Raw genomic sequence first — 72,089 nt, 5'->3', positions numbered from 1 at the left:
CCTGAAACCAAGTAATTTTTTTTTACCAGACAGCTATTGTATCCGAAATCACATTCTGTGGACAGATGACAAACTCGGATTTGAAATATAAATTGTAGAGGCAACTGCGTATTGACATTGTACATTTTATCCTTGCCTCAAAAGACCTAAAGTTTACCCTATGTTCATGTCTTCTCTGGTAGCTCAATGTGTTGAGCCACATGCTCCCAATTAGAAGCGAAGTGCAGGAGCTACATGGGTTCAAATCCCACTTCCACCTTTTTTCCCAGCAAGATATCTCTTAGTCAAATACCTGAAACCAAGTAATTTTTTTTTACCAGACAGCTAGTGTATCCGAAATCACATTCTGTGGACAGAAGACAAACTCGGATTTGAAATATAAATTGTAGAGGCAACTGCGCATTGACATTGTACATTCTATCCTTGCCTCAAAAGACCTAAAGTTTACCCTATGTTCATGTCTTCTCTGGTAGCTCAACGTGTAGATCCACATGTTCCCAATTAGAAGCGAAGTGCAGGAGCTACAAGGGTTCAAATCCCACTTCCATCTTTTTTCCCAGCAAGATATCTCTTAGTCAAATACCTGAAACCAAGTAATTTTTTTTTACCAGACAGCTAGTGTATCCGAAATCACATTCTGTGGACAGATGACAAACTCGGATTTGAAATATAAATTGTAGAGGCAACTGCGCATTGACATGGTACATTCTATCCTTGCCTCAAAAGACCTAAAGTTTACCCTATGTTCATGTCTTCTCTGGTAGCTCAACGTGTAGATCCACATGTTCCCAATTAGAAGCGAAGTGCAGGAGCTACAAGGGTTCAAATCCCACTTCCACCTTTTTTCCCAGCAAGATATCTCTTAGTCAAATACCTGAAACCAAGTAATTTTTTTTTACCAGACAGCTATTGTATCCGAAATCACATTCTGTGGACAGATGACAAACTCGGATTTGAAATATAAATTGTAGAGGCAACTGCGTATTGACATTGTACATTTTATCCTTGCCTCAAAAGACCTAAAGTTTACCCTATGTTCATGTCTTCTCTGGTAGCTCAACGTGTTGAGCCACATGCTCCCAATTAGAAGCGAAGTGCAGGAGCTACATTGGTTCAAATCCCACTTCCACCTTTTTTCCCAGCAAGATATCTCTTAGTCAAATACCTGAAACCAAGTAATTTTTTTTTACCAGACAGCTAGTGTATCCAAAATCACATTCTGTGGACAGATGACAAACTCAGATTTGAAATATAAATTGTAGAGGCAACTGCGTATTGACATTGTACATTTTGTCCTTGCCTAAAAAGACCTAAAGTTTACCCTATGTTCATGTCTTCTCTGGTAGCTCAACGTGTTGAGCCACATGCTCCCAATTAGAAGCGAAGTGCAGGAGCTACATGGGTTCAAAACCCACTTCCACCTTTTTTCCCAGCAAGATATCTCTTAGTCAAATACCTGAAACCAAGTAATTTTTTTTTACCAGACAGCTAGTGTATCCGAAATCACATTCTGTGGACAGATGACAAACTCGGATTTGAAATATAAATTGTAGAGGCAACTGCGCATTGACATTGTACATTCTATCCTTGCCTCAAAAGACCTAAAGTTTACCCTATGTTCATGTCTTCTCTGGTAGCTCAACGTGTAGATCCACATGTTCCCAATTAGAAGCGAAGTGCAGGAGCTACAAGGGTTCAAATCCCACTTCCACCTTTTTTCCCAGCAAGATATCTCTTAGTCAAATACCTGAAACCAAGTAATTTTTTTTTACCAGACAGCTAGTGTATCCGAAATCACATTCTGTGGACAGATGACAAACTCAGATTTGAAATATAAATTGTAGAGGCAACTGCGTATTGACATTGTACATTTTGTCCTTGCCTAAAAAGACCTAAAGTTTACCCTATGTTCATGTCTTCTCTGGTAGCTCAACGTGCTGAGCCACATGCTCCCAATTAGAAGCGAAGTGCAGGAGCTACATGGGTTCAAATCCCACTTCCACCTTTTTTCCCAGCAAGATATCTCTTAGTCAAATACCTGAAACCAAGTAATTTTTTTTACCAGACAGCTAGTGTATCCGAAATCACATTCTGTGGACAGATGACAAACTCGGATTTGAAATATAAATTGTAGAGGCAACTGCGCATTGACATTGTACATTTTATCCTTGCCTCAAAAGACCTTAAGTTTACCCTATGTTCATGTCTTCTCTGGTAGCTCAACGTGTTGAGCCACATGCTCCCAATTAGAAGCGAAGTGCAGGAGCTACATGGGTTCAAATCCCACTTCCACCTTTTTTCCCAGCAAGATATCTCTTAGTCAAATACCTGAAACCAAGTAATTTTTTTTTACCAGACAGCTAGTGTATCCGAAATCACATTCTGTGGACAGATGACAAACTCGGATTTGAAATATAAATTGTAGAGGCAACTGCGCATTGACATTGTACATTCTATCCTTGCCTCAAAAGACCTAAAGTTTACCCTATGTTCATGTCTTCTCTGGTAGCTCAACGTGTAGATCCACATGTTCCCAATTAGAAGCGAAGTGCAGGAGCTACAAGGGTTCAAATCCCACTTCCACCTTTTTTCCCAGCAAGATATCTCTTAGTCAAATACCTGAAACCAAGTAATTTTTTTTACCAGACAGCTAGTGTATCCGAAATCACATTCTGTGGACAGATGACAAACTCGGATTTGAAATATAAATTGTAGAGGCAACTGCGCATTGACATTGTACATTCTATCCTTGCCTCAAAAGACCTAAAGTTTACCCTATGTTCATGTCTTCTCTGGTAGCTCAACGTGTAGATCCACATGTTCCCAATTAGAAGCGAAGTGCAGGAGCTACAAGGGTTCAAATCCCACTTCCACCTTTTTTCCCAGCAAGATATCTCTTAGTCAAATACCTGAAACCAAGTAATTTTTTTTTACCAGACAGCTATTGTATACGAAATCACATTCTGTGGACAGATGACAAACTCGGATTTGAAATATAAATTGTAGAGGCAACTGCGTATTGACATTGTACATTTTATCCTTGCCTCAAAAGACCTAAAGTTTACCCTATGTTCATGTCTTCTCTGGTAGCTCAACGTGTTGAGCCACATGCTCCCAATTAGAAGCGAAGTGTAGGAGCTACATTGGTTCAAATCCCACTTCCACCTTTTTTCCCAGCAAGATATCTCTTAGTCAAATACCTGAAACCAAGTAATTTTTTTTACCAGACAGCTATTGTATCCGAAATCACATTCTGTGGACAGATGACAAACTCGGATTTGAAATATAAATTGTAGAGGCAACTGCGTATTGACATTGTACATTTTATCCTTGCCTCAAAAGACCTTAAGTTTACCCTATGTTCATGTCTTCTCTGGTAGCTCAACGTGTTGAGCCACATGCTCCCAATTAGAAGCGAAGTGCAGGAGCTACATGGGTTCAAATCCCACTTCCACCTTTTTTCCCAGCAAGATATCTCTTAGTCAAATACCTGAAACCAAGTAATTTTTTTTTACCAGACAGCTAGTGTATCCGAAATCACATTCTGTGGACAGATGACAAACTCGGATTTGAAATATAAATTGTAGAGGCAACTGCGCATTGACATTGTACATTCTATCCTTGCCTCAAAAGACCTAAAGTTTACCCTATGTTCATGTCTTCTCTGGTAGCTCAACGTGTAGATCCACATGTTCCCAATTAGAAGCGAAGTGCAGGAGCTACAAGGGTTCAAATCCCACTTCCACCTTTTGTCCCAGCAAGATATCTCTTAGTCAAATACCTGAAACCAAGTAATTTTTTTTTACCAGACAGCTAGTGTATCCGAAATCACATTCTGTGGACAGATGACAAACTCGGATTTGAAATATAAATTGTAGAGGCAACTGCGCATTGACATTGTACATTCTATCCTTGCCTCAAAAGACCTAAAGTTTACCCTATGTTCATGTCTTCTCTGGTAGCTCAACGTGTAGATCCACATGTTCCCAATTAGAAGCGAAGTGCAGGAGCTACAAGGGTTCAAATCCCACTTCCACCTTTTTTCCCAGCAAGATATCTCTTAGTCAAATACCTGAAACCAAGTAATTTTTTTTACCAGACAGCTAGTGTATCCGAAATCACATTCTGTGGACAGATGACAAACTCGGATTTGAAATATAAATTGTAGAGGCAACTGCGTATTGACATTGTACATTTTATCCTTGCCTCAAAAGACCTAAAGTTTACCCTATGTTCATGTCTTCTCTGGTAGCTCAACGTGTTGAGCCACATGCTCCCAATTAGAAGCGAAGTGCAGGAGCTACATTGGTTCAAATCCCACTTCCACCTTTTTTCCCAGCAAGATATCTCTTAGTCAAATACCTGAAACCAAGTAATTTTTTTTTACCAGACAGCTATTGTATCCGAAATCACATTCTGTGGACAGATGACAAACTCGGATTTGAAATATAAATTGTAGAGGCAACTGCGCATTGACATTGTACATTCTATCCTTGCCTCAAAAGACCTAAAGTTTACCCTATGTTCATGTCTTCTCTGGTAGCTCAACGTGTAGATCCACATGTTCCCAATTAGAAGCGAAGTGCAGGAGCTACATGGGTTCAAATCCCACTTCCACCTTTTTTCCCAGCAAGATATCTCTTAGTCAAATACCTGAAACCAAGTAATTTTTTTTTACCAGACAGCTAGTGTATCCGAAATCACATTCTGTGGACAGATGACAAACTCGGATTTGAAATATAAATTGTAGAGGCAACTGCGCATTGACATTGTACATTCTATCCTTGCCTCAAAAGACCTAAAGTTTACCCTATGTTCATGTCTTCTCTGGTAGCTCAACGTGTAGATCCACATGTTCCCAATTAGAAGCGAAGTGCAGGAGCTACAAGGGTTCAAATCCCACTTCCACCTTTTTTCCCAGCAAGATATCTCTTAGTCAAATACCTGAAACCAAGTAATTTTTTTTACCAGACAGCTAGTGTATCCGAAATCACATTCTGTGGACAGATGACAAACTCGGATTTGAAATATAAATTGTAGAGGCAACTGCGCATTGACATTGTACATTCTATCCTTGCCTCAAAAGACCTAAAGTTTACCCTATGTTCATGTCTTCTCTGGTAGCTCAACGTGTAGATCCACATGTTCCCAATTAGAAGCGAAGTGCAGGAGCTACAAGGGTTCAAATCCCACTTCCACCTTTTTTCCCAGCAAGATATCTCTTAGTCAAATACCTGAAACCAAGTAATTTTTTTTTACCAGACAGCTATTGTATACGAAATCACATTCTGTGGACAGATGACAAACTCGGATTTGAAATATAAATTGTAGAGGCAACTGCGTATTGACATTGTACATTTTATCCTTGCCTCAAAAGACCTAAAGTTTACCCTATGTTCATGTCTTCTCTGGTAGCTCAACGTGTTGAGCCACATGCTCCCAATTAGAAGCGAAGTGTAGGAGCTACATTGGTTCAAATCCCACTTCCACCTTTTTTCCCAGCAAGATATCTCTTAGTCAAATACCTGAAACCAAGTAATTTTTTTTTACCAGACAGCTATTGTATCCGAAATCACATTCTGTGGACAGATGACAAACTCGGATTTGAAATATAAATTGTAGAGGCAACTGCGTATTGACATTGTACATTTTATCCTTGCCTCAAAAGACCTTAAGTTTACCCTATGTTCATGTCTTCTCTGGTAGCTCAACGTGTTGAGCCACATGCTCCCAATTAGAAGCGAAGTGCAGGAGCTACATGGGTTCAAATCCCACTTCCACCTTTTTTCCCAGCAAGATATCTCTTAGTCAAATACCTGAAACCAAGTAATTTTTTTTTACCAGACAGCTAGTGTATCCGAAATCACATTCTGTGGACAGATGACAAACTCGGATTTGAAATATAAATTGTAGAGGCAACTGCGCATTGACATTGTACATTCTATCCTTGCCTCAAAAGACCTAAAGTTTACCCTATGTTCATGTCTTCTCTGGTAGCTCAACGTGTAGATCCACATGTTCCCAATTAGAAGCGAAGTGCAGGAGCTACAAGGGTTCAAATCCCACTTCCACCTTTTGTCCCAGCAAGATATCTCTTAGTCAAATACCTGAAACCAAGTAATTTTTTTTTACCAGACAGCTAGTGTATCCGAAATCACATTCTGTGGACAGATGACAAACTCGGATTTGAAATATAAATTGTAGAGGCAACTGCGCATTGACATTGTACATTCTATCCTTGCCTCAAAAGACCTAAAGTTTACCCTATGTTCATGTCTTCTCTGGTAGCTCAACGTGTAGATCCACATGTTCCCAATTAGAAGCGAAGTGCAGGAGCTACAAGGGTTCAAATCCCACTTCCACCTTTTTTCCCAGCAAGATATCTCTTAGTCAAATACCTGAAACCAAGTAATTTTTTTTACCAGACAGCTAGTGTATCCGAAATCACATTCTGTGGACAGATGACAAACTCGGATTTGAAATATAAATTGTAGAGGCAACTGCGTATTGACATTGTACATTTTATCCTTGCCTCAAAAGACCTAAAGTTTACCCTATGTTCATGTCTTCTCTGGTAGCTCAACGTGTTGAGCCACATGCTCCCAATTAGAAGCGAAGTGCAGGAGCTACATTGGTTCAAATCCCACTTCCACCTTTTTTCCCAGCAAGATATCTCTTAGTCAAATACCTGAAACCAAGTAATTTTTTTTTACCAGACAGCTATTGTATCCGAAATCACATTCTGTGGACAGATGACAAACTCGGATTTGAAATATAAATTGTAGAGGCAACTGCGCATTGACATTGTACATTCTATCCTTGCCTCAAAAGACCTAAAGTTTACCCTATGTTCATGTCTTCTCTGGTAGCTCAACGTGTAGATCCACATGTTCCCAATTAGAAGCGAAGTGCAGGAGCTACAAGGGTTCAAATCCCACTTCCATCTTTTTTCCCAGCAAGATATCTCTTAGTCAAATACCTGAAACCAAGTAATTTTTTTTTACCAGACAGCTAGTGTATCCGAAATCACATTCTGTGGACAGATGACAAACTCGGATTTGAAATATAAATTGTAGAGGCAACTGCGCATTGACATGGTACATTCTATCCTTGCCTCAAAAGACCTAAAGTTTACCCTATGTTCATGTCTTCTCTGGTAGCTCAACGTGTAGATCCACATGTTCCCAATTAGAAGCGAAGTGCAGGAGCTACAAGGGTTCAAATCCCACTTCCACCTTTTTTCCCAGCAAGATATCTCTTAGTCAAATACCTGAAACCAAGTAATTTTTTTTTACCAGACAGCTATTGTATCCGAAATCACATTCTGTGGACAGATGACAAACTCGGATTTGAAATATAAATTGTAGAGGCAACTGCGTATTGACATTGTACATTTTATCCTTGCCTCAAAAGACCTAAAGTTTACCCTATGTTCATGTCTTCTCTGGTAGCTCAACGTGTTGAGCCACATGCTCCCAATTAGAAGCGAAGTGCAGGAGCTACATTGGTTCAAATCCCACTTCCACCTTTTTTCCCAGCAAGATATCTCTTAGTCAAATACCTGAAACCAAGTAATTTTTTTTTACCAGACAGCTAGTGTATCCAAAATCACATTCTGTGGACAGATGACAAACTCAGATTTGAAATATAAATTGTAGAGGCAACTGCGTATTGACATTGTACATTTTGTCCTTGCCTAAAAAGACCTAAAGTTTACCCTATGTTCATGTCTTCTCTGGTAGCTCAACGTGTTGAGCCACATGCTCCCAATTAGAAGCGAAGTGCAGGAGCTACATGGGTTCAAAACCCACTTCCACCTTTTTTCCCAGCAAGATATCTCTTAGTCAAATACCTGAAACCAAGTAATTTTTTTTTACCAGACAGCTAGTGTATCCGAAATCACATTCTGTGGACAGATGACAAACTCGGATTTGAAATATAAATTGTAGAGGCAACTGCGCATTGACATTGTACATTCTATCCTTGCCTCAAAAGACCTAAAGTTTACCCTATGTTCATGTCTTCTCTGGTAGCTCAACGTGTAGATCCACATGTTCCCAATTAGAAGCGAAGTGCAGGAGCTACAAGGGTTCAAATCCCACTTCCACCTTTTTTCCCAGCAAGATATCTCTTAGTCAAATACCTGAAACCAAGTAATTTTTTTTTACCAGACAGCTAGTGTATCCGAAATCACATTCTGTGGACAGATGACAAACTCAGATTTGAAATATAAATTGTAGAGGCAACTGCGTATTGACATTGTACATTTTGTCCTTGCCTAAAAAGACCTAAAGTTTACCCTATGTTCATGTCTTCTCTGGTAGCTCAACGTGCTGAGCCACATGCTCCCAATTAGAAGCGAAGTGCAGGAGCTACATGGGTTCAAATCCCACTTCCACCTTTTTTCCCAGCAAGATATCTCTTAGTCAAATACCTGAAACCAAGTAATTTTTTTTACCAGACAGCTAGTGTATCCGAAATCACATTCTGTGGACAGATGACAAACTCGGATTTGAAATATAAATTGTAGAGGCAACTGCGCATTGACATTGTACATTTTATCCTTGCCTCAAAAGACCTTAAGTTTACCCTATGTTCATGTCTTCTCTGGTAGCTCAACGTGTTGAGCCACATGCTCCCAATTAGAAGCGAAGTGCAGGAGCTACATGGGTTCAAATCCCACTTCCACCTTTTTTCCCAGCAAGATATCTCTTAGTCAAATACCTGAAACCAAGTAATTTTTTTTTACCAGACAGCTAGTGTATCCGAAATCACATTCTGTGGACAGATGACAAACTCGGATTTGAAATATAAATTGTAGAGGCAACTGCGCATTGACATTGTACATTCTATCCTTGCCTCAAAAGACCTAAAGTTTACCCTATGTTCATGTCTTCTCTGGTAGCTCAACGTGTAGATCCACATGTTCCCAATTAGAAGCGAAGTGCAGGAGCTACAAGGGTTCAAATCCCACTTCCACCTTTTTTCCCAGCAAGATATCTCTTAGTCAAATACCTGAAACCAAGTAATTTTTTTTACCAGACAGCTAGTGTATCCGAAATCACATTCTGTGGACAGATGACAAACTCGGATTTGAAATATAAATTGTAGAGGCAACTGCGCATTGACATTGTACATTCTATCCTTGCCTCAAAAGACCTAAAGTTTACCCTATGTTCATGTCTTCTCTGGTAGCTCAACGTGTAGATCCACATGTTCCCAATTAGAAGCGAAGTGCAGGAGCTACAAGGGTTCAAATCCCACTTCCACCTTTTTTCCCAGCAAGATATCTCTTAGTCAAATACCTGAAACCAAGTAATTTTTTTTTACCAGACAGCTATTGTATACGAAATCACATTCTGTGGACAGATGACAAACTCGGATTTGAAATATAAATTGTAGAGGCAACTGCGTATTGACATTGTACATTTTATCCTTGCCTCAAAAGACCTAAAGTTTACCCTATGTTCATGTCTTCTCTGGTAGCTCAACGTGTTGAGCCACATGCTCCCAATTAGAAGCGAAGTGCAGGAGCTACATTGGTTCAAATCCCACTTCCACCTTTTTTCCCAGCAAGATATCTCTTAGTCAAATACCTGAAACCAAGTAATTTTTTTTTACCAGACAGCTATTGTATCCGAAATCACATTCTGTGGACAGATGACAAACTCGGATTTGAAATATAAATTGTAGAGGCAACTGCGCATTGACATTGTACATTCTATCCTTGCCTCAAAAGACCTAAAGTTTACCCTATGTTCATGTCTTCTCTGGTAGCTCAACGTGTAGATCCACATGTTCCCAATTAGAAGCGAAGTGCAGGAGCTACAAGGGTTCAAATCCCACTTCCATCTTTTTTCCCAGCAAGATATCTCTTAGTCAAATACCTGAAACCAAGTAATTTTTTTTTACCAGACAGCTAGTGTATCCGAAATCACATTCTGTGGACAGATGACAAACTCGGATTTGAAATATAAATTGTAGAGGCAACTGCGCATTGACATGGTACATTCTATCCTTGCCTCAAAAGACCTAAAGTTTACCCTATGTTCATGTCTTCTCTGGTAGCTCAACGTGTAGATCCACATGTTCCCAATTAGAAGCGAAGTGCAGGAGCTACAAGGGTTCAAATCCCACTTCCACCTTTTTTCCCAGCAAGATATCTCTTAGTCAAATACCTGAAACCAAGTAATTTTTTTTTACCAGACAGCTATTGTATCCGAAATCACATTCTGTGGACAGATGACAAACTCGGATTTGAAATATAAATTGTAGAGGCAACTGCGTATTGACATTGTACATTTTATCCTTGCCTCAAAAGACCTAAAGTTTACCCTATGTTCATGTCTTCTCTGGTAGCTCAACGTGTTGAGCCACATGCTCCCAATTAGAAGCGAAGTGCAGGAGCTACATTGGTTCAAATCCCACTTCCACCTTTTTTCCCAGCAAGATATCTCTTAGTCAAATACCTGAAACCAAGTAATTTTTTTTTACCAGACAGCTAGTGTATCCAAAATCACATTCTGTGGACAGATGACAAACTCAGATTTGAAATATAAATTGTAGAGGCAACTGCGTATTGACATTGTACATTTTGTCCTTGCCTAAAAAGACCTAAAGTTTACCCTATGTTCATGTCTTCTCTGGTAGCTCAACGTGTTGAGCCACATGCTCCCAATTAGAAGCGAAGTGCAGGAGCTACATGGGTTCAAAACCCACTTCCACCTTTTTTCCCAGCAAGATATCTCTTAGTCAAATACCTGAAACCAAGTAATTTTTTTTTACCAGACAGCTAGTGTATCCGAAATCACATTCTGTGGACAGATGACAAACTCGGATTTGAAATATAAATTGTAGAAGCAACTGCGTATTGACATTGTACATTTTATCCTTGCCTCAAAAGACCTAAAGTTTACCCTATGTTCATGTCTTCTCTGGTAGCTCAACATGCTGAGCCACATGCTCCCAATTAGAAGCGAAGTGCAGGAGCTACATGGGTTCAAATCCCACTTCCACCTTTTTTCCCAGCAAGATATCTCTTAGTCAAATACCTGAAACCAAGTAATTTTTTTTTTACCAGACAGCTAGTGTATCCGAAATCACATTCTGTGGACAGATGACAAACTCGGATTTGAAATATAAATTGTAGAGGCAACTGCGTATTGACATTGTACATTTTATCCTTGCCTCAAAAGACCTAAAGTTTACCTAACATTCATGCCTTCTCTGGTAGCTCAACGTGTTGAGCCACATGCTCCCAATTAGAAGCAAAGTGCAGGAGCTACATGGGTTCAAATCCCACTTCCACCTTTTTTTCCCAGCAAGATATCTCTTAGTCAAATACCTGAAACCAAGTAATTTTTTTTTACCAGACAGCTAGTGAATCCGAAATCACATTCTGTGGACAGATGACAAACTCAGATTTGAAATATAAATTGTAGAGGCAACTGCGCATTGAAATTGTACATTCTATCCTTGCCTCAAAAGACCTAAAGTTTACCCTATGTTCATGTCTTCTCTGGTAGCTCAACGTGTAGATCCACATGTTCCCAATTAGAAGCGAAATGCAGGAGCTACAAGGGTTCAAATCCCACTTCCACCTTTTTTCCCAGCAAGATATCTCTTAGTCAAATACCTGAAACCAAGTAATTTTTTTTTACCAGACAGCTAGTGTATCCGAAATCACATTCTGTGGACAGATGACAAACTCGGATTTGAAATATAAATTGTAGAAGCAACTGCGTATTGACATTGTACATTTTATCCTTGCCTCAAAAGACCTAAAGTTTACCCTATGTTCATGTCTTCTCTGGTAGCTCAACGTGCTGAGCCACATGCTCCCAATTAGAAGCGAAGTGCAGGAGCTACATGGGTTCAAATCCCACTTCCACCTTTTTTCCCAGCAAGATATCTCTTAGTCAAATACCTGAAACCAAGTAATTTTTTTTTACCAGACAGCTAGTGTATCCGAAATCACATTCTGTGGACAGATGACAAACTCGGATTTGAAATATAAATTGTAGAAGCAACTGCGTATTGACATTGTACATTTTATCCTTGCCTCAAAAGACCTAAAGTTTACCCTATGTTCATGTCTTCTCTGGTAGCTCAACATGCTGAGCCACATGCTCCCAATTAGAAGCGAAGTGCAGGAGCTACAAGGGTTCAAATCCCACTTCCACCTTTTTTCCCAGCAAGATATCTCTTAGTCAAATACCTGAAACCAAGTAATTTTTTTTACCAGACAGCTAGTGTATCCGAAATCACATTCTGTGGACAGATGACAAACTCGGATTTGAAATATAAATTGTAGAGGCAACTGCGCATTGACATTGTACATTCTATCCTTGCCTCAAAAGACCTAAAGTTTACCCTATGTTCATGTCTTCTCTGGTAGCTCAACGTGTAGATCCACATGTTCCCAATTAGAAGCGAAGTGCAGGAGCTACAAGGGTTCAAATCCCACTTCCACCTTTTTTCCCAGCAAGATATCTCTTAGTCAAATACCTGAAACCAAGTAATTTTTTTTTACCAGACAGCTATTGTATACGAAATCACATTCTGTGGACAGATGACAAACTCGGATTTGAAATATAAATTGTAGAGGCAACTGCGTATTGACATTGTACATTTTATCCTTGCCTCAAAAGACCTAAAGTTTACCCTATGTTCATGTCTTCTCTGGTAGCTCAACGTGTTGAGCCACATGCTCCCAATTAGAAGCGAAGTGTAGGAGCTACATTGGTTCAAATCCCACTTCCACCTTTTTTCCCAGCAAGATATCTCTTAGTCAAATACCTGAAACCAAGTAATTTTTTTTTACCAGACAGCTATTGTATCCGAAATCACATTCTGTGGACAGATGACAAACTCGGATTTGAAATATAAATTGTAGAGGCAACTGCGTATTGACATTGTACATTTTATCCTTGCCTCAAAAGACCTTAAGTTTACCCTATGTTCATGTCTTCTCTGGTAGCTCAACGTGTTGAGCCACATGCTCCCAATTAGAAGCGAAGTGCAGGAGCTACATGGGTTCAAATCCCACTTCCACCTTTTTTCCCAGCAAGATATCTCTTAGTCAAATACCTGAAACCAAGTAATTTTTTTTTACCAGACAGCTAGTGTATCCGAAATCACATTCTGTGGACAGATGACAAACTCGGATTTGAAATATAAATTGTAGAGGCAACTGCGCATTGACATTGTACATTCTATCCTTGCCTCAAAAGACCTAAAGTTTACCCTATGTTCATGTCTTCTCTGGTAGCTCAACGTGTAGATCCACATGTTCCCAATTAGAAGCGAAGTGCAGGAGCTACAAGGGTTCAAATCCCACTTCCACCTTTTGTCCCAGCAAGATATCTCTTAGTCAAATACCTGAAACCAAGTAATTTTTTTTTACCAGACAGCTAGTGTATCCGAAATCACATTCTGTGGACAGATGACAAACTCGGATTTGAAATATAAATTGTAGAGGCAACTGCGCATTGACATTGTACATTCTATCCTTGCCTCAAAAGACCTAAAGTTTACCCTATGTTCATGTCTTCTCTGGTAGCTCAACGTGTAGATCCACATGTTCCCAATTAGAAGCGAAGTGCAGGAGCTACAAGGGTTCAAATCCCACTTCCACCTTTTTTCCCAGCAAGATATCTCTTAGTCAAATACCTGAAACCAAGTAATTTTTTTTACCAGACAGCTAGTGTATCCGAAATCACATTCTGTGGACAGATGACAAACTCGGATTTGAAATATAAATTGTAGAGGCAACTGCGTATTGACATTGTACATTTTATCCTTGCCTCAAAAGACCTAAAGTTTACCCTATGTTCATGTCTTCTCTGGTAGCTCAACGTGTTGAGCCACATGCTCCCAATTAGAAGCGAAGTGCAGGAGCTACATTGGTTCAAATCCCACTTCCACCTTTTTTCCCAGCAAGATATCTCTTAGTCAAATACCTGAAACCAAGTAATTTTTTTTTACCAGACAGCTATTGTATCCGAAATCACATTCTGTGGACAGATGACAAACTCGGATTTGAAATATAAATTGTAGAGGCAACTGCGTATTGACATTGTACATTTTATCCTTGCCTCAAAAGACCTTAAGTTTACCCTATGTTCATGTCTTCTCTGGTAGCTCAACGTGTTGAGCCACATGCTCCCAATTAGAAGCGAAGTGCAGGAGCTACATGGGTTCAAATCCCACTTCCACCTTTTTTCCCAGCAAGATATCTCTTAGTCAAATACCTGAAACCAAGTAATTTTTTTTTACCAGACAGCTAGTGTATCCGAAATCACATTCTGTGGACAGATGACAAACTCGGATTTGAAATATAAATTGTAGAGGCAACTGCGCATTGACATTGTACATTCTATCCTTGCCTCAAAAGACCTAAAGTTTACCCTATGTTCATGTCTTCTCTGGTAGCTCAACGTGTAGATCCACATGTTCCCAATTAGAAGCGAAGTGCAGGAGCTACAAGGGTTCAAATCCCACTTCCACCTTTTTTCCCAGCAAGATATCTCTTAGTCAAATACCTGAAACCAAGTAATTTTTTTTTACCAGACAGCTAGTGTATCCGAAATCACATTCTGTGGACAGATGACAAACTCGGATTTGAAATATAAATTGTAGAGGCAACTGCGCATTGACATTGTACATTCTATCCTTGCCTCAAAAGACCTAAAGTTTACCCTATGTTCATGTCTTCTCTGGTAGCTCAACGTGTAGATCCACATGTTCCCAATTAGAAGCGAAGTGCAGGAGCTACAAGGGTTCAAATCCCACTTCCACCTTTTTTCCCAGCAAGATATCTCTTAGTCAAATACCTGAAACCAAGTAATTTTTTTTTACCAGACAGCTATTGTATCCGAAATCACATTCTGTGGACAGATGACAAACTCGGATTTGAAATATAAATTGTAGAGGCAACTGCGTATTGACATTGTACATTTTATCCTTGCCTCCAAAGACCTAAAGTTTACCTTATGTTCATGTCTTCTCTGGTAGCTCAACGTGTTGAGCCACATGCTCCCAATTAGAAGCGAAGTGCAGGAGCTACATTGGTTCAAATCCCACTTCCACCTTTTTTCCCAGCAAGATATCTCTTAGTCAAATACCTGAAACCAAGTAATTTTTTTTTACCAGACAGCTATTGTATCCGAAATCACATTCTGTGGACAGATGACAAACTCGGATTTGAAATATAAATTGTAGAGGCAACTGCGTATTGACATTGTACATTTTATCCTTGCCTCAAAAGACCTAAAGTTTACCCTATGCTCATGTCTTCTCTGGTAGCTCAACGTGTTGAGCCACATGCTCCCAATTAGAAGCGAAGTGCAGGAGCTACATGGGTTCAAATCCCACTTCCACCTTTTTTCCCAGCAAGATATCTCTTAGTCAAATACCTGAAACCAAGTAATTTTTTTTTACCAGACAGCTAGTGTATCCGAAATCACATTCTGTGGACAGATGACAAACTCGGATTTGAAATATAAATTGTAGAGGCAACTGCGCATTGACATTGTACATTCTATCCTTGCCTCAAAAGACCTAAAGTTTACCCTATGTTCATGTCTTCTCTGGTAGCTCAACGTGTAGATCCACATGTTCCCAATTAGAAGCGAAGTGCAGGAGCTACAAGGGTTCAAATCCCACTTCCACCTTTTTTCCCAGCAAGATATCTCTTAGTCAAATACCTGAAACCAAGTAATTTTTTTTTACCAGACAGCTAGTGTATCCGAAATCACATTCTGTGGACAGATGACAAACTCGGATTTGAAATATAAATTGTAGAGGCAACTGCGCATTGACATTGTACATTCTATCCTTGCCTCAAAAGACCTAAAGTTTACCCTATGTTCATGTCTTCTCTGGTAGCTCAACGTGTAGATCCACATGTTCCCAATTAGAAGCGAAGTGCAGGAGCTACAAGGGTTCAAATCCCACTTCCACCTTTTTTCCCAGCAAGATATCTCTTAGTCAAATACCTGAAACCAAGTAATTTTTTTTTACCAGACAGCTATTGTATCCGAAATCACATTCTGTGGACAGATGACAAACTCGGATTTGAAATATAAATTGTAGAGGCAACTGCGTATTGACATTGTACATTTTATCCTTGCCTCAAAAGACCTAAAGTTTACCCTATGTTCATGTCTTCTCTGGTAGCTCAACGTGTTGAGCCACATGCTCCCAATTAGAAGCGAAGTGCAGGAGCTACATTGGTTCAAATCCCACTTCCACCTTTTTTCCCAGCAAGATATCTCTTAGTCAAATACCTGAAACCAAGTAATTTTTTTTACCAGACAGCTAGTGTATCCGAAATCACATTCTGTGGACAGATGACAAACTCGGATTTGAAATATAAATTGTAGAGGCAACTGCGCATTGACATTGTACATTCTATCCTTGCCTCAAAAGACCTAAAGTTTACCCTATGTTCATGTCTTCTCTGGTAGCTCAACGTGTAGATCCACATGTTCCCAATTAGAAGCGAAGTGCAGGAGCTACAAGGGTTCAAATCCCACTTCCACCTTTTTTCCCAGCAAGATATCTCTTAGTCAAATACCTGAAACCAAGTAATTTTTTTTTACCAGACAGCTATTGTATACGAAATCACATTCTGTGGACAGATGACAAACTCGGATTTGAAATATAAATTGTAGAGGCAACTGCGTATTGACATTGTACATTTTATCCTTGCCTCAAAAGACCTAAAGTTTACCCTATGTTCATGTCTTCTCTGGTAGCTCAACGTGTTGAGCCACATGCTCCCAATTAGAAGCGAAGTGTAGGAGCTACATTGGTTCAAATCCCACTTCCACCTTTTTTCCCAGCAAGATATCTCTTAGTCAAATACCTGAAACCAAGTAATTTTTTTTTACCAGACAGCTATTGTATCCGAAATCACATTCTGTGGACAGATGACAAACTCGGATTTGAAATATAAATTGTAGAGGCAACTGCGTATTGACATTGTACATTTTATCCTTGCCTCAAAAGACCTTAAGTTTACCCTATGTTCATGTCTTCTCTGGTAGCTCAACGTGTTGAGCCACATGCTCCCAATTAGAAGCGAAGTGCAGGAGCTACATGGGTTCAAATCCCACTTCCACCTTTTTTCCCAGCAAGATATCTCTTAGTCAAATACCTGAAACCAAGTAATTTTTTTTTACCAGACAGCTAGTGTATCCGAAATCACATTCTGTGGACAGATGACAAACTCGGATTTGAAATATAAATTGTAGAGGCAACTGCGCATTGACATTGTACATTCTATCCTTGCCTCAAAAGACCTAAAGTTTACCCTATGTTCATGTCTTCTCTGGTAGCTCAACGTGTAGATCCACATGTTCCCAATTAGAAGCGAAGTGCAGGAGCTACAAGGGTTCAAATCCCACTTCCACCTTTTTTCCCAGCAAGATATCTCTTAGTCAAATACCTGAAACCAAGTAATTTTTTTTTACCAGACAGCTAGTGTATCCGAAATCACATTCTGTGGACAGATGACAAACTCGGATTTGAAATATAAATTGTAGAGGCAACTGCGCATTGACATTGTACATTCTATCCTTGCCTCAAAAGACCTAAAGTTTACCCTATGTTCATGTCTTCTCTGGTAGCTCAACGTGTAGATCCACATGTTCCCAATTAGAAGCGAAGTGCAGGAGCTACAAGGGTTCAAATCCCACTTCCACCTTTTTTCCCAGCAAGATATCTCTTAGTCAAATACCTGAAACCAAGTAATTTTTTTTACCAGACAGCTAGTGTATCCGAAATCACATTCTGTGGACAGATGACAAACTCGGATTTGAAATATAAATTGTAGAGGCAACTGCGTATTGACATTGTACATTTTATCCTTGCCTCAAAAGACCTAAAGTTTACCCTATGTTCATGTCTTCTCTGGTAGCTCAACGTGTTGAGCCACATGCTCCCAATTAGAAGCGAAGTGCAGGAGCTACATTGGTTCAAATCCCACTTCCACCTTTTTTCCCAGCAAGATATCTCTTAGTCAAATACCTGAAACCAAGTAATTTTTTTTTACCAGACAGCTATTGTATCCGAAATCACATTCTGTGGACAGATGACAAACTCGGATTTGAAATATAAATTGTAGAGGCAACTGCGTATTGACATTGTACATTTTATCCTTGCCTCAAAAGACCTTAAGTTTACCCTATGTTCATGTCTTCTCTGGTAGCTCAACGTGTTGAGCCACATGCTCCCAATTAGAAGCGAAGTGCAGGAGCTACATGGGTTCAAATCCCACTTCCACCTTTTTTCCCAGCAAGATATCTCTTAGTCAAATACCTGAAACCAAGTAATTTTTTTTTACCAGACAGCTAGTGTATCCGAAATCACATTCTGTGGACAGATGACAAACTCGGATTTGAAATATAAATTGTAGAGGCAACTGCGCATTGACATTGTACATTCTATCCTTGCCTCAAAAGACCTAAAGTTTACCCTATGTTCATGTCTTCTCTGGTAGCTCAACGTGTAGATCCACATGTTCCCAATTAGAAGCGAAGTGCAGGAGCTACAAGGGTTCAAATCCCACTTCCACCTTTTTTCCCAGCAAGATATCTCTTAGTCAAATACCTGAAACCAAGTAATTTTTTTTTACCAGACAGCTAGTGTATCCGAAATCACATTCTGTGGACAGATGACAAACTCGGATTTGAAATATAAATTGTAGAGGCAACTGCGCATTGACATTGTACATTCTATCCTTGCCTCAAAAGACCTAAAGTTTACCCTATGTTCATGTCTTCTCTGGTAGCTCAACGTGTAGATCCACATGTTCCCAATTAGAAGCGAAGTGCAGGAGCTACAAGGGTTCAAATCCCACTTCCACCTTTTTTCCCAGCAAGATATCTCTTAGTCAAATACCTGAAACCAAGTAATTTTTTTTTACCAGACAGCTATTGTATCCGAAATCACATTCTGTGGACAGATGACAAACTCGGATTTGAAATATAAATTGTAGAGGCAACTGCGTATTGACATTGTACATTTTATCCTTGCCTCCAAAGACCTAAAGTTTACCTTATGTTCATGTCTTCTCTGGTAGCTCAACGTGTTGAGCCACATGCTCCCAATTAGAAGCGAAGTGCAGGAGCTACATTGGTTCAAATCCCACTTCCACCTTTTTTCCCAGCAAGATATCTCTTAGTCAAATACCTGAAACCAAGTAATTTTTTTTTACCAGACAGCTAGTGTATCCGAAATCACATTCTGTGGACAGATGACAAACTCAGATTTGAAATATAAATTGTAGAGGCAACTGCGTATTGACATTGTACATTTTATCCTTGCCTAAAAAGACCTAAAGTTTACCCTATGTTCATGTCTTCTCTGGTAGCTCAACGTGTTGAGCCACATGCTCCCAATTAGAAGCGAAGTGCAGGAGCTACATGGGTTCAAATCCCACTTCCACCTTTTTTCCCAGCAAGATCTCTTAGTCAAATACCTGAAACCAAGTAATTTTTTTTACCAGACAGCTAGTGTATCCGAAATCACATTCTGTGGACAGATGACAAACTCGGATTTGAAATATAAATTGTAGAGGCAACTGCGCATTGACATTGTACATTCTATCCTTGCCTCAAAAGACTTAAAGTTTACCCTATGTTCATGTCTTCTCTGGTAGCTCAACGTGTAGATCCACATGTTCCCAATTAGAAGCGAAGTGCAGGAGCTACAAGGGTTCAAATCCCACTTCCACCTTTTTTCCCAGCAAGATATCTCTTAGTCAAATACCTGAAACCAAGTAATTTTTTTTACCAGACAGCTAGTGTATCCGAAATCACATTCTGTGGACAGATGACAAACTCGGATTTGAAATATAAATTGTAGAGGCAACTGCGTATTGACATTGTACATTTTATCCTTGCCTCCAAAGACCTAAAGTTTACCTTATGTTCATGTCTTCTCTGGTAGCTCAACGTGTTGAGCCACATGCTCCCAATTAGAAGCGAAGTGTAGGAGCTACATTGGTTCAAATCCCACTTCCACCTTTTTTCCCAGCAAGATATCTCTTAGTCAAATACCTGAAACCAAGTAATTTTTTTTTACCAGACAGCTATTGTATCCGAAATCACATTCTGTGGACAGATGACAAACTCGGATTTGAAATATAAATTGTAGAGGCAACTGCGTATTGACATTGTACATTTTATCCTTGCCTCAAAAGACCTTAAGTTTACCCTATGTTCATGTCTTCTCTGGTAGCTCAACGTGTTGAGCCACATGCTCCCAATTAGAAGCGAAGTGCAGGAGCTACATGGGTTCAAATCCCACTTCCACCTTTTTTCCCAGCAAGATATCTCTTAGTCAAATACCTGAAACCAAGTAATTTTTTTTTACCAGACAGCTAGTGTATCCGAAATCACATTCTGTGGACAGATGACAAACTCGGATTTGAAATATAAATTGTAGAGGCAACTGCGCATTGACATTGTACATTCTATCCTTGCCTCAAAAGACCTAAAGTTTACCCTATGTTCATGTCTTCTCTGGTAGCTCAACGTGTAGATCCACATGTTCCCAATTAGAAGCGAAGTGCAGGAGCTACAAGGGTTCAAATCCCACTTCCACCTTTTTTCCCAGCAAGATATCTCTTAGTCAAATACCTGAAACCAAGTAATTTTTTTTTACCAGACAGCTAGTGTATCCGAAATCACATTCTGTGGACAGATGACAAACTCGGATTTGAAATATAAATTGTAGAAGCAACTGCGTATTGACATTGTACATTTTATCCTTGCCTCAAAAGACCTAAAGTTTACCCTATGTTCATGTCTTCTCTGGTAGCTCAACGTGCTGAGCCACATGCTCCCAATTAGAAGCGAAGTGCAGGAGCTACATGGGTTCAAATCCCACTTCCACCTTTTTTCCCAGCAAGATATCTCTTAGTCAAATACCTGAAACCAAGTAATTTTTTTTTACCAGACAGCTAGTGTATCCGAAATCACATTCTGTGGACAGATGACAAACTCGGATTTGAAATATAAATTGTAGAAGCAACTGCGTATTGACATTGTACATTTTATCCTTGCCTCAAAAGACCTAAAGTTTACCCTATGTTCATGTCTTCTCTGGTAGCTCAACATGCTGAGCCACATGCTCCCAATTAGAAGCGAAGTGCAGGAGCTACAAGGGTTCAAATCCCACTTCCACCTTTTTTCCCAGCAAGATATCTCTTAGTCAAATACCTGAAACCAAGTAATTTTTTTTACCAGACAGCTAGTGTATCCGAAATCACATTCTGTGGACAGATGACAAACTCGGATTTGAAATATAAATTGTAGAGGCAACTGCGCATTGACATTGTACATTCTATCCTTGCCTCAAAAGACCTAAAGTTTACCCTATGTTCATGTCTTCTCTGGTAGCTCAACGTGTAGATCCACATGTTCCCAATTAGAAGCGAAGTGCAGGAGCTACAAGGGTTCAAATCCCACTTCCACCTTTTTTCCCAGCAAGATATCTCTTAGTCAAATACCTGAAACCAAGTAATTTTTTTTTACCAGACAGCTATTGTATACGAAATCACATTCTGTGGACAGATGACAAACTCGGATTTGAAATATAAATTGTAGAGGCAACTGCGCATTGACATTGTACATTCTATCCTTGCCTCAAAAGACCTAAAGTTTACCCTATGTTCATGTCTTCTCTGGTAGCTCAACGTGTAGATCCACATGCTCCCAATTAGAAGCGAAGTGCAGGAGCTACAAGGGTTCAAATCCCACTTCCACCTTTTTTCCCAGCAAGATATCTCTTAGTCAAATACCTGAAACCAAGTAATTTTTTTTTACCAGACAGCTAGTGTATCCGAAATCACATTCTGTGGACAGATGACAAACTCGGATTTGAAATATAAATTGTAGAGGCAACTGCGCATTGACATTGTACATTCTATCCTTGCCTCAAAAGACCTAAAGTTTACCCTATGTTCATGTCTTCTCTGGTAGCTCAACGTGTAGATCCACATGTTCCCAATTAGAAGCGAAGTGCAGGAGCTACAAGGGTTCAAATCCCACTTCCACCTTTTTTCCCAGCAAGATATCTCTTAGTCAAATACCTGAAACCAAGTAATTTTTTTTTACCAGACAGCTATTGTATCCGAAATCACATTCTGTGGACAGATGACAAACTCGGATTTGAAATATAAATTGTAGAGGCAACTGCGTATTGACATTGTACATTTTATCCTTGCCTCCAAAGACCTAAAGTTTACCTTATGTTCATGTCTTCTCTGGTAGCTCAACGTGTTGAGCCACATGCTCCCAATTAGAAGCGAAGTGCAGGAGCTACATTGGTTCAAATCCCACTTCCACCTTTTTTCCCAGCAAGATATCTCTTAGTCAAATACCTGAAACCAAGTAATTTTTTTTTACCAGACAGCTAGTGTATCCGAAATCACATTCTGTGGACAGATGACAAACTCAGATTTGAAATATAAATTGTAGAGGCAACTGCGTATTGACATTGTACATTTTATCCTTGCCTAAAAAGACCTAAAGTTTACCCTATGTTCATGTCTTCTCTGGTAGCTCAACGTGTAGATCCACATGTTCCCAATTAGAAGCGAAGTGCAGGAGCTACAAGGGTTCAAATCCCACTTCCACCTTTTTTCCCAGCAAGATATCTCTTAGTCAAATACCTGAAACCAAGTAATTTTTTTTACCAGACAGCTAGTGTATCCGAAATCACATTCTGTGGACAGATGACAAACTCGGATTTGAAATATAAATTGTAGAGGCAACTGCGTATTGACATTGTACATTTTATCCTTGCCTCAAAATACCTAAAGTTTACCCTATGTTCATGTCTTCTCTGGTAGCTCAACGTGTTGAGCCACATGCTCCCAATTAGAAGCGAAGTGCAGGAGCTACATGGGTTCAAATCCCACTTCCACCTTTTTTCCCAGCAAGATATCTCTTAGTCAAATACCTGAAACCAAGTAATTTTTTTTTACCAGACAGCTAGTGTATCCGAAATCACATTCTGTGGACAGATGACAAACTCGGATTTGAAATATAAATTGTAGAGGCAACTGCGCATTGACATTGTACATTTTATCCTTGCCTCAAAAGACCTAAAGTTTACCCTATGTTCATGTCTTCTCTGGTAGCTCAACGTGTAGATCCACATGTTCCCAATTAGAAGCGAAGTGCAGGAGCTACAAGGGTTCAAATCCCACTTCCACCTTTTTTCCCAGCAAGATATCTCTTAGTCAAATACCTGAAACCAAGTAATTTTTTTTTTACCAGACAGCTAGTGTATCCGAAATCACATTCTGTGGACAGATGACAAACTCGGATTTGAAATATAAATTGTAGAGGCAACTGCGCATTGACATTGTACATTCTATCCTTGCCTCAAAAGACCTAAAGTTTACCCTATGTTCATGTCTTCTCTGGTAGCTCAACGTGTAGATCCACATGTTCCCAATTAGAAGCGAAGTGCAGGAGCTACAAGGGTTCAAATCCCACTTCCACCTTTTTTCCCAGCAAGATATCTCTTAGTCAAATACCTGAAACCAAGTAATTTTTTTTTACCAGACAGCTATTGTATCCGAAATCACATTCTGTGGACAGATGACAAACTCGGATTTGAAATATAAATTGTAGAGGCAACTGCGTATTGACATTGTACATTTTATCCTTGCCTCCAAAGACCTAAAGTTTACCTTATGTTCATGTCTTCTCTGGTAGCTCAACGTGTTGAGCCACATGCTCCCAATTAGAAGCGAAGTGCAGGAGCTACATTGGTTCAAATCCCACTTCCACCTTTTTTCCCAGCAAGATATCTCTTAGTCAAATACCTGAAACCAAGTAATTTTTTTTTACCAGACAGCTAGTGTATCCGAAATCACATTCTGTGGACAGATGACAAACTCAGATTTGAAATATAAATTGTAGAGGCAACTGCGTATTGACATTGTACATTTTATCCTTGCCTCAAAAGACCTAAAGTTTACCCTATGCTCATGTCTTCTCTGGTAGCTCAACGTGTTGAGCCACATGCTCCCAATTAGAAGCGAAGTGCAGGAGCTACATGGGTTCAAATCCCACTTCCACCTTTTTTCCCAGCAAGATATCTCTTAGTCAAATACCTGAAACCAAGTAATTTTTTTTTACCAGACAGCTAGTGTATCCGAAATCACATTCTGTGGACAGATGACAAACTCGGATTTGAAATATAAATTGTAGAGGCAACTGCGCATTGACATTGTACATTCTATCCTTGCCTCAAAAGACCTAAAGTTTACCCTATGTTCATGTCTTCTCTGGTAGCTCAACGTGTAGATCCACATGTTCCCAATTAGAAGCGAAGTGCAGGAGCTACAAGGGTTCAAATCCCACTTCCACCTTTTTTCCCAGCAAGATATCTCTTAGTCAAATACCTGAAACCAAGTAATTTTTTTTACCAGACAGCTAGTGTATCCGAAATCACATTCTGTGGACAGATGACAAACTCGGATTTGAAATATAAATTGTAGAGGCAACTGCGCATTGACATTGTACATTCTATCCTTGCCTCAAAAGACCTAAAGTTTACCCTATGTTCATGTCTTCTCTGGTAGCTCAACGTGTAGATCCACATGTTCCCAATTAGAAGCGAAGTGCAGGAGCTACAAGGGTTCAAATCCCACTTCCACCTTTTTTCCCAGCAAGATATCTCTTAGTCAAATACCTGAAACCAAGTAATTTTTTTTACCAGACAGCTAGTGTATCCGAAATCACATTCTGTGGACAGATGACAAACTCGGATTTGAAATATAAATTGTAGAGGCAACTGCGTATTGACATTGTACATTTTATCCTTGCCTCAAAAGACCTAAAGTTTACCCTATGCTCATGTCTTCTCTGGTAGCTCAACGTGTTGAGCCACATGCTCCCAATTAGAAGCGAAGTGCAGGAGCTACATGGGTTCAAATCCCACTTCCACCTTTTTTCCCAGCAAGATATCTCTTAGTCAAATACCTGAAACCAAGTAATTTTTTTTTACCAGACAGCTAGTGTATCCGAAATCACATTCTGTGGACAGATGACAAACTCGGATTTGAAATATAAATTGTAGAGGCAACTGCGCATTGACATTGTACATTCTATCCTTGCCTCAAAAGACCTAAAGTTTACCCTATGTTCATGTCTTCTCTGGTAGCTCAACGTGTAGATCCACATGTTCCCAATTAGAAGCGAAGTGCAGGAGCTACAAGGGTTCAAATCCCACTTCCACCTTTTTTCCCAGCAAGATATCTCTTAGTCAAATACCTGAAACCAAGTAATTTTTTTTACCAGACAGCTAGTGTATCCGAAATCACATTCTGTGGACAGATGACAAACTCGGATTTGAAATATAAATTGTAGAGGCAACTGCGCATTGACATTGTACATTCTATCCTTGCCTCAAAAGACCTAAAGTTTACCCTATGTTCATGTCTTCTCTGGTAGCTCAACGTGTTGAGCCACATGCTCCCAATTAGAAGCGAAGTGCAGGAGCTACATGGGTTCAAATCCCACTTCCACCTTTTTTCCCAGCAAGATATCTCTTAGTCAAATACCTGAAACCAAGTAATTTTTTTTTACCAGACAGCTAGTGTATCCGAAATCACATTCTGTGGACAGATGACAAACTCGGATTTGAAATATAAATTGTAGAGGCAACTGCGCATTGACATTGTACATTCTATCCTTGCCTCAAAAGACCTAAAGTTTACCCTATGTTCATGTCTTCTCTGGTAGCTCAACGTGTAGATCCACATGTTCCCAATTAGAAGCGAAGTGCAGGAGCTACAAGGGTTCAAATCCCACTTCCACCTTTTTTCCCAGCAAGATATCTCTTAGTCAAATACCTGAAACCAAGTAATTTTTTTTACCAGACAGCTAGTGTATCCGAAATCACATTCTGTGGACAGATGACAAACTCGGATTTGAAATATAAATTGTAGAGGCAACTGCGCATTGACATTGTACATTCTATCCTTGCCTCAAAAGACCTAAAGTTTACCCTATGTTCATGTCTTCTCTGGTAGCTCAACGTGTAGATCCACATGTTCCCAATTAGAAGCGAAGTGCAGGAGCTACAAGGGTTCAAATCCCACTTCCACCTTTTTTCCCAGCAAGATATCTCTTAGTCAAATACCTGAAACCAAGTAATTTTTTTTACCAGACAGCTAGTGTATCCGAAATCACATTCTGTGGACAGATGACAAACTCGGATTTGAAATATAAATTGTAGAGGCAACTGCGTATTGACATTGTACATTTTATCCTTGCCTCAAAAGACCTAAAGTTTACCCTATGCTCATGTCTTCTCTGGTAGCTCAACGTGTTGAGCCACATGCTCCCAATTAGAAGCGAAGTGCAGGAGCTACATGGGTTCAAATCCCACTTCCACCTTTTTTCCCAGCAAGATATCTCTTAGTCAAATACCTGAAACCAAGTAATTTTTTTTTACCAGACAGCTAGTGTATCCGAAATCACATTCTGTGGACAGATGACAAACTCGGATTTGAAATATAAATTGTAGAGGCAACTGCGCATTGACATTGTACATTCTATCCTTGCCTCAAAAGACCTAAAGTTTACCCTATGTTCATGTCTTCTCTGGTAGCTCAACGTGTAGATCCACATGTTCCCAATTAGAAGCGAAGTGCAGGAGCTACAAGGGTTCAAATCCCACTTCCACCTTTTTTCCCAGCAAGATATCTCTTAGTCAAATACCTGAAACCAAGTAATTTTTTTTACCAGACAGCTAGTGTATCCGAAATCACATTCTGTGGACAGATGACAAACTCGGATTTGAAATATAAATTGTAGAGGCAACTGCGCATTGACATTGTACATTCTATCCTTGCCTCAAAAGACCTAAAGTTTACCCTATGTTCATGTCTTCTCTGGTAGCTCAACGTGTAGATCCACATGTTCCCAATTAGAAGCGAAGTGCAGGAGCTACAAGGGTTCAAATCCCACTTCCACCTTTTTTCCCAGCAAGATATCTCTTAGTCAAATACCTGAAACCAAGTAATTTTTTTTACCAGACAGCTAGTGTATCCGAAATCACATTCTGTGGACAGATGACAAACTCGGATTTGAAATATAAATTGTAGAGGCAACTGCGTATTGACATTGTACATTTTATCCTTGCCTCAAAAGACCTAAAGTTTACCCTATGTTCATGTCTTCTCTGGTAGCTCAATGTGTTGAGCCACATGCTCCCAATTAGAAGCGAAGTGCAGGAGCTACATTGGTTCAAATCCCACTTCCACCTTTTTTCCCAGCAAGATATCTCTTAGTCAAATACCTGAAACCAAGTAATTTTTTTTTACCAGAGAGCTATTGTATCCGAAATCACATTCTGTGGACAGATGACAAACTCGGATTTGAAATATAAATTGTAGAGGCAACTGCGCATTGACATTGTACATTCTATCCTTGCCTCAAAAGACCTAAAGTTTACCCTATGTTCATGTCTTCTCTGGTAGCTCAATGTGTAGATCCACATGTTCCCAATTAGAAGCGAAGTGCAGGAGCTACAAGGGTTCAAATCCCACTTCCACCTTTTTTCCCAGCAAGATATCTCTTAGTCAAATACCTGAAACCAAGTAATTTTTTTTTACCAGACAGCTAGTGTATCCGAAATCACATTCTGTGGACAGATGACAAACTCGGATTTGAAATATAAATTGTAGAGGCAACTGCGAATTGACATTGTACATTCTATCCTTGCCTCAAAAGACCTAAAGTTTACCCTATGTTCATGTCTTCTCTGGTAGCTCAACGTGTAGATCCACATGTTCCCAATTAGAAGCGAAGTGCAGGAGCTACAAGGGTTCAAATCCCACTTCCACCTTTTTTCCCAGCAAGATATCTCTTAGTCAAATACCTGAAACCAAGTAATTTTTTTTACCAGACAGCTAGTGTATCCGAAATCACATTCTGTGGACAGATGACAAACTCGGATTTGAAATATAAATTGTAGAGGCAACTGCGTATTGACATTGTACATTTTATCCTTGCCTCAAAATACCTAAAGTTTACCCTATGTTCATGTCTTCTCTGGTAGCTCAACGTGTTGAGCCACATGCTCCCAATTAGAAGCGAAGTGCAGGAGCTACATGGGTTCAAATCCCACTTCCACCTTTTTTCCCAGCAAGATATCTCTTAGTCAAATACCTGAAACCAAGTAATTTTTTTTTACCAGACAGCTAGTGTATCCGAAATCACATTCTGTGGACAGATGACAAACTCGGATTTGAAATATAAATTGTAGAGGCAACTGCGCATTGACATTGTACATTTTATCCTTGCCTCAAAAGACCTAAAGTTTACCCTATGTTCATGTCTTCTCTGGTAGCTCAACGTGTAGATCCACATGTTCCCAATTAGAAGCAAAGTGCAGGAGCTACAAGGGTTCAAATCCCACTTCCACCTTTTTTCCCAGCAAGATATCTCTTAGTCAAATACCTGAAACCAAGTAATTTTTTTTTACCAGACAGCTATTGTATCCGAAATCACATTCTGTGGACAGATGACAAACTCGGATTTGAAATATAAATTGTAGAGGCAACTGCGTATTGACATTGTACATTTTATCCTTGCCTCCAAAGACCTAAAGTTTACCTTATGTTCATGTCTTCTCTGGTAGCTCAATGTGTTGAGCCACATGCTCCCAATTAGAAGCGAAGTGCAGGAGCTACATGGGTTCAAATCCCACTTCCACCTTTTTTCCCAGCAAGATATCTCTTAGTCAAATACCTGAAACCAAGTAATTTTTTTTTACCAGACAGCTAGTGTATCCGAAATCACATTCTGTGGACAGATGACAAACTCGGATTTGAAATATAAATTGTAGAGGCAACTGCGCATTGACATTGTACATTCTATCCTTGCCTCAAAAGACCTAAAGTTTACCCTATGTTCATGTCTTCTCTGGTAGCTCAACGTGTAGATCCACATGTTCCCAATTAGAAGCGAAGTGCAGGAGCTACAAGGGTTCAAATCCCACTTCCACCTTTTTTCCCAGCAAGATATCTCTTAGTCAAATACCTGAAACCAAGTAATTTTTTTTTACCAGACAGCTATTGTATCCGAAATCACATTCTGTGGACAGATGACAAACTCGGATTTGAAATATAAATTGTAGAGGCAACTGCGTATTGACATTGTACATTTTATCCTTGCCTCCAAAGACCTAAAGTTTACCTTATGTTCATGTCTTCTCTGGTAGCTCAACGTGTTGAGCCACATGCTCCCAATTAGAAGCGAAGTGCAGGAGCTACATTGGTTCAAATCCCACTTCCACCTTTTTTCCCAGCAAGATATCTCTTAGTCAAATACCTGAAACCAAGTAATTTTTTTTTACCAGACAGCTAGTGTATCCGAAATCACATTCTGTGGACAGATGACAAACTCAGATTTGAAATATAAATTGTAGAGGCAACTGCGTATTGACATTGTACATTTTATCCTTGCCTAAAAAGACCTAAAGTTTACCCTATGTTCATGTCTTCTCTGGTAGCTCAACGTGTTGAGCCACATGCTCCCAATTAGAAGCGAAGTGCAGGAGCTACATGGGTTCAAATCCCACTTCCACCTTTTTTCCCAGCAAGATCTCTTAGTCAAATACCTGAAACCAAGTAATTTTTTTTTACCAGACAGCTAGTGTATCCGAAATCACATTCTGTGGACAGATGACAAACTCGGATTTGAAATATAAATTGTAGAGGCAACTGCGCATTGACATTGTACATTCTATCCTTGCCTCAAAAGACCTAAAGTTTACCCTATGTTCATGTCTTCTCTGGTAGCTCAACGTGTAGATCCACATGTTCCCAATTAGAAGCGAAGTGCAGGAGCTACAAGGGTTCAAATCCCACTTCCACCTTTTTTCCCAGCAAGATATCTCTTAGTCAAATACCTGAAACCAAGTAATTTTTTTTTACCAGACAGCTAGTGTATCCGAAATCACATTCTGTGGACAGATGACAAACTCGGATTTGAAATATAAATTGTAGAAGCAACTGCGTATTGACATTGTACATTTTATCCTTGCCTCAAAAGACCTAAAGTTTACCCTATGTTCATGTCTTCTCTGGTAGCTCAATGTGCTGAGCCACATGCTCCCAATTAGAAGCGAAGTGCAGGAGCTACATGGGTTCAAATCCCACTTCCACCTTTTTTCCCAGCAAGATATCTCTTAGTCAAATACCTGAAACCAAGTAATTTTTTTTTACCAGACAGCTATTGTATCCGAAATCACATTCTGTGGACAGATGACAAACTCGGATTTGAAATATAAATTGTAGAGGCAACTGCGTATTGACATTGTACATTTTATCCTTGCCTCAAAAGACCTAAAGTTTACCCTATGCTCATGTCTTCTCTGGTAGCTCAACGTGTTGAGCCACATGCTCCCAATTAGAAGCGAAGTGCAGGAGCTACATGGGTTCAAATCCCACTTCCACCTTTTTTCCCAGCAAGATATCTCTTAGTCAAATACCTGAAACCAAGTAATTTTTTTTTACCAGACAGCTAGTGTATCCGAAATCACATTCTGTGGACAGATGACAAACTCGGATTTGAAATATAAATTGTAGAGGCAACTGCGCATTGACATTGTACATTCTATCCTTGCCTCAAAAGACCTAAAGGTTACCCTATGTTCATGTCTTCTCTGGTAGCTCAACGTGTAGATCCACATGTTCCCAATTAGAAGCGAAGTGCAGGAGCTACAAGGGTTCAAATCCCACTTCCACCTTTTTTCCCAGCAAGATATCTCTTAGTCAAATACCTGAAACCAAGTAATTTTTTTTTACCAGACAGCTAGTGTATCCGAAATCACATTCTGTGGACAGATGACAAACTCGGATTTGAAATATAAATTGTAGAGGCAACTGCGCATTGACATTGTACATTCTATCCTTGCCTCAAAAGACCTAAAGTTTACCCTATGTTCATGTCTTCTCTGGTAGCTCAACGTGTAGATCCACATGTTCCCAATTAGAAGCGAAGTGCAGGAGCTACAAGGGTTCAAATCCCACTTCCACCTTTTTTCCCAGCAAGATATCTCTTAGTCAAATACCTGAAACCAAGTAATTTTTTTTACCAGACAGCTAGTGTATCCGAAATCACATTCTGTGGACAGATGACAAACTCGGATTTGAAATATAAATTGTAGAGGCAACTGCGTATTGACATTGTACATTTTATCCTTGCCTCAAAATACCTAAAGTTTACCCTATGTTCATGTCTTCTCTGGTAGCTCAACGTGTTGAGCCACATGCTCCCAATTAGAAGCGAAGTGCAGGAGCTACATGGGTTCAAATCCCACTTCCACCTTTTTTCCCAGCAAGATATCTCTTAGTCAAATACCTGAAACCAAGTAATTTTTTTTTACCAGACAGCTAGTGTATCCGAAATCACATTCTGTGGACAGATGACAAACTCGGATTTGAAATATAAATTGTAGAGGCAACTGCGCATTGACATTGTACATTTTATCCTTGCCTCAAAAGACCTAAAGTTTACCCTATGTTCATGTCTTCTCTGGTAGCTCAACGTGTATATCCACATGTTCCCAATTAGAAGCAAAGTGCAGGAGCTACAAGGGTTCAAATCCCACTTCCACCTTTTTTCCCAGCAAGATATCTCTTAGTCAAATACCTGAAACCAAGTAATTTTTTTTTACCAGACAGCTATTGTATCCGAAATCACATTCTGTGGACAGATGACAAACTCGGATTTGAAATATAAATTGTAGAGGCAACTGCGTATTGACATTGTACATTTTATCCTTGCCTCCAAAGACCTAAAGTTTACCTTATGTTCATGTCTTCTCTGGTAGCTCAACGTGTTGAGCCACATGCTCCCAATTAGAAGCGAAGTGCAGGAGCTACATGGGTTCAAATCCCACTTCCACCTTTTTTCCCAGCAAGATATCTCTTAGTCAAATACCTGAAACCAAGTAATTTTTTTTTACCAGACAGCTAGTGTATCCGAAATCACATTCTGTGGACAGATGACAAACTCGGATTTGAAATATAAATTGTAGAGGCAACTGCGCATTGACATTGTACATTCTATCCTTGCCTCAAAAGACCTAAAGTTTACCCTATGTTCATGTCTTCTCTGGTAGCTCAACGTGTAGATCCACATGTTCCCAATTAGAAGCGAAGTGCAGGAGCTACAAGGGTTCAAATCCCACTTCCACCTTTTTTCCCAGCAAGATATCTCTTAGTCAAATACCTGAAACCAAGTAATTTTTTTTTACCAGACAGCTATTGTATCCGAAATCACATTCTGTGGACAGATGACAAACTCGGATTTGAAATATAAATTGTAGAGGCAACTGCGTATTGACATTGTACATTTTATCCTTGCCTCCAAAGACCTAAAGTTTACCTTATGTTCATGTCTTCTCTGGTAGCTCAACGTGTTGAGCCACATGCTCCCAATTAGAAGCGAAGTGCAGGAGCTACATTGGTTCAAATCCCACTTCCACCTTTTTTCCCAGCAAGATATCTCTTAGTCAAATACCTGAAACCAAGTAATTTTTTTTTACCAGACAGCTAGTGTATCCGAAATCACATTCTGTGGACAGATGACAAACTCAGATTTGAAATATAAATTGTAGAGGCAACTGCGTATTGACATTGTACATTTTATCCTTGCCTAAAAAGACCTAAAGTTTACCCTATGTTCATGTCTTCTCTGGTAGCTCAACGTGTTGAGCCACATGCTCCCAATTAGAAGCGAAGTGCAGGAGCTACATGGGTTCAAATCCCACTTCCACCTTTTTTCCCAGCAAGATCTCTTAGTCAAATACCTGAAACCAAGTAATTTTTTTTTACCAGACAGCTAGTGTATCCGAAATCACATTCTGTGGACAGATGACAAACTCGGATTTGAAATATAAATTGTAGAGGCAACTGCGCATTGACATTGTACATTCTATCCTTGCCTCAAAAGACCTAAAGTTTACCCTATGTTCATGTCTTCTCTGGTAGCTCAACGTGTAGATCCACATGTTCCCAATTAGAAGCGAAGTGCAGGAGCTACAAGGGTTCAAATCCCACTTCCACCTTTTTTCCCAGCAAGATATCTCTTAGTCAAATACCTGAAACCAAGTAATTTTTTTTTACCAGACAGCTAGTGTATCCGAAATCACATTCTGTGGACAGATGACAAACTCGGATTTGAAATATAAATTGTAGAAGCAACTGCGTATTGACATTGTACATTTTATCCTTGCCTCAAAAGACCTAAAGTTTACCCTATGTTCATGTCTTCTCTGGTAGCTCAATGTGCTGAGCCACATGCTCCCAATTAGAAGCGAAGTGCAGGAGCTACATGGGTTCAAATCCCACTTCCACCTTTTTTCCCAGCAAGATATCTCTTAGTCAAATACCTGAAACCAAGTAATTTTTTTTTACCAGACAGCTATTGTATCCGAAATCACATTCTGTGGACAGATGACAAACTCGGATTTGAAATATAAATTGTAGAGGCAACTGCGTATTGACATTGTACATTTTATCCTTGCCTCAAAAGACCTAAAGTTTACCCTATGCTCATGTCTTCTCTGGTAGCTCAACGTGTTGAGCCACATGCTCCCAATTAGAAGCGAAGTGCAGGAGCTACATGGGTTCAAATCCCACTTCCACCTTTTTTCCCAGCAAGATATCTCTTAGTCAAATACCTGAAACCAAGTAATTTTTTTTTACCAGACAGCTAGTGTATCCGAAATCACATTCTGTGGACAGATGACAAACTCGGATTTGAAATATAAATTGTAGAGGCAACTGCGCATTGACATTGTACATTCTATCCTTGCCTCAAAAGACCTAAAGGTTACCCTATGTTCATGTCTTCTCTGGTAGCTCAACGTGTAGATCCACATGTTCCCAATTAGAAGCGAAGTGCAGGAGCTACAAGGGTTCAAATCCCACTTCCACCTTTTTTCCCAGCAAGATATCTCTTAGTCAAATACCTGAAACCAAGTAATTTTTTTTTACCAGACAGCTAGTGTATCCGAAATCACATTCTGTGGACAGATGACAAACTCGGATTTGAAATATAAATTGTAGAGGCAACTGCGCATTGACATTGTACATTCTATCCTTGCCTCAAAAGACCTAAAGTTTACCCTATGTTCATGTCTTCTCTGGTAGCTCAACGTGTAGATCCACATGTTCCCAATTAGAAGCGAAGTGCAGGAGCTACAAGGGTTCAAATCCCACTTCCACCTTTTTTCCCAGCAAGATATCTCTTAGTCAAATACCTGAAACCAAGTAATTTTTTTTACCAGACAGCTAGTGTATCCGAAATCACATTCTGTGGACAGATGACAAACTCGGATTTGAAATATAAATTGTAGAGGCAACTGCGTATTGACATTGTACATTTTATCCTTGCCTCAAAAGACCTAAAGTTTACCCTATGTTCATGTCTTCTCTGGTAGCTCAATGTGTTGAGCCACATGCTCCCAATTAGAAGCGAAGTGCAGGAGCTACATTGGTTCAAATCCCACTTCCACCTTTTTTCCCAGCAAGATATCTCTTAGTCAAATACCTGAAACCAAGTAATTTTTTTTTACCAGAGAGCTATTGTATCCGAAATCACATTCTGTGGACAGATGACAAACTCGGATTTGAAATATAAATTGTAGAGGCAACTGCGTATTGACATTGTACATTTTATCCTTGCCTCAAAAGACCTAAAGTTTACCCTATGTTCATGTCTTCTCTGGTAGCTCAATGTGTTGAGCCACATGCTCCCAATTAGAAGCGAAGTGCAGGAGCTACATGGGTTCAAATCCCACTTCCACCTTTTTTCCCAGCAAGATATCTCTTAGTCAAATACCTGAAACCAAGTAATTTTTTTTTACCAGACAGCTAGTGTATCCGAAATCACATTCTGTGGACAGATGACAAACTCGGATTTGAAATATAAATTGTAGAGGCAACTGCGCATTGACATTGTACATTCTATCCTTGCCTCAAAAGACCTAAAGTTTACCCTATGTTCATGTCTTCTCTGGTAGCTCAACGTGTAGATCCACATGTTCCCAATTAGAAGCGAAGTGCAGGAGCTACAAGGGTTCAAATCCCACTTCCACCTTTTTTCCCAGCAAGATATCTCTTAGTCAAATACCTGAAACCAAGTAATTTTTTTTACCAGACAGCTAGTGTATCCGAAATCACATTCTGTGGACAGATGACAAACTCGGATTTGAAATATAAATTGTAGAGGCAACTGCGCATTGACATTGTACATTCTATCCTTGCCTCAAAAGACCTAAAGTTTACCCTATGTTCATGTCTTCTCTGGTAGCTCAATGTGTAGATCCACATGTTCCCAATTAGAAGCGAAGTGCAGGAGCTACAAGGGTTCAAATCCCACTTCCACCTTTTTTCCCAGCAAGATATCTCTTAGTCAAATACCTGAAACCAAGTAATTTTTTTTTACCAGACAGCTAGTGTATCCGAAATCACATTCTGTGGACAGATGACAAACTCGGATTTGAAATATAAATTGTAGAGGCAACTGCGCATTGACATTGTACATTCTATCCTTGCCTCAAAAGACCTAAAGTTTACCCTATGTTCATGTCTTCTCTGGTAGCTCAACGTGTAGATCCACATGTTCCCAATTAGAAGCGAAGTGCAGGAGCTACAAGGGTTCAAATCCCACTTCCACCTTTTTTCCCAGCAAGATATCTCTTAGTCAAATACCTGAAACCAAGTAATTTTTTTTACCAGACAGCTAGTGTATCCGAAATCACATTCTGTGGACAGATGACAAACTCGGATTTGAAATATAAATTGTAGAGGCAACTGCGTATTGACATTGTACATTTTATCCTTGCCTCAAAATACCTAAAGTTTACCCTATGTTCATGTCTTCTCTGGTAGCTCAACGTGTTGAGCCACATGCTCCCAATTAGAAGCGAAGTGCAGGAGCTACATGGGTTCAAATCCCACTTCCACCTTTTTTCCCAGCAAGATATCTCTTAGTCAAATACCTGAAACCAAGTAATTTTTTTTTACCAGACAGCTAGTGTATCCGAAATCACATTCTGTGGACAGATGACAAACTCGGATTTGAAATATAAATTGTAGAGGCAACTGCGCATTGACATTGTACATTCTATCCTTGCCTCAAAAGACCTAAAGTTTACCCTATGTTCATGTCTTCTCTGGTAGCTCAACGTGTAGATCCACATGTTCCCAATTAGAAGCGAAGTGCAGGAGCTACAAGGGTTCAAATCCCACTTCCACCTTTTTTCCCAGCAAGATATCTCTTAGTCAAATACCTGAAACCAAGTAATTTTTTTTTTACCAGACAGCTAGTGTATCCGAAATCACATTCTGTGGACAGATGACAAACTCGGATTTGAAATATAAATTGTAGAGGCAACTGCGTATTGACATTGTACATTTTATCCTTGCCTCAAAAGACCTAAAGTTTACCCTATGTTCATGTCTTCTCTGGTAGCTCAACGTGTTGAGCCACATGCTCCCAATTAGAAGCGAAGTGCAGGAGCTACATTGGTTCAAATCCCACTTCCACCTTTTTTCCCAGCAAGATATCTCTTAGTCAAATACCTGAAACCAAGTAATTTTTTTTTACCAGACAGCTATTGTATCCGAAATCACATTCTGTGGACAGATGACAAACTCGGATTTGAAATATAAATTGTAGAGGCAACTGCGTATTGACATTGTACATTTTATCCTTGCCTCAAAAGACCTAAAGTTTACCCTATGTTCATGTCTTCTCTGGTAGCTCAATGTGTTGAGCCACATGCTCCCAATTAGAAGCGAAGTGCAGGAGCTACATGGGTTCAAATCCCACTTCCACCTTTTTTCCCAGCAAGATATCTCTTAGTCAAATACCTGAAACCAAGTAATTTTTTTTTACCAGACAGCTAGTGTATCCGAAATCACATTCTGTGGACAGATGACAAACTCGGATTTGAAATATAAATTGTAGAGGCAACTGCGCATTGACATTGTACATTCTATCCTTGCCTCAAAAGACCTAAAGTTTACCCTATGTTCATGTCTTCTCTGGTAGCTCAACGTGTAGATCCACATGTTCCCAATTAGAAGCGAAGTGCAGGAGCTACAAGGGTTCAAATCCCACTTCCACCTTTTTTCCCAGCAAGATATCTCTTAGTCAAATACCTGAAACCAAGTAATTTTTTTTTACCAGACAGCTAGTGTATCCGAAATCACATTCTGTGGACAGATGACAAACTCGGATTTGAAATATAAATTGTAGAGGCAACTGCGCATTGACATGGTACATTCTATCCTTGCCTCAAAAGACCTAAAGTTTACCCTATGTTCATGTCTTCTCTGGTAGCTCAACGTGTAGATCCACATGTTCCCAATTAGAAGCGAAGTGCAGGAGCTACAAGGGTTCAAATCCCACTTCCACCTTTTTTCCCAGCAAGATATCTCTTAGTCAAATACCTGAAACCAAGTAATTTTTTTTTACCAGACAGCTATTGTATCCGAAATCACATTCTGTGGACAGATGACAAACTCGGATTTGAAATATAAATTGTAGAGGCAACTGCGTATTGACATTGTACATTTTATCCTTGCCTCAAAAGACCTAAAGTTTACCCTATGTTCATGTCTTCTCTGGTAGCTCAACGTGTTGAGCCACATGCTCCCAATTAGAAGCGAAGTGCAGGAGCTACATTGGTTCAAATCCCACTTCCACCTTTTTTCCCAGCAAGATATCTCTTAGTCAAATACCTGAAACCAAGTAATTTTTTTTTACCAGACAGCTAGTGTATCCAAAATCACATTCTGTGGACAGATGACAAACTCAGATTTGAAATATAAATTGTAGAGGCAACTGCGTATTGACATTGTACATTTTGTCCTTGCCTAAAAAGACCTAAAGTTTACCCTATGTTCATGTCTTCTCTGGTAGCTCAACGTGTTGAGCCACATGCTCCCAATTAGAAGCGAAGTGCAGGAGCTACATGGGTTCAAATCCCACTTCCACCTTTTTTCCCAGCAAGATATCTCTTAGTCAAATACCTGAAACCAAGTAATTTTTTTTTACCAGACAGCTAGTGTATCCGAAATCACATTCTGTGGACAGATGACAAACTCGGATTTGAAATATAAATTGTAGAGGCAACTGCGCATTGACATTGTACATTCTATCCTTGCCTCAAAAGACCTAAAGTTTACCCTATGTTCATGTCTTCTCTGGTAGCTCAACGTGTAGATCCACATGTTCCCAATTAGAAGCGAAGTGCAGGAGCTACAAGGGTTCAAATCCCACTTCCACCTTTTTTCCCAGCAAGATATCTCTTAGTCAAATACCTGAAACCAAGTAATTTTTTTTTACCAGACAGCTATTGTATCCGAAATCACATTCTGTGGACAGATGACAAACTCGGATTTGAAATATAAATTGTAGAGGCAACTGCGTATTGACATTGTACATTTTATCCTTGCCTCAAAAGACCTAAAGTTTACCCTATGTTCATGTCTTCTCTGGTAGCTCAATGTGTTGAGCCACATGCTCCCAATTAGAAGCGAAGTGCAGGAGCTACATGGGTTCAAATCCCACTTCCACCTTTTTTCCCAGCAAGATATCTCTTAGTCAAATACCTGAAACCAAGTAATTTTTTTTTACCAGACAGCTAGTGTATCCGAAATCACATTCTGTGGACAGAAGACAAACTCGGATTTGAAATATAAATTGTAGAGGCAACTGCGCATTGACATTGTACATTCTATCCTTGCCTCAAAAGACCTAAAGTTTACCCTATGTTCATGTCTTCTCTGGTAGCTCAACGTGTAGATCCACATGTTCCCAATTAGAAGCGAAGTGCAGGAGCTACAAGGGTTCAAATCCCACTTCCATCTTTTTTCCCAGCAAGATATCTCTTAGTCAAATACCTGAAACCAAGTAATTTTTTTTTACCAGACAGCTAGTGTATCCGAAATCACATTCTGTGGACAGATGACAAACTCGGATTTGAAATATAAATTGTAGAGGCAACTGCGCATTGACATTGTACATTTTATCCTTGCCTCAAAAGACCTAAAGTTTACCCTATGTTCATGTCTTCTCTGGTAGCTCAATGTGTTGAGCCACATGCTCCCAATTAGAAGCGAAGTGCAGGAGCTACATGGGTTCAAATCCCACTTCCACCTTTTTTCCCAGCAAGATATCTCTTAGTCAAATACCTGAAACCAAGTAATTTTTTTTTACCAGACAGCTAGTGTATCCGAAATCACATTCTGTGGACAGAAGACAAACTCGGATTTGAAATATAAATTGTAGAGGCAACTGCGCATTGACATTGTACATTCTATCCTTGCCTCAAAAGACCTAAAGTTTACCCTATGTTCATGTCTTCTCTGGTAGCTCAACGTGTAGATCCACATGTTCCCAATTAGAAGCGAAGTGCAGGAGCTACAAGGGTTCAAATCCCACTTCCATCTTTTTTCCCAGCAAGATATCTCTTAGTCAAATACCTGAAACCAAGTAATTTTTTTTTACCAGACAGCTAGTGTATCCGAAATCACATTCTGTGGACAGATGACAAACTCGGATTTGAAATATAAATTGTAGAGGCAACTGCGCATTGACATGGTACATTCTATCCTTGCCTCAAAAGACCTAAAGTTTACCCTATGTTCATGTCTTCTCTGGTAGCTCAACGTGTAGATCCACATGTTCCCAATTAGAAGTGAAGTGCAGGAGCTACAAGGGTTCAAATCCCACTTCCACCTTTTTTCCCAGCAAGATATCTCTTAGTCAAATACCTGAAACCAAGTAATTTTTTTTTACCAGACAGCTATTGTATCCGAAATCACATTCTGTGGACAGATGACAAACTCGGATTTGAAATATAAATTGTAGAGGCAACTGCGTATTGACATTGTACATTTTATCCTTGCCTCAAAAGACCTAAAGTTTACCCTATGTTCATGTCTTCTCTGGTAGCTCAACGTGTTGAGCCACATGCTCCCAATTAGAAGCGAAGTGCAGGAGCTACATTGGTTCAAATCCCACTTCCACCTTTTTTCCCAGCAAGATATCTCTTAGTCAAATACCTGAAACCAAGTAATTTTTTTTTACCAGACAGCTAGTGTATCCAAAATCACATTCTGTGGACAGATGACAAACTCAGATTTGAAATATAAATTGTAGAGGCAACTGCGTATTGACATTGTACATTTTGTCCTTGCCTAAAAAGACCTAAAGTTTACCCTATGTTCATGTCTTCTCTGGTAGCTCAACGTGTTGAGCCACATGCTCCCAATTAGAAGCGAAGTGCAGGAGCTACATGGGTTCAAAACCCACTTCCACCTTTTTTCCCAGCAAGATATCTCTTAGTCAAATACCTGAAACCAAGTAATTTTTTTTTACCAGACAGCTAGTGTATCCGAAATCACATTCTGTGGACAGATGACAAACTCGGATTTGAAATATAAATTGTAGAGGCAACTGCGCATTGACATTGTACATTCTATCCTTGCCTCAAAAGACCTAAAGTTTACCCTATGTTCATGTCTTCTCTGGTAGCTCAACGTGTAGATCCACATGTTCCCAATTAGAAGCGAAGTGCAGGAGCTACAAGGGTTCAAATCCCACTTCCACCTTTTTTCCCAGCAAGATATCTCTTAGTCAAATACCTGAAACCAAGTAATTTTTTTTTACCAGACAGCTAGTGTATCCGAAATCACATTCTGTGGACAGATGACAAACTCAGATTTGAAATATAAATTGTAGAGGCAACTGCGTATTGACATTGTACATTTTGTCCTTGCCTAAAAAGACCTAAAGTTTACCCTATGTTCATGTCTTCTCTGGTAGCTCAACGTGCTGAGCCACATGCTCCCAATTAGAAGCGAAGTGCAGGAGCTACATGGGTTCAAATCCCACTTCCACCTTTTTTCCCAGCAAGATATCTCTTAGTCAAATACCTGAAACCAAGTAATTTTTTTTACCAGACAGCTAGTGTATCCGAAATCACATTCTGTGGACAGATGACAAACTCGGATTTGAAATATAAATTGTAGAGGCAACTGCGCATTGACATTGTACATTTTATCCTTGCCTCAAAAGACCTTAAGTTTACCCTATGTTCATGTCTTCTCTGGTAGCTCAACGTGTTGAGCCACATGCTCCCAATTAGAAGCGAAGTGCAGGAGCTACATGGGTTCAAATCCCACTTCCACCTTTTTTCCCAGCAAGATATCTCTTAGTCAAATACCTGAAACCAAGTAATTTTTTTTTACCAGACAGCTAGTGTATCCGAAATCACATTCTGTGGACAGATGACAAACTCGGATTTGAAATATAAATTGTAGAGGCAACTGCGCATTGACATTGTACATTCTATCCTTGCCTCAAAAGACCTAAAGTTTACCCTATGTTCATGTCTTCTCTGGTAGCTCAACGTGTAGATCCACATGTTCCCAATTAGAAGCGAAGTGCAGGAGCTACAAGGGTTCAAATCCCACTTCCACCTTTTTTCCCAGCAAGATATCTCTTAGTCAAATACCTGAAACCAAGTAATTTTTTTTACCAGACAGCTAGTGTATCCGAAATCACATTCTGTGGACAGATGACAAACTCGGATTTGAAATATAAATTGTAGAGGCAACTGCGCATTGACATTGTACATTCTATCCTTGCCTCAAAAGACCTAAAGTTTACCCTATGTTCATGTCTTCTCTGGTAGCTCAACGTGTAGATCCACATGTTCCCAATTAGAAGCGAAGTGCAGGAGCTACAAGGGTTCAAATCCCACTTCCACCTTTTTTCCCAGCAAGATATCTCTTAGTCAAATACCTGAAACCAAGTAATTTTTTTTTTACCAGACAGCTAGTGTATCCAAAATCACATTCTGTGGACAGATGACAAACTCAGATTTGAAATATAAATTGTAGAGGCAACTGCGTATTGACATTGTACATTTTGTCCTTGCCTAAAAAGACCTAAAGTTTACCCTATGTTCATGTCTTCTCTGGTAGCTCAACGTGTTGAGCCACATGCTCCCAATTAGAAGCGAAGTGCAGGAGCTACATGGGTTCAAATCCCACTTCCACCTTTTTTCCCAGCAAGATATCTCTTAGTCAAATACCTGAAACCAAGTAATTTTTTTTTACCAGACAGCTAGTGTATCCGAAATCACATTCTGTGGACAGATGACAAACTCGGATTTGAAATATAAATTGTAGAGGCAACTGCGCATTGACATTGTACATTCTATCCTTGCCTCAAAAGACCTAAAGTTTACCCTATGTTCATGTCTTCTCTGGTAGCTCAACGTGTAGATCCACATGTTCCCAATTAGAAGCGAAGTGCAGGAGCTACAAGGGTTCAAATCCCACTTCCACCTTTTTTCCCAGCAAGATATCTCTTAGTCAAATACCTGAAACCAAGTAATTTTTTTTTACCAGACAGCTATTGTATCCGAAATCACATTCTGTGGACAGATGACAAACTCGGATTTGAAATATAAATTGTAGAGGCAACTGCGTATTGACATTGTACATTTTATCCTTGCCTCAAAAGACCTAAAGTTTACCCTATGTTCATGTCTTCTCTGGTAGCTCAATGTGTTGAGCCACATGCTCCCAATTAGAAGCGAAGTGCAGGAGCTACATGGGTTCAAATCCCACTTCCACCTTTTTTCCCAGCAAGATATCTCTTAGTCAAATACCTGAAACCAAGTAATTTTTTTTTACCAGACAGCTAGTGTATCCGAAATCACATTCTGTGGACAGAAGACAAACTCGGATTTGAAATATAAATTGTAGAGGCAACTGCGCATTGACATTGTACATTCTATCCTTGCCTCAAAAGACCTAAAGTTTACCCTATGTTCATGTCTTCTCTGGTAGCTCAACGTGTAGATCCACATGTTCCCAATTAGAAGCTAAGTGCAGGAGCTACAAGGGTTCAAATCCCACTTCCATCTTTTTTCCCAGCAAGATATCTCTTAGTCAAATACCTGAAACCAAGTAATTTTTTTTTACCAGACAGCTAGTGTATCCGAAATCACATTCTGTGGACAGATGACAAACTCGGATTTGAAATATAAATTGTAGAGGCAACTGCGCATTGACATGGTACATTCTATCCTTGCCTCAAAAGACCTAAAGTTTACCCTATGTTCATGTCTTCTCTGGTAGCTCAACGTGTAGATCCACATGTTCCCAATTAGAAGCGAAGTGCAGGAGCTACAAGGGTTCAAATCCCACTTCCACCTTTTTTCCCAGCAAGATATCTCTTAGTCAAATACCTGAAACCAAGTAATTTTTTTTTACCAGACAGCTATTGTATCCGAAATCACATTCTGTGGACAGATGACAAACTCGGATTTGAAATATAAATTGTAGAGGCAACTGCGTATTGACATTGTACATTTTATCCTTGCCTCAAAAGACCTAAAGTTTACCCTATGTTCATGTCTTCTCTGGTAGCTCAACGTGTTGAGCCACATGCTCCCAATTAGAAGCGAAGTGCAGGAGCTACATTGGTTCAAATCCCACTTCCACCTTTTTTCCCAGCAAGATATCTCTTAGTCAAATACCTGAAACCAAGTAATTTTTTTTTACCAGACAGCTAGTGTATCCAAAATCACATTCTGTGGACAGATGACAAACTCAGATTTGAAATATAAATTGTAGAGGCAACTGCGTATTGACATTGTACATTTTGTCCTTGCCTAAAAAGACCTAAAGTTTACCCTATGTTCATGTCTTCTCTGGTAGCTCAACGTGTTGAGCCACATGCTCCCAATTAGAAGCGAAGTGCAGGAGCTACATGGGTTCAAAACCCACTTCCACCTTTTTTCCCAGCAAGATATCTCTTAGTCAAATACCTGAAACCAAGTAATTTTTTTTTACCAGACAGCTAGTGTATCCGAAATCACATTCTGTGGACAGATGACAAACTCGGATTTGAAATATAAATTGTAGAGGCAACTGCGCATTGACATTGTACATTCTATCCTTGCCTCAAAAGACCTAAAGTTTACCCTATGTTCATGTCTTCTCTGGTAGCTCAACGTGTAGATCCACATGTTCCCAATTAGAAGCGAAGTGCAGGAGCTACAAGGGTTCAAATCCCACTTCCACCTTTTTTCCCAGCAAGATATCTCTTAGTCAAATACCTGAAACCAAGTAATTTTTTTTTACCAGACAGCTAGTGTATCCGAAATCACATTCTGTGGACAGATGACAAACTCAGATTTGAAATATAAATTGTAGAGGCAACTGCGTATTGACATTGTACATTTTGTCCTTGCCTAAAAAGACCTAAAGTTTACCCTATGTTCATGTCTTCTCTGGTAGCTCAACGTGCTGAGCCACATGCTCCCAATTAGAAGCGAAGTGCAGGAGCTACATGGGTTCAAATCCCACTTCCACCTTTTTTCCCAGCAAGATATCTCTTAGTCAAATACCTGAAACCAAGTAATTTTTTTTACCAGACAGCTAGTGTATCCGAAATCACATTCTGTGGACAGATGACAAACTCGGATTTGAAATATAAATTGTAGAGGCAACTGCGCATTGACATTGTACATTTTATCCTTGCCTCAAAAGACCTTAAGTTTACCCTATGTTCATGTCTTCTCTGGTAGCTCAACGTGTTGAGCCACATGCTCCCAATTAGAAGCGAAGTGCAGGAGCTACATGGGTTCAAATCCCACTTCCACCTTTTTTCCCAGCAAGATATCTCTTAGTCAAATACCTGAAACCAAGTAATTTTTTTTTACCAGACAGCTAGTGTATCCGAAATCACATTCTGTGGACAGATGACAAACTCGGATTTGAAATATAAATTGTAGAGGCAACTGCGCATTGACATTGTACATTCTATCCTTGCCTCAAAAGACCTAAAGTTTACCCTATGTTCATGTCTTCTCTGGTAGCTCAACGTGTAGATCCACATGTTCCCAATTAGAAGCGAAGTGCAGGAGCTACAAGGGTTCAAATCCCACTTCCACCTTTTTTCCCAGCAAGATATCTCTTAGTCAAATACCTGAAACCAAGTAATTTTTTTTACCAGACAGCTAGTGTATCCGAAATCACATTCTGTGGACAGATGACAAACTCGGATTTGAAATATAAATTGTAGAGGCAACTGCGCATTGACATTGTACATTCTATCCTTGCCTCAAAAGACCTAAAGTTTACCCTATGTTCATGTCTTCTCTGGTAGCTCAACGTGTAGATCCACATGTTCCCAATTAGAAGCGAAGTGCAGGAGCTACAAGGGTTCAAATCCCACTTCCACCTTTTTTCCCAGCAAGATATCTCTTAGTCAAATACCTGAAACCAAGTAATTTTTTTTTACCAGACAGCTATTGTATACGAAATCACATTCTGTGGACAGATGACAAACTCGGATTTGAAATATAAATTGTAGAGGCAACTGCGTATTGACATTGTACATTTTATCCTTGCCTCAAAAGACCTAAAGTTTACCCTATGTTCATGTCTTCTCTGGTAGCTCAACGTGTTGAGCCACATGCTCCCAATTAGAAGCGAAGTGTAGGAGCTACATTGGTTCAAATCCCACTTCCACCTTTTTTCCCAGCAAGATATCTCTTAGTCAAATACCTGAAACCAAGTAATTTTTTTTTACCAGACAGCTATTGTATCCGAAATCACATTCTGTGGACAGATGACAAACTCGGATTTGAAATATAAATTGTAGAGGCAACTGCGTATTGACATTGTACATTTTATCCTTGCCTCAAAAGACCTTAAGTTTACCCTATGTTCATGTCTTCTCTGGTAGCTCAACGTGTTGAGCCACATGCTCCCAATTAGAAGCGAAGTGCAGGAGCTACATGGGTTCAAATCCCACTTCCACCTTTTTTCCCAGCAAGATATCTCTTAGTCAAATACCTGAAACCAAGTAATTTTTTTTTACCAGACAGCTAGTGTATCCGAAATCACATTCTGTGGACAGATGACAAACTCGGATTTGAAATATAAATTGTAGAGGCAACTGCGCATTGACATTGTACATTCTATCCTTGCCTCAAAAGACCTAAAGTTTACCCTATGTTCATGTCTTCTCTGGTAGCTCAACGTGTAGATCCACATGTTCCCAATTAGAAGCGAAGTGCAGGAGCTACAAGGGTTCAAATCCCACTTCCACCTTTTGTCCCAGCAAGATATCTCTTAGTCAAATACCTGAAACCAAGTAATTTTTTTTTACCAGACAGCTAGTGTATCCGAAATCACATTCTGTGGACAGATGACAAACTCGGATTTGAAATATAAATTGTAGAGGCAACTGCGCATTGACATTGTACATTCTATCCTTGCCTCAAAAGACCTAAAGTTTACCCTATGTTCATGTCTTCTCTGGTAGCTCAACGTGTAGATCCACATGTTCCCAATTAGAAGCGAAGTGCAGGAGCTACAAGGGTTCAAATCCCACTTCCACCTTTTTTCCCAGCAAGATATCTCTTAGTCAAATACCTGAAACCAAGTAATTTTTTTTACCAGACAGCTAGTGTATCCGAAATCACATTCTGTGGACAGATGACAAACTCGGATTTGAAATATAAATTGTAGAGGCAACTGCGTATTGACATTGTACATTTTATCCTTGCCTCAAAAGACCTAAAGTTTACCCTATGTTCATGTCTTCTCTGGTAGCTCAACGTGTTGAGCCACATGCTCCCAATTAGAAGCGAAGTGCAGGAGCTACATTGGTTCAAATCCCACTTCCACCTTTTTTCCCAGCAAGATATCTCTTAGTCAAATACCTGAAACCAAGTAATTTTTTTTTACCAGACAGCTATTGTATCCGAAATCACATTCTGTGGACAGATGACAAACTCGGATTTGAAATATAAATTGTAGAGGCAACTGCGCATTGACATTGTACATTCTATCCTTGCCTCAAAAGACCTAAAGTTTACCCTATGTTCATGTCTTCTCTGGTAGCTCAACGTGTAGATCCACATGTTCCCAATTAGAAGCGAAGTGCAGGAGCTACATGGGTTCAAATCCCACTTCCACCTTTTTTCCCAGCAAGATATCTCTTAGTCAAATACCTGAAACCAAGTAATTTTTTTTTACCAGACAGCTAGTGTATCCGAAATCACATTCTGTGGACAGATGACAAACTCGGATTTGAAATATAAATTGTAGAGGCAACTGCGCATTGACATTGTACATTCTATCCTTGCCTCAAAAGACCTAAAGTTTACCCTATGTTCATGTCTTCTCTGGTAGCTCAACGTGTAGATCCACATGTTCCCAATTAGAAGCGAAGTGCAGGAGCTACAAGGGTTCAAATCCCACTTCCACCTTTTTTCCCAGCAAGATATCTCTTAGTCAAATACCTGAAACCAAGTAATTTTTTTTACCAGACAGCTAGTGTATCCGAAATCACATTCTGTGGACAGATGACAAACTCGGATTTGAAATATAAATTGTAGAGGCAACTGCGCATTGACATTGTACATTCTATCCTTGCCTCAAAAGACCTAAAGTTTACCCTATGTTCATGTCTTCTCTGGTAGCTCAACGTGTAGATCCACATGTTCCCAATTAGAAGCGAAGTGCAGGAGCTACAAGGGTTCAAATCCCACTTCCACCTTTTTTCCCAGCAAGATATCTCTTAGTCAAATACCTGAAACCAAGTAATTTTTTTTTACCAGACAGCTATTGTATACGAAATCACATTCTGTGGACAGATGACAAACTCGGATTTGAAATATAAATTGTAGAGGCAACTGCGTATTGACATTGTACATTTTATCCTTGCCTCAAAAGACCTAAAGTTTACCCTATGTTCATGTCTTCTCTGGTAGCTCAACGTGTTGAGCCACATGCTCCCAATTAGAAGCGAAGTGTAGGAGCTACATTGGTTCAAATCCCACTTCCACCTTTTTTCCCAGCAAGATATCTCTTAGTCAAATACCTGAAACCAAGTAATTTTTTTTTACCAGACAGCTATTGTATCCGAAATCACATTCTGTGGACAGATGACAAACTCGGATTTGAAATATAAATTGTAGAGGCAACTGCGTATTGACATTGTACATTTTATCCTTGCCTCAAAAGACCTTAAGTTTACCCTATGTTCATGTCTTCTCTGGTAGCTCAACGTGTTGAGCCACATGCTCCCAATTAGAAGCGAAGTGCAGGAGCTACATGGGTTCAAATCCCACTTCCACCTTTTTTCCCAGCAAGATATCTCTTAGTCAAATACCTGAAACCAAGTAATTTTTTTTTACCAGACAGCTAGTGTATCCGAAATCACATTCTGTGGACAGATGACAAACTCGGATTTGAAATATAAATTGTAGAGGCAACTGCGCATTGACATTGTACATTCTATCCTTGCCTCAAAAGACCTAAAGTTTACCCTATGTTCATGTCTTCTCTGGTAGCTCAACGTGTAGATCCACATGTTCCCAATTAGAAGCGAAGTGCAGGAGCTACAAGGGTTCAAATCCCACTTCCACCTTTTGTCCCAGCAAGATATCTCTTAGTCAAATACCTGAAACCAAGTAATTTTTTTTTACCAGACAGCTAGTGTATCCGAAATCACATTCTGTGGACAGATGACAAACTCGGATTTGAAATATAAATTGTAGAGGCAACTGCGCATTGACATTGTACATTCTATCCTTGCCTCAAAAGACCTAAAGTTTACCCTATGTTCATGTCTTCTCTGGTAGCTCAACGTGTAGATCCACATGTTCCCAATTAGAAGCGAAGTGCAGGAGCTACAAGGGTTCAAATCCCACTTCCACCTTTTTTCCCAGCAAGATATCTCTTAGTCAAATACCTGAAACCAAGTAATTTTTTTTACCAGACAGCTAGTGTATCCGAAATCACATTCTGTGGACAGATGACAAACTCGGATTTGAAATATAAATTGTAGAGGCAACTGCGTATTGACATTGTACATTTTATCCTTGCCTCAAAAGACCTAAAGTTTACCCTATGTTCATGTCTTCTCTGGTAGCTCAACGTGTTGAGCCACATGCTCCCAATTAGAAGCGAAGTGCAGGAGCTACATTGGTTCAAATCCCACTTCCACCTTTTTTCCCAGCAAGATATCTCTTAGTCAAATACCTGAAACCAAGTAATTTTTTTTTACCAGACAGCTATTGTATCCGAAATCACATTCTGTGGACAGATGACAAACTCGGATTTGAAATATAAATTGTAGAGGCAACTGCGCATTGACATTGTACATTCTATCCTTGCCTCAAAAGACCTAAAGTTTACCCTATGTTCATGTCTTCTCTGGTAGCTCAACGTGTAGATCCACATGTTCCCAATTAGAAGCGAAGTGCAGGAGCTACAAGGGTTCAAATCCCACTTCCATCTTTTTTCCCAGCAAGATATCTCTTAGTCAAATACCTGAAACCAAGTAATTTTTTTTTACCAGACAGCTAGTGTATCCGAAATCACATTCTGTGGACAGATGACAAACTCGGATTTGAAATATAAATTGTAGAGGCAACTGCGCATTGACATGGTACATTCTATCCTTGCCTCAAAAGACCTAAAGTTTACCCTATGTTCATGTCTTCTCTGGTAGCTCAACGTGTAGATCCACATGTTCCCAATTAAAAGCGAAGTGCAGGAGCTACAAGGGTTCAAATCCCACTTCCACCTTTTTTCCCAGCAAGATATCTCTTAGTCAAATACCTGAAACCAAGTAATTTTTTTTTACCAGACAGCTATTGTATCCGAAATCACATTCTGTGGACAGATGACAAACTCGGATTTGAAATATAAATTGTAGAGGCAACTGCGTATTGACATTGTACATTTTATCCTTGCCTCAAAAGACCTAAAGTTTACCCTATGTTCATGTCTTCTCTGGTAGCTCAACGTGTTGAGCCACATGCTCCCAATTAGAAGCGAAGTGCAGGAGCTACATTGGTTCAAATCCCACTTCCACCTTTTTTCCCAGCAAGATATCTCTTAGTCAAATACCTGAAACCAAGTAATTTTTTTTTACCAGACAGCTAGTGTATCCAAAATCACATTCTGTGGACAGATGACAAACTCAGATTTGAAATATAAATTGTAGAGGCAACTGCGTATTGACATTGTACATTTTGTCCTTGCCTAAAAAGACCTAAAGTTTACCCTATGTTCATGTCTTCTCTGGTAGCTCAACGTGTTGAGCCACATGCTCCCAATTAGAAGCGAAGTGCAGGAGCTACATGGGTTCAAAACCCACTTCCACCTTTTTTCCCAGCAAGATATCTCTTAGTCAAATACCTGAAACCAAGTAATTTTTTTTTACCAGACAGCTAGTGTATCCGAAATCACATTCTGTGGACAGATGACAAACTCGGATTTGAAATATAAATTGTAGAGGCAACTGCGCATTGACATTGTACATTCTATCCTTGCCTCAAAAGACCTAAAGTTTACCCTATGTTCATGTCTTCTCTGGTAGCTCAACGTGTAGATCCACATGTTCCCAATTAGAAGCGAAGTGCAGGAGCTACAAGGGTTCAAATCCCACTTCCACCTTTTTTCCCAGCAAGATATCTCTTAGTCAAATACCTGAAACCAAGTAATTTTTTTTTACCAGACAGCTAGTGTATCCGAAATCACATTCTGTGGACAGATGACAAACTCAGATTTGAAATATAAATTGTAGAGGCAACTGCGTATTGACATTGTACATTTTGTCCTTGCCTAAAAAGACCTAAAGTTTACCCTATGTTCATGTCTTCTCTGGTAGCTCAACGTGCTGAGCCACATGCTCCCAATTAGAAGCGAAGTGCAGGAGCTACATGGGTTCAAATCCCACTTCCACCTTTTTTCCCAGCAAGATATCTCTTAGTCAAATACCTGAAACCAAGTAATTTTTTTTACCAGACAGCTAGTGTATCCGAAATCACATTCTGTGGACAGATGACAAACTCGGATTTGAAATATAAATTGTAGAGGCAACTGCGCATTGACATTGTACATTTTATCCTTGCCTCAAAAGACCTTAAGTTTACCCTATGTTCATGTCTTCTCTGGTAGCTCAACGTGTTGAGCCACATGCTCCCAATTAGAAGCGAAGTGCAGGAGCTACATGGGTTCAAATCCCACTTCCACCTTTTTTCCCAGCAAGATATCTCTTAGTCAAATACCTGAAACCAAGTAATTTTTTTTTACCAGACAGCTAGTGTATCCGAAATCACATTCTGTGGACAGATGACAAACTCGGATTTGAAATATAAATTGTAGAGGCAACTGCGCATTGACATTGTACATTCTATCCTTGCCTCAAAAGACCTAAAGTTTACCCTATGTTCATGTCTTCTCTGGTAGCTCAACGTGTAGATCCACATGTTCCCAATTAGAAGCGAAGTGCAGGAGCTACAAGGGTTCAAATCCCACTTCCACCTTTTTTCCCAGCAAGATATCTCTTAGTCAAATACCTGAAACCAAGTAATTTTTTTTACCAGACAGCTAGTGTATCCGAAATCACATTCTGTGGACAGATGACAAACTCGGATTTGAAATATAAATTGTAGAGGCAACTGCGCATTGACATTGTACATTCTATCCTTGCCTCAAAAGACCTAAAGTTTACCCTATGTTCATGTCTTCTCTGGTAGCTCAACGTGTAGATCCACATGTTCCCAATTAGAAGCGAAGTGCAGGAGCTACAAGGGTTCAAATCCCACTTCCACCTTTTTTCCCAGCAAGATATCTCTTAGTCAAATACCTGAAACCAAGTAATTTTTTTTTACCAGACAGCTATTGTATACGAAATCACATTCTGTGGACAGATGACAAACTCGGATTTGAAATATAAATTGTAGAGGCAACTGCGTATTGACATTGTACATTTTATCCTTGCCTCAAAAGACCTAAAGTTTACCCTATGTTCATGTCTTCTCTGGTAGCTCAACGTGTTGAGCCACATGCTCCCAATTAGAAGCGAAGTGCAGGAGCTACATTGGTTCAAATCCCACTTCCACCTTTTTTCCCAGCAAGATATCTCTTAGTCAAATACCTGAAACCAAGTAATTTTTTTTTACCAGACAGCTATTGTATCCGAAATCACATTCTGTGGACAGATGACAAACTCGGATTTGAAATATAAATTGTAGAGGCAACTGCGCATTGACATTGTACATTCTATCCTTGCCTCAAAAGACCTAAAGTTTACCCTATGTTCATGTCTTCTCTGGTAGCTCAACGTGTAGATCCACATGTTCCCAATTAGAAGCGAAGTGCAGGAGCTACAAGGGTTCAAATCCCACTTCCATCTTTTTTCCCAGCAAGATATCTCTTAGTCAAATACCTGAAACCAAGTAATTTTTTTTTACCAGACAGCTAGTGTATCCGAAATCACATTCTGTGGACAGATGACAAACTCGGATTTGAAATATAAATTGTAGAGGCAACTGCGCATTGACATGGTACATTCTATCCTTGCCTCAAAAGACCTAAAGTTTACCCTATGTTCATGTCTTCTCTGGTAGCTCAACGTGTAGATCCACATGTTCCCAATTAGAAGCGAAGTGCAGGAGCTACAAGGGTTCAAATCCCACTTCCACCTTTTTTCCCAGCAAGATATCTCTTAGTCAAATACCTGAAACCAAGTAATTTTTTTTTACCAGACAGCTATTGTATCCGAAATCACATTCTGTGGACAGATGACAAACTCGGATTTGAAATATAAATTGTAGAGGCAACTGCGTATTGACATTGTACATTTTATCCTTGCCTCAAAAGACCTAAAGTTTACCCTATGTTCATGTCTTCTCTGGTAGCTCAACGTGTTGAGCCACATGCTCCCAATTAGAAGCGAAGTGCAGGAGCTACATTGGTTCAAATCCCACTTCCACCTTTTTTCCCAGCAAGATATCTCTTAGTCAAATACCTGAAACCAAGTAATTTTTTTTTACCAGACAGCTAGTGTATCCAAAATCACATTCTGTGGACAGATGACAAACTCAGATTTGAAATATAAATTGTAGAGGCAACTGCGTATTGACATTGTACATTTTGTCCTTGCCTAAAAAGACCTAAAGTTTACCCTATGTTCATGTCTTCTCTGGTAGCTCAACGTGTTGAGCCACATGCTCCCAATTAGAAGCGAAGTGCAGGAGCTACATGGGTTCAAAACCCACTTCCACCTTTTTTCCCAGCAAGATATCTCTTAGTCAAATACCTGAAACCAAGTAATTTTTTTTTACCAGACAGCTAGTGTATCCGAAATCACATTCTGTGGACAGATGACAAACTCGGATTTGAAATATAAATTGTAGAAGCAACTGCGTATTGACATTGTACATTTTATCCTTGCCTCAAAAGACCTAAAGTTTACCCTATGTTCATGTCTTCTCTGGTAGCTCAACATGCTGAGCCACATGCTCCCAATTAGAAGCGAAGTGCAGGAGCTACATGGGTTCAAATCCCACTTCCACCTTTTTTCCCAGCAAGATATCTCTTAGTCAAATACCTGAAACCAAGTAATTTTTTTTTTACCAGACAGCTAGTGTATCCGAAATCACATTCTGTGGACAGATGACAAACTCGGATTTGAAATATAAATTGTAGAGGCAACTGCGTATTGACATTGTACATTTTATCCTTGCCTCAAAAGACCTAAAGTTTACCTAACAATCATGCCTTCTCTGGTAGCTCAACGTGTTGAGCCACATGCTCCCAATTAGAAGCAAAGTGCAGGAGCTACATGGGTTCAAATCCCACTTCCACCTTTTTTTCCCAGCAAGATATCTCTTAGTCAAATACCTGAAACCAAGTAATTTTTTTTTACCAGACAGCTAGTGAATCCGAAATCACATTCTGTGGACAGATGACAAACTCAGATTTGAAATATAAATTGTAGAGGCAACTGCGCATTGAAATTGTACATTCTATCCTTGCCTCAAAAGACCTAAAGTTTACCCTATGTTCATGTCTTCTCTGGTAGCTCAACGTGTAGATCCACATGTTCCCAATTAGAAGCGAAGTGCAGGAGCTACAAGGGTTCAAATCCCACTTCCACCTTTTTTCCCAGCAAGATATCTCTTAGTCAAATACCTGAAACCAAGTAATTTTTTTTTACCAGACAGCTAGTGTATCCGAAATCACATTCTGTGGACAGATGACAAACTCGGATTTGAAATATAAATTGTAGAAGCAACTGCGTATTGACATTGTACATTTTATCCTTGCCTCAAAAGACCTAAAGTTTACCCTATGTTCATGTCTTCTCTGGTAGCTCAACGTGCTGAGCCACATGCTCCCAATTAGAAGCGAAGTGCAGGAGCTACATGGGTTCAAATCCCACTTCCACCTTTTTTCCCAGCAAGATATCTCTTAGTCAAATACCTGAAACCAAGTAATTTTTTTTTACCAGACAGCTAGTGTATCCGAAATCACATTCTGTGGACAGATGACAAACTCGGATTTGAAATATAAATTGTAGAAGCAACTGCGTATTGACATTGTACATTTTATCCTTGCCTCAAAAGACCTAAAGTTTACCCTATGTTCATGTCTTCTCTGGTAGCTCAACATGCTGAGCCACATGCTCCCAATTAGAAGCGAAGTGCAGGAGCTACAAGGGTTCAAATCCCACTTCCACCTTTTTTCCCAGCAAGATATCTCTTAGTCAAATACCTGAAACCAAGTAATTTTTTTTACCAGACAGCTAGTGTATCCGAAATCACATTCTGTGGACAGATGACAAACTCGGATTTGAAATATAAATTGTAGAGGCAACTGCGCATTGACATTGTACATTCTATCCTTGCCTCAAAAGACCTAAAGTTTACCCTATGTTCATGTCTTCTCTGGTAGCTCAACGTGTAGATCCACATGTTCCCAATTAGAAGCGAAGTGCAGGAGCTACAAGGGTTCAAATCCCACTTCCACCTTTTTTCCCAGCAAGATATCTCTTAGTCAAATACCTGAAACCAAGTAATTTTTTTTTACCAGACAGCTATTGTATACGAAATCACATTCTGTGGACAGATGACAAACTCGGATTTGAAATATAAATTGTAGAGGCAACTGCGTATTGACATTGTACATTTTATCCTTGCCTCAAAAGACCTAAAGTTTACCCTATGTTCATGTCTTCTCTGGTAGCTCAACGTGTTGAGCCACATGCTCCCAATTAGAAGCGAAGTGTAGGAGCTACATTGGTTCAAATCCCACTTCCACCTTTTTTCCCAGCAAGATATCTCTTAGTCAAATACCTGAAACCAAGTAATTTTTTTTTACCAGACAGCTATTGTATCCGAAATCACATTCTGTGGACAGATGACAAACTCGGATTTGAAATATAAATTGTAGAGGCAACTGCGTATTGACATTGTACATTTTATCCTTGCCTCAAAAGACCTTAAGTTTACCCTATGTTCATGTCTTCTCTGGTAGCTCAACGTGTTGAGCCACATGCTCCCAATTAGAAGCGAAGTGCAGGAGCTACATGGGTTCAAATCCCACTTCCACCTTTTTTCCCAGCAAGATATCTCTTAGTCAAATACCTGAAACCAAGTAATTTTTTTTTACCAGACAGCTAGTGTATCCGAAATCACATTCTGTGGACAGATGACAAACTCGGATTTGAAATATAAATTGTAGAGGCAACTGCGCATTGACATTGTACATTCTATCCTTGCCTCAAAAGACCTAAAGTTTACCCTATGTTCATGTCTTCTCTGGTAGCTCAACGTGTAGATCCACATGTTCCCAATTAGAAGCGAAGTGCAGGAGCTACAAGGGTTCAAATCCCACTTCCACCTTTTGTCCCAGCAAGATATCTCTTAGTCAAATACCTGAAACCAAGTAATTTTTTTTTACCAGACAGCTAGTGTATCCGAAATCACATTCTGTGGACAGATGACAAACTCGGATTTGAAATATAAATTGTAGAGGCAACTGCGCATTGACATTGTACATTCTATCCTTGCCTCAAAAGACCTAAAGTTTACCCTATGTTCATGTCTTCTCTGGTAGCTCAACGTGTAGATCCACATGTTCCCAATTAGAAGCGAAGTGCAGGAGCTACAAGGGTTCAAATCCCACTTCCACCTTTTTTCCCAGCAAGATATCTCTTAGTCAAATACCTGAAACCAAGTAATTTTTTTTACCAGACAGCTAGTGTATCCGAAATCACATTCTGTGGACAGATGACAAACTCGGATTTGAAATATAAATTGTAGAGGCAACTGCGTATTGACATTGTACATTTTATCCTTGCCTCAAAAGACCTAAAGTTTACCCTATGTTCATGTCTTCTCTGGTAGCTCAACGTGTTGAGCCACATGCTCCCAATTAGAAGCGAAGTGCAGGAGCTACATTGGTTCAAATCCCACTTCCACCTTTTTTCCCAGCAAGATATCTCTTAGTCAAATACCTGAAACCAAGTAATTTTTTTTTACCAGACAGCTATTGTATCCGAAATCACATTCTGTGGACAGATGACAAACTCGGATTTGAAATATAAATTGTAGAGGCAACTGCGTATTGACATTGTACATTTTATCCTTGCCTCAAAAGACCTTAAGTTTACCCTATGTTCATGTCTTCTCTGGTAGCTCAACGTGTTGAGCCACATGCTCCCAATTAGAAGCGAAGTGCAGGAGCTACATGGGTTCAAATCCCACTTCCACCTTTTTTCCCAGCAAGATATCTCTTAGTCAAATACCTGAAACCAAGTAATTTTTTTTTACCAGACAGCTAGTGTATCCGAAATCACATTCTGTGGACAGATGACAAACTCGGATTTGAAATATAAATTGTAGAGGCAACTGCGCATTGACATTGTACATTCTATCCTTGCCTCAAAAGACCTAAAGTTTACCCTATGTTCATGTCTTCTCTGGTAGCTCAACGTGTAGATCCACATGTTCCCAATTAGAAGCGAAGTGCAGGAGCTACAAGGGTTCAAATCCCACTTCCACCTTTTTTCCCAGCAAGATATCTCTTAGTCAAATACCTGAAACCAAGTAATTTTTTTTTACCAGACAGCTAGTGTATCCGAAATCACATTCTGTGGACAGATGACAAACTCGGATTTGAAATATAAATTGTAGAGGCAACTGCGCATTGACATTGTACATTCTATCCTTGCCTCAAAAGACCTAAAGTTTACCCTATGTTCATGTCTTCTCTGGTAGCTCAACATGTAGATCCACATGTTCCCAATTAGAAGCGAAGTGCAGGAGCTACAAGGGTTCAAATCCCACTTCCACCTTTTTTCCCAGCAAGATATCTCTTAGTCAAATACCTGAAACCAAGTAATTTTTTTTTACCAGACAGCTATTGTATCCGAAATCACATTCTGTGGACAGATGACAAACTCGGATTTGAAATATAAATTGTAGAGGCAACTGCGTATTGACATTGTACATTTTATCCTTGCCTCCAAAGACCTAAAGTTTACCTTATGTTCATGTCTTCTCTGGTAGCTCAACGTGTTGAGCCACATGCTCCCAATTAGAAGCGAAGTGCAGGAGCTACATTGGTTCAAATCCCACTTCCACCTTTTTTCCCAGCAAGATATCTCTTAGTCAAATACCTGAAACCAAGTAATTTTTTTTTACCAGACAGCTAGTGTATCCGAAATCACATTCTGTGGACAGATGACAAACTCAGATTTGAAATATAAATTGTAGAGGCAACTGCGTATTGACATTGTACATTTTATCCTTGCCTAAAAAGACCTAAAGTTTACCCTATGTTCATGTCTTCTCTGGTAGCTCAACGTGTAGATCCACATGTTCCCAATTAGAAGCGAAGTGCAGGAGCTACAAGGGTTCAAATCCCACTTCCACCTTTTTTCCCAGCAAGATATCTCTTAGTCAAATACCTGAAACCAAGTAATTTTTTTTACCAGACAGCTAGTGTATCCGAAATCACATTCTGTGGACAGATGACAAACTCGGATTTGAAATATAAATTGTAGAGGCAACTGCGTATTGACATTGTACATTTTATCCTTGCCTCAAAATACCTAAAGTTTACCCTATGTTCATGTCTTCTCTGGTAGCTCAACGTGTTGAGCCACATGCTCCCAATTAGAAGCGAAGTGCAGGAGCTACATGGGTTCAAATCCCACTTCCACCTTTTTTCCCAGCAAGATATCTCTTAGTCAAATACCTGAAACCAAGTAATTTTTTTTTACCAGACAGCTAGTGTATCCGAAATCACATTCTGTGGACAGATGACAAACTCGGATTTGAAATATAAATTGTAGAGGCAACTGCGCATTGACATTGTACATTTTATCCTTGCCTCAAAAGACCTAAAGTTTACCCTATGTTCATGTCTTCTCTGGTAGCTCAACGTGTAGATCCACATGTTCCCAATTAGAAGCGAAGTGCAGGAGCTACAAGGGTTCAAATCCCACTTCCACCTTTTTTCCCAGCAAGATATCTCTTAGTCAAATACCTGAAACCAAGTAATTTTTTTTTTACCAGACAGCTAGTGTATCCGAAATCACATTCTGTGGACAGATGACAAACTCGGATTTGAAATATAAATTGTAGAGGCAACTGCGCATTGACATTGTACATTCTATCCTTGCCTCAAAAGACCTAAAGTTTACCCTATGTTCATGTCTTCTCTGGTAGCTCAACGTGTAGATCCACATGTTCCCAATTAGAAGCGAAGTGCAGGAGCTACAAGGGTTCAAATCCCACTTCCACCTTTTTTCCCAGCAAGATATCTCTTAGTCAAATACCTGAAACCAAGTAATTTTTTTTTACCAGACAGCTATTGTATCCGAAATCACATTCTGTGGACAGATGACAAACTCGGATTTGAAATATAAATTGTAGAGGCAACTGCGTATTGACATTGTACATTTTATCCTTGCCTCCAAAGACCTAAAGTTTACCTTATGTTCATGTCTTCTCTGGTAGCTCAACGTGTTGAGCCACATGCTCCCAATTAGAAGCGAAGTGCAGGAGCTACATTGGTTCAAATCCCACTTCCACCTTTTTTCCCAGCAAGATATCTCTTAGTCAAATACCTGAAACCAAGTAATTTTTTTTTACCAGACAGCTAGTGTATCCGAAATCACATTCTGTGGACAGATGACAAACTCAGATTTGAAATATAAATTGTAGAGGCAACTGCGTATTGACATTGTACATTTTATCCTTGCCTAAAAAGACCTAAAGTTTACCCTATGTTCATGTCTTCTCTGGTAGCTCAACGTGTTGAGCCACATGCTCCCAATTAGAAGCGAAGTGCAGGAGCTACATGGGTTCAAATCCCACTTCCACCTTTTTTCCCAGCAAGATCTCTTAGTCAAATACCTGAAACCAAGTAATTTTTTTTTACCAGACAGCTAGTGTATCCGAAATCACATTCTGTGGACAGATGACAAACTCGGATTTGAAATATAAATTGTAGAGGCAACTGCGCATTGACATTGTACATTCTATCCTTGCCTCAAAAGACCTAAAGTTTACCCTATGTTCATGTCTTCTCTGGTAGCTCAACGTGTAGATCCACATGTTCCCAATTAGAAGCGAAGTGCAGGAGCTACAAGGGTTCAAATCCCACTTCCACCTTTTTTCCCAGCAAGATATCTCTTAGTCAAATACCTGAAACCAAGTAATTTTTTTTTACCAGACAGCTAGTGTATCCGAAATCACATTCTGTGGACAGATGACAAACTCGGATTTGAAATATAAATTGTAGAAGCAACTGCGTATTGACATTGTACATTTTATCCTTGCCTCAAAAGACCTAAAGTTTACCCTATGTTCATGTCTTCTCTGGTAGCTCAATGTGCTGAGCCACATGCTCCCAATTAGGAGCGAAGTGCAGGAGCTACATGGGTTCAAATCCCACTTCCACCTTTTTTCCCAGCAAGATATCTCTTAGTCAAATACCTGAAACCAAGTAATTTTTTTTACCAGACAGCTATTGTATCCGAAATCACATTCTGTGGACAGATGACAAACTCGGATTTGAAATATAAATTGTAGAGGCAACTGCGTATTGACATTGTACATTTTATCCTTGCCTCAAAAGACCTAAAGTTTACCCTATGCTCATGTCTTCTCTGGTAGCTCAACGTGTTGAGCCACATGCTCCCAATTAGAAGCGAAGTGCAGGAGCTACATGGGTTCAAATCCCACTTCCACCTTTTTTCCCAGCAAGATATCTCTTAGTCAAATACCTGAAACCAAGTAATTTTTTTTTACCAGACAGCTATTGTATCCGAAATCACATTCTGTGGACAGATGACAAACTCGGATTTGAAATATAAATTGTAGAGGCAACTGCGTATTGACATTGTACATTTTATCCTTGCCTCCAAAGACCTAAAGTTTACCTTATGTTCATGTCTTCTCTGGTAGCTCAACGTGTTGAGCCACATGCTCCCAATTAGAAGCGAAGTGCAGGAGCTACATTGGTTCAAATCCCACTTCCACCTTTTTTCCCAGCAAGATATCTCTTAGTCAAATACCTGAAACCAAGTAATTTTTTTTTACCAGACAGCTAGTGTATCCGAAATCACATTCTGTGGACAGATGACAAACTCAGATTTGAAATATAAATTGTAGAGGCAACTGCGTATTGACATTGTACATTTTATCCTTGCCTAAAAAGACCTAAAGTTTACCCTATGTTCATGTCTTCTCTGGTAGCTCAACGTGTAGATCCACATGTTCCCAATTAGAAGCGAAGTGCAGGAGCTACAAGGGTTCAAATCCCACTTCCACCTTTTTTCCCAGCAAGATATCTCTTAGTCAAATACCTGAAACCAAGTAATTTTTTTTACCAGACAGCTAGTGTATCCGAAATAACATTCTGTGGACAGATGACAAACTCGGATTTGAAATATAAATTGTAGAGGCAACTGCGTATTGACATTGTACATTTTATCCTTGCCTCAAAATACCTAAAGTTTACCCTATGTTCATGTCTTCTCTGGTAGCTCAACGTGTTGAGCCACATGCTCCCAATTAGAAGCGAAGTGCAGGAGCTACATGGGTTCAAATCCCACTTCCACCTTTTTTCCCAGCAAGATATCTCTTAGTCAAATACCTGAAACCAAGTAATTTTTTTTTACCAGACAGCTAGTGTATCCGAAATCACATTCTGTGGACAGATGACAAACTCGGATTTGAAATATAAATTGTAGAGGCAACTGCGCATTGACATTGTACATTTTATCCTTGCCTCAAAAGACCTAAAGTTTACCCTATGTTCATGTCTTCTCTGGTAGCTCAACGTGTAGATCCACATGTTCCCAATTAGAAGCGAAGTGCAGGAGCTACAAGGGTTCAAATCCCACTTCCACCTTTTTTCCCAGCAAGATATCTCTTAGTCAAATACCTGAAACCAAGTAATTTTTTTTTTACCAGACAGCTAGTGTATCCGAAATCACATTCTGTGGACAGATGACAAACTCGGATTTGAAATATAAATTGTAGAGGCAACTGCGCATTGACATTGTACATTCTATCCTTGCCTCAAAAGACCTAAAGTTTACCCTATGTTCATGTCTTCTCTGGTAGCTCAACGTGTAGATCCACATGTTCCCAATTAGAAGCGAAGTGCAGGAGCTACAAGGGTTCAAATCCCACTTCCACCTTTTTTCCCAGCAAGATATCTCTTAGTCAAATACCTGAAACCAAGTAATTTTTTTTTACCAGACAGCTATTGTATCCGAAATCACATTCTGTGGACAGATGACAAACTCGGATTTGAAATATAAATTGTAGAGGCAACTGCGTATTGACATTGTACATTTTATCCTTGCCTCCAAAGACCTAAAGTTTACCTTATGTTCATGTCTTCTCTGGTAGCTCAACGTGTTGAGCCACATGCTCCCAATTAGAAGCGAAGTGCAGGAGCTACATTGGTTCAAATCCCACTTCCACCTTTTTTCCCAGCAAGATATCTCTTAGTCAAATACCTGAAACCAAGTAATTTTTTTTTACCAGACAGCTAGTGTATCCGAAATCACATTCTGTGGACAGATGACAAACTCAGATTTGAAATATAAATTGTAGAGGCAACTGCGTATTGACATTGTACATTTTATCCTTGCCTCAAAAGACCTAAAGTTTACCCTATGCTCATGTCTTCTCTGGTAGCTCAACGTGTTGAGCCACATGCTCCCAATTAGAAGCGAAGTGCAGGAGCTACATGGGTTCAAATCCCACTTCCACCTTTTTTCCCAGCAAGATATCTCTTAGTCAAATACCTGAAACCAAGTAATTTTTTTTTACCAGACAGCTAGTGTATCCGAAATCACATTCTGTGGACAGATGACAAACTCGGATTTGAAATATAAATTGTAGAGGCAACTGCGCATTGACATTGTACATTCTATCCTTGCCTCAAAAGACCTAAAGTTTACCCTATGTTCATGTCTTCTCTGGTAGCTCAACGTGTAGATCCACATGTTCCCAATTAGAAGCGAAGTGCAGGAGCTACAAGGGTTCAAATCCCACTTCCACCTTTTTTCCCAGCAAGATATCTCTTAGTCAAATACCTGAAACCAAGTAATTTTTTTTACCAGACAGCTAGTGTATCCGAAATCACATTCTGTGGACAGATGACAAACTCGGATTTGAAATATAAATTGTAGAGGCAACTGCGCATTGACATTGTACATTCTATCCTTGCCTCAAAAGACCTAAAGTTTACCCTATGTTCATGTCTTCTCTGGTAGCTCAACGTGTAGATCCACATGTTCCCAATTAGAAGCGAAGTGCAGGAGCTACAAGGGTTCAAATCCCACTTCCACCTTTTTTCCCAGCAAGATATCTCTTAGTCAAATACCTGAAACCAAGTAATTTTTTTTACCAGACAGCTAGTGTATCCGAAATCACATTCTGTGGACAGATGACAAACTCGGATTTGAAATATAAATTGTAGAGGCAACTGCGTATTGACATTGTACATTTTATCCTTGCCTCAAAAGACCTAAAGTTTACCCTATGCTCATGTCTTCTCTGGTAGCTCAACGTGTTGAGCCACATGCTCCCAATTAGAAGCGAAGTGCAGGAGCTACATGGGTTCAAATCCCACTTCCACCTTTTTTCCCAGCAAGATATCTCTTAGTCAAATACCTGAAACCAAGTAATTTTTTTTTACCAGACAGCTAGTGTATCCGAAATCACATTCTGTGGACAGATGACAAACTCGGATTTGAAATATAAATTGTAGAGGCAACTGCGCATTGACATTGTACATTCTATCCTTGCCTCAAAAGACCTAAAGTTTACCCTATGTTCATGTCTTCTCTGGTAGCTCAACGTGTAGATCCACATGTTCCCAATTAGAAGCGAAGTGCAGGAGCTACAAGGGTTCAAATCCCACTTCCACCTTTTTTCCCAGCAAGATATCTCTTAGTCAAATACCTGAAACCAAGTAATTTTTTTTACCAGACAGCTAGTGTATCCGAAATCACATTCTGTGGACAGATGACAAACTCGGATTTGAAATATAAATTGTAGAGGCAACTGCGCATTGACATTGTACATTCTATCCTTGCCTCAAAAGACCTAAAGTTTACCCTATGTTCATGTCTTCTCTGGTAGCTCAACGTGTAGATCCACATGTTCCCAATTAGAAGCGAAGTGCAGGAGCTACAAGGGTTCAAATCCCACTTCCACCTTTTTTCCCAGCAAGATATCTCTTAGTCAAATACCTGAAACCAAGTAATTTTTTTTACCAGACAGCTAGTGTATCCGAAATCACATTCTGTGGACAGATGACAAACTCGGATTTGAAATATAAATTGTAGAGGCAACTGCGTATTGACATTGTACATTTTATCCTTGCCTCAAAAGACCTAAAGTTTACCCTATGTTCATGTCTTCTCTGGTAGCTCAATGTGTTGAGCCACATGCTCCCAATTAGAAGCGAAGTGCAGGAGCTACATTGGTTCAAATCCCACTTCCACCTTTTTTCCCAGCAAGATATCTCTTAGTCAAATACCTGAAACCAAGTAATTTTTTTTTACCAGAGAGCTATTGTATCCGAAATCACATTCTGTGGACAGATGACAAACTCGGATTTGAAATATAAATTGTAGAGGCAACTGCGCATTGACATTGTACATTCTATCCTTGCCTCAAAAGACCTAAAGTTTACCCTATGTTCATGTCTTCTCTGGTAGCTCAATGTGTAGATCCACATGTTCCCAATTAGAAGCGAAGTGCAGGAGCTACAAGGGTTCAAATCCCACTTCCACCTTTTTTCCCAGCAAGATATCTCTTAGTCAAATACCTGAAACCAAGTAATTTTTTTTTACCAGACAGCTAGTGTATCCGAAATCACATTCTGTGGACAGATGACAAACTCGGATTTGAAATATAAATTGTAGAGGCAACTGCGAATTGACATTGTACATTCTATCCTTGCCTCAAAAGACCTAAAGTTTACCCTATGTTCATGTCTTCTCTGGTAGCTCAACGTGTAGATCCACATGTTCCCAATTAGAAGCGAAGTGCAGGAGCTACAAGGGTTCAAATCCCACTTCCACCTTTTTTCCCAGCAAGATATCTCTTAGTCAAATACCTGAAACCAAGTAATTTTTTTTACCAGACAGCTAGTGTATCCGAAATCACATTCTGTGGACAGATGACAAACTCGGATTTGAAATATAAATTGTAGAGGCAACTGCGTATTGACATTGTACATTTTATCCTTGCCTCAAAATACCTAAAGTTTACCCTATGTTCATGTCTTCTCTGGTAGCTCAACGTGTTGAGCCACATGCTCCCAATTAGAAGCGAAGTGCAGGAGCTACATGGGTTCAAATCCCACTTCCACCTTTTTTCCCAGCAAGATATCTCTTAGTCAAATACCTGAAACCAAGTAATTTTTTTTTACCAGACAGCTAGTGTATCCGAAATCACATTCTGTGGACAGATGACAAACTCGGATTTGAAATATAAATTGTAGAGGCAACTGCGCATTGACATTGTACATTTTATCCTTGCCTCAAAAGACCTAAAGTTTACCCTATGTTCATGTCTTCTCTGGTAGCTCAACGTGTAGATCCACATGTTCCCAATTAGAAGCAAAGTGCAGGAGCTACAAGGGTTCAAATCCCACTTCCACCTTTTTTCCCAGCAAGATATCTCTTAGTCAAATACCTGAAACCAAGTAATTTTTTTTTACCAGACAGCTATTGTATCCGAAATCACATTCTGTGGACAGATGACAAACTCGGATTTGAAATATAAATTGTAGAGGCAACTGCGTATTGACATTGTACATTTTATCCTTGCCTCCAAAGACCTAAAGTTTACCTTATGTTCATGTCTTCTCTGGTAGCTCAACGTGTTGAGCCACATGCTCCCAATTAGAAGCGAAGTGCAGGAGCTACATGGGTTCAAATCCCACTTCCACCTTTTTTCCCAGCAAGATATCTCTTAGTCAAATACCTGAAACCAAGTAATTTTTTTTTACCAGACAGCTAGTGTATCCGAAATCACATTCTGTGGACAGATGACAAACTCGGATTTGAAATATAAATTGTAGAGGCAACTGCGCATTGACATTGTACATTCTATCCTTGCCTCAAAAGACCTAAAGTTTACCCTATGTTCATGTCTTCTCTGGTAGCTCAACGTGTAGATCCACATGTTCCCAATTAGAAGCGAAGTGCAGGAGCTACAAGGGTTCAAATCCCACTTCCACCTTTTTTCCCAGCAAGATATCTCTTAGTCAAATACCTGAAACCAAGTAATTTTTTTTTACCAGACAGCTATTGTATCCGAAATCACATTCTGTGGACAGATGACAAACTCGGATTTGAAATATAAATTGTAGAGGCAACTGCGTATTGACATTGTACATTTTATCCTTGCCTCCAAAGACCTAAAGTTTACCTTATGTTCATGTCTTCTCTGGTAGCTCAACGTGTTGAGCCACATGCTCCCAATTAGAAGCGAAGTGCAGGAGCTACATTGGTTCAAATCCCACTTCCACCTTTTTTCCCAGCAAGATATCTCTTAGTCAAATACCTGAAACCAAGTAATTTTTTTTTACCAGACAGCTAGTGTATCCGAAATCACATTCTGTGGACAGATGACAAACTCAGATTTGAAATATAAATTGTAGAGGCAACTGCGTATTGACATTGTACATTTTATCCTTGCCTAAAAAGACCTAAAGTTTACCCTATGTTCATGTCTTCTCTGGTAGCTCAACGTGTTGAGCCACATGCTCCCAATTAGAAGCGAAGTGCAGGAGCTACATGGGTTCAAATCCCACTTCCACCTTTTTTCCCAGCAAGATCTCTTAGTCAAATACCTGAAACCAAGTAATTTTTTTTTACCAGACAGCTAGTGTATCCGAAATCACATTCTGTGGACAGATGACAAACTCGGATTTGAAATATAAATTGTAGAGGCAACTGCGCATTGACATTGTACATTCTATCCTTGCCTCAAAAGACCTAAAGTTTACCCTATGTTCATGTCTTCTCTGGTAGCTCAACGTGTAGATCCACATGTTCCCAATTAGAAGCGAAGTGCAGGAGCTACAAGGGTTCAAATCCCACTTCCACCTTTTTTCCCAGCAAGATATCTCTTAGTCAAATACCTGAAACCAAGTAATTTTTTTTTACCAGACAGCTAGTGTATCCGAAATCACATTCTGTGGACAGATGACAAACTCGGATTTGAAATATAAATTGTAGAAGCAACTGCGTATTGACATTGTACATTTTATCCTTGCCTCAAAAGACCTAAAGTTTACCCTATGTTCATGTCTTCTCTGGTAGCTCAATGTGCTGAGCCACATGCTCCCAATTAGAAGCGAAGTGCAGGAGCTACATGGGTTCAAATCCCACTTCCACCTTTTTTCCCAGCAAGATATCTCTTAGTCAAATACCTGAAACCAAGTAATTTTTTTTTACCAGACAGCTATTGTATCCGAAATCACATTCTGTGGACAGATGACAAACTCGGATTTGAAATATAAATTGTAGAGGCAACTGCGTATTGACATTGTACATTTTATCCTTGCCTCAAAAGACCTAAAGTTTACCCTATGCTCATGTCTTCTCTGGTAGCTCAACGTGTTGAGCCACATGCTCCCAATTAGAAGCGAAGTGCAGGAGCTACATGGGTTCAAATCCCACTTCCACCTTTTTTCCCAGCAAGATATCTCTTAGTCAAATACCTGAAACCAAGTAATTTTTTTTTACCAGACAGCTAGTGTATCCGAAATCACATTCTGTGGACAGATGACAAACTCGGATTTGAAATATAAATTGTAGAGGCAACTGCGCATTGACATTGTACATTCTATCCTTGCCTCAAAAGACCTAAAGGTTACCCTATGTTCATGTCTTCTCTGGTAGCTCAACGTGTAGATCCACATGTTCCCAATTAGAAGCGAAGTGCAGGAGCTACAAGGGTTCAAATCCCACTTCCACCTTTTTTCCCAGCAAGATATCTCTTAGTCAAATACCTGAAACCAAGTAATTTTTTTTTACCAGACAGCTAGTGTATCCGAAATCACATTCTGTGGACAGATGACAAACTCGGATTTGAAATATAAATTGTAGAGGCAACTGCGCATTGACATTGTACATTCTATCCTTGCCTCAAAAGACCTAAAGTTTACCCTATGTTCATGTCTTCTCTGGTAGCTCAACGTGTAGATCCACATGTTCCCAATTAGAAGCGAAGTGCAGGAGCTACAAGGGTTCAAATCCCACTTCCACCTTTTTTCCCAGCAAGATATCTCTTAGTCAAATACCTGAAACCAAGTAATTTTTTTTACCAGACAGCTAGTGTATCCGAAATCACATTCTGTGGACAGATGACAAACTCGGATTTGAAATATAAATTGTAGAGGCAACTGCGTATTGACATTGTACATTTTATCCTTGCCTCAAAAGACCTAAAGTTTACCCTATGTTCATGTCTTCTCTGGTAGCTCAATGTGTTGAGCCACATGCTCCCAATTAGAAGCGAAGTGCAGGAGCTACATTGGTTCAAATCCCACTTCCACCTTTTTTCCCAGCAAGATATCTCTTAGTCAAATACCTGAAACCAAGTAATTTTTTTTTACCAGAGAGCTATTGTATCCGAAATCACATTCTGTGGACAGATGACAAACTCGGATTTGAAATATAAATTGTAGAGGCAACTGCGTATTGACATTGTACATTTTATCCTTGCCTCAAAAGACCTAAAGTTTACCCTATGTTCATGTCTTCTCTGGTAGCTCAATGTGTTGAGCCACATGCTCCCAATTAGAAGCGAAGTGCAGGAGCTACATGGGTTCAAATCCCACTTCCACCTTTTTTCCCAGCAAGATATCTCTTAGTCAAATACCTGAAACCAAGTAATTTTTTTTTACCAGACAGCTAGTGTATCCGAAATCACATTCTGTGGACAGATGACAAACTCGGATTTGAAATATAAATTGTAGAGGCAACTGCGCATTGACATTGTACATTCTATCCTTGCCTCAAAAGACCTAAAGTTTACCCTATGTTCATGTCTTCTCTGGTAGCTCAACGTGTAGATCCACATGTTCCCAATTAGAAGCGAAGTGCAGGAGCTACAAGGGTTCAAATCCCACTTCCACCTTTTTTCCCAGCAAGATATCTCTTAGTCAAATACCTGAAACCAAGTAATTTTTTTTACCAGACAGCTAGTGTATCCGAAATCACATTCTGTGGACAGATGACAAACTCGGATTTGAAATATAAATTGTAGAGGCAACTGCGTATTGACATTGTACATTTTATCCTTGCCTCAAAAGACCTAAAGTTTACCCTATGTTCATGTCTTCTCTGGTAGCTCAATGTGTTGAGCCACATGCTCCCAATTAGAAGCGAAGTGCAGGAGCTACATTGGTTCAAATCCCACTTCCACCTTTTTTCCCAGCAAGATATCTCTTAGTCAAATACCTGAAACCAAGTAATTTTTTTTTACCAGAGAGCTATTGTATCCGAAATCACATTCTGTGGACAGATGACAAACTCGGATTTGAAATATAAATTGTAGAGGCAACTGCGTATTGACATTGTACATTTTATCCTTGCCTCAAAAGACCTAAAGTTTACCCTATGTTCATGTCTTCTCTGGTAGCTCAATGTGTTGAGCCACATGCTCCCAATTAGAAGCGAAGTGCAGGAGCTACATGGGTTCAAATCCCACTTCCACCTTTTTTCCCAGCAAGATATCTCTTAGTCAAATACCTGAAACCAAGTAATTTTTTTTTACCAGACAGCTAGTGTATCCGAAATCACATTCTGTGGACAGATGACAAACTCGGATTTGAAATATAAATTGTAGAGGCAACTGCGCATTGACATTGTACATTCTATCCTTGCCTCAAAAGACCTAAAGTTTACCCTATGTTCATGTCTTCTCTGGTAGCTCAACGTGTAGATCCACATGTTCCCAATTAGAAGCGAAGTGCAGGAGCTACAAGGGTTCAAATCCCACTTCCACCTTTTTTCCCAGCAAGATATCTCTTAGTCAAATACCTGAAACCAAGTAATTTTTTTTTACCAGACAGCTATTGTATCCGAAATCACATTCTGTGGACAGATGACAAACTCGGATTTGAAATATAAATTGTAGAGGCAACTGCGTATTGACATTGTACATTTTATCCTTGCCTCCAAAGACCTAAAGTTTACCTTATGTTCATGTCTTCTCTGGTAGCTCAACGTGTTGAGCCACATGCTCCCAATTAGAAGCGAAGTGCAGGAGCTACATTGGTTCAAATCCCACTTCCACCTTTTTTCCCAGCAAGATATCTCTTAGTCAAATACCTGAAACCAAGTAATTTTTTTTTACCAGACAGCTAGTGTATCCGAAATCACATTCTGTGGACAGATGACAAACTCAGATTTGAAATATAAATTGTAGAGGCAACTGCGTATTGACATTGTACATTTTATCCTTGCCTAAAAAGACCTAAAGTTTACCCTATGTTCATGTCTTCTCTGGTAGCTCAACGTGTTGAGCCACATGCTCCCAATTAGAAGCGAAGTGCAGGAGCTACATGGGTTCAAATCCCACTTCCACCTTTTTTCCCAGCAAGATCTCTTAGTCAAATACCTGAAACCAAGTAATTTTTTTTTACCAGACAGCTAGTGTATCCGAAATCACATTCTGTGGACAGATGACAAACTCGGATTTGAAATATAAATTGTAGAGGCAACTGCGCATTGACATTGTACATTCTATCCTTGCCTCAAAAGACCTAAAGTTTACCCTATGTTCATGTCTTCTCTGGTAGCTCAACGTGTAGATCCACATGTTCCCAATTAGAAGCGAAGTGCAGGAGCTACAAGGGTTCAAATCCCACTTCCACCTTTTTTCCCAGCAAGATATCTCTTAGTCAAATACCTGAAACCAAGTAATTTTTTTTTACCAGACAGCTAGTGTATCCGAAATCACATTCTGTGGACAGATGACAAACTCGGATTTGAAATATAAATTGTAGAAGCAACTGCGTATTGACATTGTACATTTTATCCTTGCCTCAAAAGACCTAAAGTTTACCCTATGTTCATGTCTTCTCTGGTAGCTCAATGTGCTGAGCCACATGCTCCCAATTAGAAGCGAAGTGCAGGAGCTACATGGGTTCAAATCCCACTTCCACCTTTTTTCCCAGCAAGATATCTCTTAGTCAAATACCTGAAACCAAGTAATTTTTTTTTACCAGACAGCTATTGTATCCGAAATCACATTCTGTGGACAGATGACAAACTCGGATTTGAAATATAAATTGTAGAGGCAACTGCGTATTGACATTGTACATTTTATCCTTGCCTCAAAAGACCTAAAGTTTACCCTATGCTCATGTCTTCTCTGGTAGCTCAACGTGTTGAGCCACATGCTCCCAATTAGAAGCGAAGTGCAGGAGCTACATGGGTTCAAATCCCACTTCCACCTTTTTTCCCAGCAAGATATCTCTTAGTCAAATACCTGAAACCAAGTAATTTTTTTTTACCAGACAGCTAGTGTATCCGAAATCACATTCTGTGGACAGATGACAAACTCGGATTTGAAATATAAATTGTAGAGGCAACTGCGCATTGACATTGTACATTCTATCCTTGCCTCAAAAGACCTAAAGGTTACCCTATGTTCATGTCTTCTCTGGTAGCTCAACGTGTAGATCCACATGTTCCCAATTAGAAGCGAAGTGCAGGAGCTACAAGGGTTCAAATCCCACTTCCACCTTTTTTCCCAGCAAGATATCTCTTAGTCAAATACCTGAAACCAAGTAATTTTTTTTTACCAGACAGCTAGTGTATCCGAAATCACATTCTGTGGACAGATGACAAACTCGGATTTGAAATATAAATTGTAGAGGCAACTGCGCATTGACATTGTACATTCTATCCTTGCCTCAAAAGACCTAAAGTTTACCCTATGTTCATGTCTTCTCTGGTAGCTCAACGTGTAGATCCACATGTTCCCAATTAGAAGCGAAGTGCAGGAGCTACAAGGGTTCAAATCCCACTTCCACCTTTTTTCCCAGCAAGATATCTCTTAGTCAAATACCTGAAACCAAGTAATTTTTTTTACCAGACAGCTAGTGTATCCGAAATCACATTCTGTGGACAGATGACAAACTCGGATTTGAAATATAAATTGTAGAGGCAACTGCGTATTGACATTGTACATTTTATCCTTGCCTCAAAAGACCTAAAGTTTACCCTATGTTCATGTCTTCTCTGGTAGCTCAATGTGTTGAGCCACATGCTCCCAATTAGAAGCGAAGTGCAGGAGCTACATTGGTTCAAATCCCACTTCCACCTTTTTTCCCAGCAAGATATCTCTTAGTCAAATACCTGAAACCAAGTAATTTTTTTTTACCAGAGAGCTATTGTATCCGAAATCACATTCTGTGGACAGATGACAAACTCGGATTTGAAATATAAATTGTAGAGGCAACTGCGTATTGACATTGTACATTTTATCCTTGCCTCAAAAGACCTAAAGTTTACCCTATGTTCATGTCTTCTCTGGTAGCTCAATGTGTTGAGCCACATGCTCCCAATTAGAAGCGAAGTGCAGGAGCTACATGGGTTCAAATCCCACTTCCACCTTTTTTC

The sequence above is a fragment of the Brachyhypopomus gauderio genome, unplaced genomic scaffold (assembly GCF_052324685.1).
Source record: "Brachyhypopomus gauderio isolate BG-103 unplaced genomic scaffold, BGAUD_0.2 sc123, whole genome shotgun sequence".
NCBI lineage: Eukaryota > Metazoa > Chordata > Actinopteri > Gymnotiformes > Hypopomidae > Brachyhypopomus > Brachyhypopomus gauderio.
Note: the sequence above shows the minus strand (reverse complement) of the source record.